The sequence below is a fragment of the Gymnoscopelus braueri genome (assembly GCF_963280865.1).
Source record: "Gymnoscopelus braueri genome assembly, chromosome: 19".
Classification (NCBI taxonomy): domain Eukaryota; kingdom Metazoa; phylum Chordata; class Actinopteri; order Myctophiformes; family Myctophidae; genus Gymnoscopelus; species Gymnoscopelus braueri.
Genome location: NC_137621.1, coordinates 45260921 through 45320920, shown reverse-complemented (window position 1 = coordinate 45320920; position 60000 = coordinate 45260921). Strand labels below are relative to the sequence as shown.

General features: G+C 42.1%; 2 protein-coding genes across 5 annotated transcripts; one reads left to right on the top strand and one right to left on the bottom strand.

Moving 5' to 3' along the window:
• Positions 1–13279: 13279 nt before the first annotated feature.
• Positions 13280–13777, bottom strand: LOC308074818 (NEDD8-conjugating enzyme Ubc12-like; the record flags this gene model as incomplete). The annotated part of the gene is made up of 1 exon (XM_080414317.1): positions 13280–13777. One exon carries the CDS (start codon positions 13775–13777, stop codon positions 13280–13282), a length of 498 nt encoding a protein of 165 aa, XP_080270443.1.
• A 221-nt stretch (positions 13778–13998) lies between these two features.
• Positions 13999–41408, top strand: vrk1 (VRK serine/threonine kinase 1). 4 transcript variants are annotated; one of them, XM_080413540.1, is made up of 13 exons: positions 13999–14087; positions 16356–16515; positions 17979–18034; positions 20942–21011; positions 22863–22950; positions 23957–24065; positions 24733–24825; positions 28642–28774; positions 30211–30331; positions 30555–30613; positions 35272–35447; positions 40224–40656; positions 40795–41408. In XM_080413540.1, exons 2-13 carry the CDS (start codon positions 16356–16358, stop codon positions 40947–40949), a joined length of 1653 nt encoding a protein of 550 aa, XP_080269666.1. In that variant the 5' UTR covers positions 13999–14087; the 3' UTR covers positions 40950–41408. The 4 variants fall into 4 exon arrangements, with proteins under 4 accessions (XP_080269666.1, XP_080269663.1, XP_080269664.1 ...); XM_080413537.1 differs by having other exon boundaries at positions 40221–40656; XM_080413538.1 differs by having other exon boundaries at positions 14009–14081; positions 40221–40656.
• The last annotated feature ends 18592 nt before the right edge of the window (positions 41409–60000 follow it).

Genomic DNA, 60000 nt, shown 5'->3' with positions numbered 1-60000 from the left:
CCAATTATTTTCAATCTGTCATAATGGAAACAGAATGATATTCTCTCAAGTTTTCCTCGTGACATGCTGTGTTTTAGGGGGAAAATGTTTGCATATTGACGTACCTTAATAAGACATAAATGTAAGGTGCTGTAAAGTAACAATGTAATTCAGGGGTGCCGTGGATGAAAACGATTTTGTACAGGGGTGTGCCCTGAGCCAAAAATGTTCGAGAAACACTGCATTGGAGCACAACGCATTGTGAGGCGTGAGCTTGGAGATGGTCTATTTTTGGTGCAACAACGACGAAACGCATCTAAGTATAACTAAGGCTTTACGATTAAAAATGCCAAAAAAAAACGGTATAATTGACAAAATTGGCATCCTACATTTGTTATGCCCTCACAATTACAGTAATATACACGTGCGTGTGCGTGTGCGTGTGTGCGTGCGTGCGTGCATGTGTGTGTGTGTGTGTAAGCAAGCAGACAGGGATCAGTTTATAGCAGCAGCGTATAGGTAGACTTCTGTGGCGTGACGCTAATGTTAATCAAAAGGGCTGAGGGAACAGCGGTGGTCCGCACCAAACAGATTGTATTTCTCATTTTCTGTGAGGATTTGTCTTTTTTTCCCCCCTTCTCCCCTTTGGGGGATTAAGCAAGGAAAAAAACAACAAAAACAAAGAAAAGAAGGAGAGAAAAAAAGAACATTAGTGGGAATTGGATGTGACCCTATGAATTTAAGAGCTGCATATTGTCATGCTAGGGGCTTGCTCGTAGCTCTGGGATAAATAATGAAAGTTAAGTTGTGGTAATTGATTTCTCTTCAGTCCACTCAACTGAATAATCTGCAAAAGGAAACAACCACTCGCTATTCATTAGAAGATTTGCCAACATGCAGCTAATTCCTAGCTTATCCTCCCGCACATCACCCGAAGAATACAAACTCCCAGTTTTAGCCCAGCCTGTTTCAGAATCCTTTTGTGGTTTGAGGTAGGCTACGCGGTGACATTCAAGATTTGAGATTCAACAAGATCCGCCGGTTAATTTAACTCAGAGAGGGAACAGATGTAACAATGTCACATTTGTACTCTCTTGTAACATTTGTTACAAAAGGGTAAAATGGACTTTACTGTATGACATAGAAAATGGCAGAAAACTTGAATTTCTAGGAGACCCCCCCCCCCCCCCCCCGTCACTTACAACCTTAACAACTCTGCGATCAAGTTGAACCAAATGGGGGTAATAAAAATAAAAAAAACTATAAAATTGTTCAACTAAACACACGTGTATTACACTTTACTAGAATATGGATATTTAAAAAACTTAACACCACTCGTCAACATTTCCTCTCACTGCCAAGTATCGAATCGAATTCGAATCGTTGCCGGTCGCCGTGCATACAGTATACAGTATCGCTTCCCTCTTGCCAAAGCGGTTGGCGTGGCAGAGAGAGAGAGAGCTGCCCGATGATCTCAATTATTACGCTCATAATCGCAGCTCTGCTGAAGAAATAGAATAAAAGGTACGAGTTGCAGGCCTCGGATGTTTGTGTAAAATGAAACCCAGCTAGCTGCGGTCCTTTGATTAAGACCCCCCCCCTAAACCTCTCATTGTTTACCACTCATATGAAGATGTCACCAAAAGCAATGCTGCTTTATCCACTTAGAACTGTTCAGAGAAGCAGCAAAGGACCCACGGGTACAATAAAAAAAAGGGCTTTAAATAGTCTTCAACCGTTGTCCTCGGGGGAATCGCCCCTCTTCTGAAAAGACCTAATTTAATAAATTTGCTCTTTAAGCACCGAGTCTTAATTTTGCATTCTCTTATTACGGATTCACTCACATGTGGCCCCCTTTTTTTTTCCTTTGGTCTAAATATCACCCTTCTCGGCTAACTGCTTAACCATACACGTTTACTCTTTCAGGACGACCACCTCCATTTCGCTCTGAATGCATTTGGGTTCATTAGCACCTCCGAGATAATAGGGCGTCTGTACCGCCTAATGTAAGCACTGCTAAGTCTCTAATTTTTCCACAAATAATTCCCCTTGATCTTAGCTGGAATTTATGCAGGGGGGTAGAGAGCTGTGTTCTTTAACATGGCCAGCCCCAGTGAAGTAAGTAAGTACATAAAATGAATTATAAATGGTGGAGTGTGTGTTTCAAGTGTGCCTGCCGACACGAGGGTGGGTACGCGCGTGTGCGTGTGTGTGTGCGCGCGCGTGCGTGTGTGTGTGTGTGTGTGTGTGTGTGTGTAAGGGGGAGTCAGAATTAGTGTGTTAATTCATCTTATGTGAGCCATTGCATTGGTTCTAGTGAGCGTGCGTGTGTGTATCACTATACTTGCGAGGGCCAAATGTCTCCACAAGCATAGACTTTGAGAAATAGACATTGTGAATTCAATTATCCTGGTCCTCAGAAAATAAGTGGTTGTTTAATGTATATAAAAAAACGTATTTTAAGCATTATAGGCTTGCAATTAGGAAAATATTCCGGTTTGGGCTATAGGGTTAGGAATAGGCATTTAGAAGATGCCTGTATTACTGGAAGAAATTGTAAAATACCCAAAGAATTGTAAAAATTGCATTTATAAAATGACGTCCTAAAATGTTCTTGTCCCCACACGTATAGTTATACAAACGTGTGTGTGTGTGTGTGTGTGTGTGTGTGTGTGTGTGTGTGTGTGTGTGTGTGTGTGTGTGTGTGTGTGTGTGTGTGTTCCAACTTTCCCAATCTCACATTTTGTTTGTTTTTGTGTACAGCTGTGCCATTATTTGCAATCCCACCAAGTTCAATCCCACATAGCGGTTAACCTGCTCTTAGCCTCTTGTTTGGAGTGGAGATGCTGTTAGCATTTTGCTGCAATAAACCTGATTGAGGCTGATTGAATGAAATGATTCAAATTACCCATGGAATTTTAATGTGTGCATGCTCAGTCACTCACTGCATGCCTTGTGAGCGCGTGCGTGTTTGCGCGCGCACACACATGCTGTGTGTACACCAAGTGTGTACGCTAAAGCTGGGGCTTGTTGTCTCCGCCAGTCCGAAGGCGTGGCGAGAGAGTATGTTTTGCACCCTGTCCGTCCGTCCTTCTGTCTGTGAACAGCTAATCTCCGGCACCGTTGGCCTGATCGCAGCGAAACTTTGCAGACACACTCCCTGGATGCCAATTCCAAACCTCAGCCCCAAATTTTTCTAGGTTTTCACATGGGCCTGTTATAGCGTCACCTAGGTGATCGATTCTACCCGACCCGGCGGGGACCTGTGCTCCGAGAAGCACTTTTTCTAGTCTAGATCTGTGTCTGTCAGATCTTGCAGTTCCATAAGAATGACTTTTTGATCATAAATGTGATGGAGTTTAGTCAGTTTACCGTCAGACAATGTTTTGACTGACATGAATTAAAAAGCTACAGGCTCCGCCTACACAATCGGTTCCCAACGTGCTCCCTACTCTGAGACCGTACAAATGGTTCCGGGAGGTTACAGTGTAGATTGGAGTCCCAGAGATAAAAAACAAAATCATATCAAATGGGGGTCCGCGGCCTAACGTACATAACATATCAAACTGAATTGGTCCTTGAAATTAAAATAGTTGAGAATTACTGGTCTATAATCTTGGGGGATTAGTGCTCTACATTGTATTGTTCAACAGTATAGCACTCTTTAAATACATTTAAAACTGGGTGTTTTTCTATGCATACTGTGTGTGTGTGTGTGTGTGTGTGTGTGTGTGTGTGTGTGTGTGTGTGTGTGTGTGTGTGTGTGTGTGTGTGTGTGTGTGTGTGTGTGTGTGTGTGTGTGTGTGTGTGTGTGTGTGTGGTGTGTGTGTGTGTGTGTGTGTGTGTGTGTGTGTGTGTGTGTGTACACACGAAGGGGGCGGAGGGGTTGCGTTTCTTTTAGTCGTGTAACTCCTTGGAGATCGATTCCTTTTGTGTGTGACATATACATCATTGTACAGTACACCACAATTATTTTAGGAGCAGATTTGCTGATGCTGCAGGAGAGAATAAAGGCTTTTTCCAAATGCTAGTTTCACTTTGGCGGAAGGGCATATTCACTTTTCAGCACGCACGCCTCCATAGGAGCCCAGCGAGCAGCCAAACCCCATGCAGCAGCCAGCCACCATGGGGATCTGTTGTCACCATTGGCATTCAGTGTTTTTCCACTCCTATCTCAATTATTGATCATTACAAACAGGGAAAATGTGACCAATGGCCGCTAGCAGGCACTTCATTGTCTGCATGTGTTCTGTTCTCCCCCCTGGCACAGACCCTGAGCCCTCCCATCACCACACCCACACCCAGTGGTGGAAGAAGTACTGACGTGTTTTACTTAAGTAAAAGTATCAATACCACAATGTAGAAATAGTCTGTTACAAGTAAGTGTCTGGTATTCAAAATGTACTTAAAGGAGTAGTTCACCCCAAAAATTACTTATTTTCTATCAATTACACACCTACGCCAATAATTTGATTACCGGCGGAAAGATGCTAATGTCTCCGGTAGGAGACTCAAAGAAGACTCTTTGAGTCTCCTACCGGAGAGACCACCAGTCATCAAATTATTGGCTTGGGAATGCGACAATAACTAAAAAATCTCCATGAATTCAAGTATTCAAGTATATTCAAGTATTGGCATCAAACTATACTTAAAGTACCCAAAGTAAAAGTACTCATTGTGCAGTGTGTCCCATTTCACAAGTTCGTCAGGTATAAACATATTTAAAAAATAGCCAGAATATAGGGTTGAAGTGGTTGACGTGTGTTTTGTAATAATATTCAAAATCTTCAAATCTTCAAATTAAAAAATGTACGTCATCCGGCTGAAAAAGGAAATGCACCGGTTTCCTGTTTGTCTAGGAAACGCGCTAGTAACAAAAAGGAATTTCACGCTGTTTTTATGGCATTATAGGATTTGAAGATGGAAAAACAACAGCAAAAGAAAACACAGCTCACGGTAACTAAAGCTCCACTGGCTAAGAGAAACGATCCGCAGATAGTATATAACAACAAAAATAACGCTTTTTGAAACGCTTCCGCCTTCCGGTGAAAACAAATGGAATTCTGGGTAATGCAGGAATCCGCTAAAGGCTTGCAATGACGGTAGTGACCAGCAGAGGTTGCTAAAAAAATATATTTTGGGTCTTGCACAGTACCCCGTTAAAGACACTTGTTCTAATCAGGGCACGATTGAATGAAGTGAAGCAAAGCAAAACGTCAACATCACGTGATAAAAAGTGTGCAGATGTCTATACTGTACCTTGAGCTGTTCCAGAACGTGGTTGCTGGGTTCCACCTGGTGTCTGTCACAGCTGCCGTGGTAGGCCAGGCTTACCTCTGTCAAGGTGAGGCTGCTGTCAACTAAAACAGAATAATACACTCATTCAGTGCCTTAATGTTGCTTGCGTGCCACTGAGCCAACGGCTCCCATTCAAAAGTGCTTAGGGGGGCTGGGGGGACTCGGAAAGTACCATACGGTAAAGTGTGCTGGGGCTCTGCTGTGTGTGTGTGTGTGTGTGTGTGTGTGTGTGTGTGTGTGTGTGTGTGTGTGTGTGTGTGTGTGTGTGTGTGTGTGTGTGTGTGTGTGTGCATGTGTGTGTGTGTGTGTGTGTGTGTGTGTGTGTGTGTGTGTGTGTGTGTGTGTGTGTGTGGGGCTGCAGAGAGAAACATGACAGTCAATGAGGAGTGAGGAAGGACACAGACGACGACGATGGATGTCTGTCTGCGCGATAAATCAACGAATCAGGCGGCCCGATTCATCACCCCCGTTGCCTTATGGGATGAGCCTCCAGATGTGGAGCCTATAGAGAGGCTTCAGAAGATTTGAGACGCGGGAACGGTTTGATCTTTGAGCGTCCTACAAAAAACCTCCACGACGCGCCATGTCTGATTAGCAGTGGTGGAATTGACAGTGGTGTAAAAGTAACTAAGTACATTTACTCAAATACTGTACTTAATACAATTTTGAGGTATTTTTTACTTTACTGGAGTATTTCCAATTTGTTGTACTTTTACTTCTACTCCACTACATCTCAGAGGCAAATATTGTACTTTTACTCCACTACAATTATTTGAAAACTTAAGTTGCTTAGTTACTACTGCAAAAATAAATTATTACGTTATTACGTTTGAAAATAGCAGATCTACAAGCTCACAACGCGTCGCATCGCGATACGTTGTGAGCTTGTAGATCGGCTATTTTCAAACATTTTAGTACTTTTACTTTTGGTACTTTTAATAAGTGCATTTTGATACCAATACTTTTGTACTTTTACTCAAGTAAATTTTGAATTCTAGACTTTTACTTGTAACAGAGTACTTCTACATTGCAGTATTGATACTTTTACTTAAGTAAAACATTTGAGTACTCTTTCCACCACTGGGAATTGATTGATTGATTGAATACTTTATTAACAGTCTGCCAATAGTACATACGATTATACAAATGTGCTAAAGGGATAACACAAAAAGCCTGAAGTGCTTATTTCCATTGTGGTCCTGTGTTAAAGACATACAATAATATACAATGATACAAGACATCAACGCTAGTAATGACACGTCTATGTACACTAAACGGAAGAAGTACTCATTGTTTTACCTGAGTACAAGTAGCAATATAACAATGTAAAAATACTCTGTTACAAGTAAAAGTCCTGTATTAAAAACTTTATACAAGCAAATTAAAAATAAGTGTTGGCATCAAAATACACTTACAGTGCCAAAGTGAAAGTACTAACATGTTTCGAAATGTGTCTTTTTTTTCAGCTGATCTATAAGCTCACAACGCGTCACGTAGCATGTTGTGATCTTGTAGATCAGCTATTTTCGAATGGTATATAAAAGAGGCCATAAGTGGTTAAAGGACGACTTCACCGCTTTTCAACCTATCTTCATATAATTGGTCCTCACTAATACTCATGGTAAAATGGTAAAAAAAATAAAAATCTACTCGGTCTGTGTCTCAGAGGAGGGCTGTGGACAGTTCAGAGTCCCGTCTACCAGTGACATCATCAATGGGGAATCCAAGCTAATAGAAACTGCAAGCTTTCTATTCCTGGAAAGTTGCAATGCAATAAAAGAAGCCATTGTTCTCGTGTTAATAAAAATCTAAAAAAGAAAAGTGAAATCTTGTTGAAAAAAAAAATCATGCCTAACGATGATGTCACTGGTACGGGTTTCTGGACTGTCCACAGTCCTCCTATGAGACACAGGCAGAGTAGAAAAAAATTGTACCATTTTATCATGAGTATTAGTGAGGACCAATTATATGAAGATAGGTTGTAAAGCGGTGAAGTCGTCCTTTAATGTATGTTATTGTTTTGTAATAATAATCTAAATCTGCAAAGTAAGGGTTAGGGTTAGTAACTAAAGCTGTCAAATAATTGGAGTAAAAAAGTGAAAGATTTGTCTCTGAAATGTAGTGGAGTAGAAGTATAATAAAGTATTGATAAATGGAAATACTCGAGTAAACTAAAAGTACCTCAAAACTGTACTTGAGTACAGTACTTGAGTAAATACTGTACAGTATGTGGTAAAAAGGTGGGTAAACCTAACTCATCAATTCTGCTCACAGGCCCAGGTATGGGAGACAAATGTACACCTTTTGTTTTTACTATATTTTTCCTCCATGAGCTATTATGTTACCCAGTGGTGGAAGAAGTATCAATACCACAATGGAGACATACTCTGTTAAATAAACGTCTGGTATTCAACATTTACTTGATCGGCACAGAGCCAAAGGTTAGGTTTACCAAGTATTGAGGGTTTAAGAGGTTAAATGTCTGAAAATACACGTTAACATCATTTTATACAATAGTAGTGGGGGCTCCCTGCTTCATCTCTCTCTCAGCTAAAGGGTCCTTGGCCTTAAAAACATTGAGGACCCCTGTCTTAGTCCCACATTGGACCAGAGTCAATCAGCGTAATAACAAGACTGGGGTCTTAGTACTCAGCCCGCAATACTTCAGTCAAAGTATAGATACTCCTGGTCAAATATTACTCCACTACAAGTGAAAGTTGCTCTGTCTTGAGCTCTACTTGAGTTAAAGTACTGGAGCACTTGCTTTTAAAAAAGTATTCAAAACTACATGATTTTAAAAGTAGGCCTACTTAAGCATTCAAAAGTACATATCACATCGGCTATTTTCACTATTTGAAATAGGGCTTAAGTGGTTAATTCATAATTCTTTTCTAGGGTTGTAGTGGAGTCAAAAGTCCAATATCTGTCCTCGAAATGTAGTGGGGTGAAAGTATCCAAAAATACAATTTGACCAATCCGAGCCCCATTGACTTCAATAAAAGAGTATAAGTGAACATATAGGATTGGGACATGGTGGACGATCGGTCCAGCAGTTTGCTAGATGCCGGACAGAGACACAAACGGACAGACAGACCAGACCCTCTTATAGACTCTTTCAGAGATAAAAATCCAATCATGTGGATCTGGGAACCGCCGCGTGGCTCCAATGTGTATCTCAGACTTCATGTGGCCAGCCTCTGATATCAGCCATCTATAAAGTCAGTTGTCTATGACGTATCTATCCAAATTTGGGCAAGGTTTCAAACCGATCAGAGCCCCACTCACTTCCATTGTAAATTAATAAAACAAAATATAAAAGTAGAAAACAGACAGACACAAAGACCAACCCCTCTAACAGCTAGACTCCTGTAGAGTAAAGTAGTGTAACAGTGGATAGCAGTTTAACCACCCTTACATCCCTATTCTGGCGGGAACATTAAGGGAAAAGATGATATTTTTGTGTTTTTTTTGACAGTTTCTTAGCAATGTTTAGCAATTATGCATTTTTGTCCCAATTGTAACCACTTTTCTCAAAATAGCTTAGATCTACAAACGCATAATGCACAATGCAACGCGACACATTGCGAGCTTGTACACCTGCTGTTTTCGCTATTTTTGCCTTTTTCCTTTTATTCTTTGAAAACGTTTCACCTATAACGACATGCGAAGGGCCGGAATAGGGATTGATCATTAATGGATTATTTATTTATTATCAAAACATTTTTTTTCCAATTGATTGAATTGATTAGTTTGCCATTATATTAATATTATTAGGTAGATGTGTGGGAGGGGGAGCCAGAGGAGCGATAATAACTTACCATTTCGGTCCGTGTTCTTGTGCTCGGCGAAGCCCGACACGATCTGCTCATCGGGAGGGAAAGACACGTGCTTTTCACCTTTGACCTTCTTCCCCTGGCTCTTGTCGGGGCTCTGTGCCCCTTGGTTGTCCTGTTCATCGTTCTCCTTGTCACTGCGTCCGGTCATCTTTGGATGTTTAGGAGTCCATCGCGTAAAGCCTTTTTCTTCTGCCGCGGAGGAATTCCTGAAAGGCAACAAACGGTGTTGTTCACCTCAAGCAGGGGAGAGCGCTCTGCGTGCCATGGGTTATCATAACCTATATCTGGGGGGCCGCCAAGAAGGTTATAAAAGTAATCCCCCTTTCAGTTGTCACGAGAAATGTTGTGCCATTTATTCCCCTGGGTCGATATTGCACGCTCTCTCGTTCTCTGTGGCACTTGGAAAGACAAGACTCTGGGGGAACAATATCTTATTCATGAGTTTGGTTGCCGGGCCACAAGTGAAACCCAATATGTTCCTATCAAATGACCAGTGGTGGAAAAAGCACTCACATTTTTTACTTAAAAACGTAAAAGTATCAATACTGCAAAATACTCTGTTACAAGTAAAAGTCCAGAATTCAAAATGTGATTGAGCAAAAGTACAAAAGTATTGGTATCAAAATGTACCAAAAGTAAAAGTACTCATTGTGCAGAATGACCCATTTCACAAGTTCTAAATGTGTTAAAAATGTGTTTGAAATGACCGAAATATATATAGGGCTGGAGTGGTTAGTGTATGTTTTGTAATAATAATAATACAAATCTACAAAGTAATTAGTAACCACAGTTTTCAAATAATTGTAGTGGAATAAAAGTACAATATTTGCCTCTGAGATGTAGTGGGGTAGAAGTAAAAGTACTGACAATTGGAAATACTACAGTAAAGTTCCTCAAAATGTACTTAAGTACAGTATTTGAGTAAATGTACTCAGTTACTTTACACCACTGCAAATGACAGATAGGAAAAGAAAAAGGAAAACATTTGCATGCATTTATTTACCTACTATTCACATTCAGCATATTGTTGCTGTCGGATTGGAAACTTTGTCAGTCCAAAACTGTTAGTTTTCAGGAAGTGAAAACAAAAAGAACATGTGTTCCAATCGATCCAATGCAGTTATTAAATCGTCAAAACACTCCTGTTAGTTCTTTTCATTGGTTAAATATTTATAAAACCCACAGGGAGACTTGAGTAAACCCACAGGGAGACCCCTTCCAAGCTGGCGTCCCTATTTAGGGGGCATGTCATTATAGGTGAAGATTTTCAAAATAACTTCTAAAGTAGTGAAAATAGCCGCTCTACAAGGTCACGATCTCATCAAGGGCTCCCAAACTTTTCCGGCCGCGACCCCCCAAAATAAACATATTTGAACTGGGAACCCCCCAAAATAATCATATTTGAACTGGGAACCCCCCAAAATAATAATATTTAAACTGGGGACACCCCAAAATAATAATATTTAAACTGGGGACACCCAAACCCTGACAAGCACTTGGAATTGTAGGCATTAGATTTAGTTTGACTAAATATTGTGAAAATAGCCAATCTACAACCTCGCAACGCCTCGCACTGTGAGGCGTTGTGAGCTTGTAGATCGGTTATTTTCACAATGTTTAGCTCTTTCTTATAATATTTTAAAAATGTGTAATTTTTGTATTAAAAAGGTCTTAAAGGTCATTACATTGTAACTTTAGAAATGTGAAGATACCCTGTATACACTTATACTGTATGTTGGTTTGTTTACTGTTGAGTGAGAAAACAATGTTGCACATTAAGCTAATCATCTGGCCCCGACCCCCGGTTTGGGAACCACTGATCTACATGTGCACTGTGGTGCATTGTGAGCTTGTAGCTCAGCTATTGCTGCTACTTTTTCGCAGCACTGTCATACGTCAAACTATAAAATAGGGCAATAATTCATGAAATGGCATACAAAGTCAAAATATGGAAATACAAGTTGGCAATATATTAAAGCTTAGTGCAGTTGAATGAAATGGTGAAAAATAGGGCATCATTTGATCTCAGGGAGGGTAGGCAATATTTTTATATAGGTCTTTATTTTGTGTTTGATCTGAATTCATGGGTATTATGTACTTACAATTGAACTACTAGCATGTGTACCAATACTGTGAATTACCTACATGGTAAAAAGTGCTTATGATGGCTGTTCATGTTTAGAAAGCAGAAAGTGGATCATTTTGGATCAAACAGTCATCCTCACATTGTTACTCTTATTTGAATGACTTTTACAATATGAAGATCTCCGGTGGCATGCCCTAGTGCAGATTCTCAAGCTGTTTCCATTTCAAGGACCCCTCCAGTTTGACATATTAGGCCATTGACCCCCATTTGGTCTGATAATTATTATTTTATTTTTTATAATAATAATAATAATAATAATAATAATAATAATAATTATTATTATTATATTATTATATTGAGAAACAGTGCCCTATAACCACACATGTGAACAAGCAGGAACAACACAGGGTTATTAACAACATGGCTCCCAAGCCTCCCATAGTTAGTAGTTCATGTGGTCCGTCTGTGTGCTGTCAGTCATCTATGACATACAGTAGCCTAATCCGACCCCTATATTGACTTCCATTATGTAAAAAATGACTGTGGGAGTAATATGACGTCAGTCATGTATGACATATTTGTGACATACTGTACAAGTCCATATTTGGGCAAGGTTTCAAACCGATCCGACTCCCATTGACTTCAATTATATCCATACGATCTCATATTTGGGCAAGTCTGTGAGGTGAGTCATTACATTTTTAGGCAAGGTTTCAGTTAGATCTGACTGCCGTTGAGTTCCATTTTTAAATGATTAAAGCTGAATATTTCAGAAACATATATACTATATACACACAAAATGTTAAAGTATGAAGTACCATGGAGGCACTTTCTTAGCCTACTGGCAGTATGCACAAGTTTGGCGCCGAATGGTCCAGCGGTTTGCAAGATTATCCCCGGACAGACAAACACACAAGACAGGGGCAAAAACATAATCTTCCCCCATTGCCTCTGGGTTCGCCTGCCGGAGCTTACGGTGTATTCAAAACAATTTGTATATGGAAAAAAAAAAGCATGTTGGTTATATGGTTTACACACACAACTCAGTATTAATAGGTAGGTGACTGTCGTGCCAGACGGTGGATCTGTTCCACGAAAAAAATAAAAACAATTACAAAAAGATGAAAGGGTGCCCTGGAAACCAAGTACTATTAATTTTTAAGTTATTTGGGGGCTTTTCTGAGCCTTTACTGAGCCTTTACCGGGCCACAGTTCAGAGAGACAGTAAACAGGGAGAGTAGGGGAGTGACATGCAGCAAATAGTCTTCCAGCCCCTGGGAATAGAACCGAGGACTCACTGTCAGGCAGTACAGTGCCTATGTGGTACTTGCTCCAACCACTCGGAAAGTTGCCTCTTTTTGTCCAAGTTCACGGTCACTTCACTCCCTCCCTACCTCCCTCCTCCGCCTGCTTGCCTCCTCAGACTCCTTCCCTTCCTCCCTCTCTCTCCTCTTCATCTCGTGCACCCCTCTTGTCTCCACCTATCATTTTCCTTCTCATTGTCTGCTACTGCGATCAATTGTCAGTCAGGTAGGAGTGTGTGTGTGTGTGTGTGTGTGTGTGTGTGTGTGTCAAAGTTATTAAAGTTTGTTTTAATAAAATGTGTTTTATAATTGAAGTTTAGTTTCAGTTAGATTCACGAGTGGGTTTTGCATGTTGTTTCACAGTTTGAATTTTCATTGTTTAAAAATGTTATACGATTGGTATTGTAGCATTTTATTCTTAATTGTGTCTGCGGTTGTATCCCAGTTATGTGCAAAACTGAAGAGGCGGAGGATTCTTCCTTTTTTTTTTTTTCCTTAAAAGACTGGTTCTCAAAATCAGGTCCAGGGACCACCAGGGGTTCAAATAGACCCTTACGGGTCTGTAACTCAGTGTACAAGTGGAACCAAGTGGACCATTAATGGGTCCATTTGGTTCCATTTGTACCCTCCCAGTTAATTTAACACTGACAATTTTACAGTGTAGATTCTGGCATGCCGATACCACTGCCGCCGAGCAAGGTTGTTTTTGATTGTTGGTTGGCTGGTGGGGGTGATGGTATGCGCGGCGACTGGGGAGGCTAAGGAGGACCGAGGCACTATCTAGCATCGTTCAGAGACCGCTGAACGTTCCTCTCAAACTCCTTCCTGTTCGTCTTCATGAGCTCTGCCGCCTCCTTGTTCAGTGGGTCGTCCGGGTTGGGCTGTTCCAACAGAAACGCTAGACCATAGATGATTGCGTTTAACGTCAACACGGGCTTCCAGTCCTCCCGCAGGATATTTAGGCAAACGTTTCCTTCGAGGTCGATGTTGGGGTGATAGACCTTGGTCTCGCACTTCACCTTGGGGGGCTCGTGGGGGTAACCCAGTCCCACCTTGAAGCTGAAGGTGAATCTGCCGCCCTTGTACATGCCCTCGTCTGGCACGATGGTGAGTTTGCTGTTGAGCAGGTCGTCGACATCGGAGAAGTCGAGACTCCAAGTCTTCGACTTGGTCATCTCGCTGAGGTCTTTCTGGACTCGGAGATGGGCTGCCTTGGCTTTGAAACCGCTGCCTTTTGCTGGCTTTTTGGCCCCTAGTGTAGCCAGCTTAAACATATTTCACACAAATTTAGGATTATAATTTAGGTTTATATATTATGTTATATTTAAAATATTTCTGTCCCTTCTTATGTGGTGAAATACAAAAAGCGGCTACAAATAACAAGGAATTGCTGGAGCTGCAAAACTGACCTGGAGTACCGCTGTTTTATTACGACGATTACGTCAGAGGTTGGTAGACGTCAGCGCGTGCGGCGACCGTTGACCAATGAGAACGAGTCGTGACGAGCACGTCCTTCTGACTGTGGAGTTTTGCGGGAAGTTTGGTGGAGCTGTAGGAAATTAACCTGGTGACAACAAAGTAAAGGTTTGCATTTCACTTTGAATTTGTCCTATCCGTGTACCACGGAGCCGTATTAATGCGACTCTAATCTCAATTATACACGGAAGTGTACTGCGTCACTTCTAGCCGGTAGCTAACGTTAGCTATGCTAATGCTACAGCAACATTAGCCCTGAAACGTGAGCCAGTCATGGAACCACTTGTTCCTGGTTTTTGATATTTTGACATTTACAACTCTCACATGTACATAAACGTTCAGATATCTAATATAAGTGATTACCGCATGACCACGGATGTAACAAGTTAAGCCGGCCCGCGATAAGTACCCGTATCTCCCGTATTGTTCAATAAAAAGCATTTTAATCCGATCGGTGGCCATTTTCTATTTTTTATTGTAATGTATCAAAGTGCAATACACCTCCCAACCAATAGTGTCGCATAGTTGAACGCATCGTTGAAAATTCGGAACAAATCCGGCGATCGGATTAAAAAGCTTTTTATTGCACAATACGGAATATACAGGTACTTAGACCTTTGCCGGCTCAACTTGTTACATCCGTGGCATGGGGTCAGCACTTTATATTTGAAATCTGAACGTATATGTACATGTGAGAGTTGTAAATGTAAAATAAATCGAAAAACCGGAACAAGTGGTTCCACACGAGCGTCATGTGAACCATGGCTAATGCTACAGCAACATAAATGCGTAGTTTGTGGCTATTTTACTTAGCATGTAGGTTGTAACGTGAACCCACGTCTCTCCGTCCTTAAATGAAACGCTAAATACATAGATACAGTTGGCTGGTTGAGTGTTACGGCCATTCTCTCGGTCATTGTACGGTTGAACTAAACTGTGTCGTAGTTCTCTACGAGCTAAGCTGGTGTAACGTTCGCTTTTTCCAGCTTGCATATCCGGTCTGGCCAGAATTCAGCGGATACGGAAGTGGTTCGTATGATTGTGTTGAAATGACAGGATGCAGCTTTTTGGGGTAGGCGGGCTATAGACCGGATGCTTAGTTGAACATGGACTGGAAACCAACAACAAGGCGTACAGACTGCTGTACTTTGTATTCCGTGTTTTGTTCCATGGAAAAAAGAAAAGAAAACACGTTAATGAAATAACTTTTCATCAGTGGATCAGGAAGAAGTACTCAGATATTTGACTTAAGTAAAAGTAGTAATACCACAATATACAAATACTCTGTTACAAGTAAAAGGCCTGTGTTCAAAATGTTACTTGAGTCAAAGTACAAAAGTAGGCTGTATGACAATGTAGAAGTAAAATGCAGGTCATCTCGCTCCCAACATTAGCAGTTCCAAGAAGCGGATAAACTAAAGACAAGGCAAGTTTATTTGTAAAGCACATTTCAACTGAAAGGGGATTCAATGTGCTAAAACATTAAAGAATAAAGGCAAGCATTTCTATTATAATACGAGCAATGTATGCCACATTGGTTATGAACTTTATGAAAGTAAAGCAGTCACTATTGATGTCATGTTGTCACTCAGTGACAGGTAAAGAAATGTTTGACAGTTGTGTGGTCCTGTATCCATTATGAATACAGCTGTACGAACTCACATGGTCTACTCTGTGTAGATTGACATCTCAATATATGTATATGCAGTGTTTACTTGTAGGCTACTGTAATCTTCATCTCCAGGAGTTGTATAAAAAAAGAACATAGTTTGATGAGAAGCTAGTAAAATTAAATGATCGCATTTGATAATATTGTGCTGTTATGTGTTGCTTTGCTCAACCCATTAAGACCGGGAACGTATCTCTGTCATTTTAGATTTATTTGGCTATTAAAAAATAGATGTACAAGCTCATAGCGCGGCACCGAGTGCCACGCTACAAGCTTGTAGATCTGCTATTTTTTTTTAAATCGTGAACATTTGTTCAAATCTTTGAATATATATATATATTTTAAAGACATTTGTAACTCAAATCTTTGCTTCTGGGGATCCCTGGAACAAAATGTTATAAATGCGTATCATTCTGGGTGTCCTTGAGAACCACTGATGTAGCACCATTCAACATTCATTTAAAAAAACTGTTAGGATTTAGAAGACATTTTGAAGAATCGCCATCTCAGACTGGGACCCCAATCTACACTATAAAATCCTCAGTGTTAATCCAACTCTGAGTTCCAATTCGTATTACAGACCTTGGTTCCTATCAATCATTTAGCTGCGGACCCCCTGGAACCCCTTCAAGGAGCCCTGGGGGTCCGCGTTGAGAACCATGTGATGTAGACTGATAGGATGTACTCCTCTCCTCTGTGTGTCTCAGATGCCTCCTAAAGCCAAGGCAGCAGGGAAGCCGAGAGGCCCTCCTAAGAGGAAGATGGCAGAGGAGTTCCCACCGGGAGAGGTCCTCACAGATGTGGGGAAGAAATCCTGGAAGCTCGGCGCACCAATCGGTCAAGGGGGCTTTGGCCTACTCTATTTGGGTAAGTAATGTAGCGGGGTGGATAGTTGATCTTCTTTGGCTATAAAAAAAATAGCAGATCTACAAGCTCATAGCGCAGCACCGAGTGAGGGAACGCATCTGTGTCATTTTAGATTTATTTGGCTATTCAAAAAAATAGCAGATCTACAAGCTCATAGTGCGGCACTCGGTGCCGCACTATGAGCTTGTAGATCTGCTATTCTTTTTTTTTAATCGTGAAAATTTGTGCAAATCTTTGAATATATATATTCTACAAATGTCTTTTAAATCCTAATATAGCAAAAACCTATGTTGCTATATCAGTGGTGCTCCAACCTTTCTATGTCAAGGACCCCCAAAATGATATGTATTTGGCCACGGACCCCCATCTCAAAATATGTTGGTCCAGGGACCCCCAGAAGCACAGATCGGAGTTAAAAATGTTCGCTTTAAAACATTCATAAATATTCAAAGATGTGCATTGTGCACCCATTTTCACGATTTTTCAAAAATAGCAGATCTACAAGCTCATAGTGCGGCACTGAGTGCCACACTATGAGCTTGTAGATCTGCTATGTTTTTGAATAGCCAAATAAATCTAAAATGACACAGATGCGTTCCCGGTCTTAATGGATTAAGATGATGTATGGCCATTCTTATCTTCATTCATGGATGACGTGTGATGATTTAGAAAAACATGCTATTCCAGTGTTTGTGCAGGTGCTGGAAAGCATTGAAGATGCTTGTATCTGGATGTGTTGGCAGAGTTTTGACAAATGACAAATTTTCTTTTCACGGAAGTACAGTGAAACCCTCCGTGATTAGCAACCATCAGGGGATCGATCATACTGGAGATAAATATTCTGTGGTTCTTGAAAGATTAGTCAGAAATTCAGAATGCTTAAAAATGCTGGCAGAAGCTACAGCCTGGCAAGATAAAACCCCTGGCAGTGAATGTGTTAAAGGTGGTGCAAGTGATATTTTTTGGTTTAAACTTTTTTGAAAAATTAAAGCTATATTCTGATAGTAATCATTCATTACTGTAGAGTGTTTGTTCAGTAACGGCAGTCTCACCGTCCCTCCAGCTCTTATAATAAACCAATTTCATCCAATCAGGAGAGTGACCATTCATCAGCTTCAATTTGATGGTGTCCTAGTTCCAATTGTGTCTGCTCTCTTCTTCATGACATCACTTCCAATTTCACTCATTTATCCTGTGTGAGGTCTCTCTCCTGATTGGATAAAATTGGTATCCTGACCTGAAAATGTATTTTCTGTTTACTAACGAGACCCCTGTTACTGAACAGACACTACCCGACTTACTGCCAGAATATAGAGCTATTTAACACTTATTGTAAAGAAATAATCACCTCACTTACTACACCTTTTTAATATAGTTAAATTAACTCATTTTACTGTGCAGTAGATTGTATAACGCACAATTTCATTCAAGTCGTATTCAATCCTTTTCTCTTTATTTTACAGCTGATGAAAATTCGGCGAAAGCTGTAGGGGCTGATGCTCCGTATGTGATCAAAGTGGTAAGACTAACTAATTGCACCAATTCACATTTCCCTGTTTGCTTAGATACGCAGGTGGCCAAAGTAAAATACTTAGTTGATGAGGGATAAAAGCAATTTTTTTTGGCAGGTATTAGGCATTTACCTTTCGTTTTAAGAAGTTGGCTAGACCTAAACCATGCCAGAAAAAAAAAAACTTTTACAGAGCTACAACAACCCTGTTATCGACATGTGTATTACTTTTTTCCCCCCTTCATTTCGCCTAGAAAAGCCTTTTTGCTTTTATAGATGAGATGGTAAATTCTACCATTATTACTTTATACTTTTATCTATTTATTTTGCTGTGGAGGAAAGACATTTTAGGGGAGAAACCGAGAGTCAAGGCTCTTGCGGGTGGGGGTCATAGGCCATAGGTCGGTCGTGTTCCTCCAGACCAGCGCTACTCAACACGCGGCCCGCGGGCCGCATGCGGCCCGCACGCCGCGTCTTGGCGGCCCGATGGTCAAACCCCCCAAAAAAAATAAAATAAAAAAAAAACCTTTTTTTTTTTTTTTTTTTTTTTAAATAAAAATATACATTTTAAAAATATACATTTCCGTTCAAATGTATGGGTTGCTAAAACATTTTTCAAAAACAAACAGACAGACATACATACAGGTGCGTCAATTGTTACAGGTATAATGCATAGTTTTCTATGCATTTGGGGTTTTTGGGGGGGTTTGACCCCCACATTTTCCCGCCCAGGATAGGTGTCCCTTATTTCAATCTCTGGGAGTTGGCAACCCTAACCTTGCCATACCTTAGCTTTTGCTGAACTGATGCCACTGGACATACACACAAAATAAACTGGTACAGTGAAAAGAATATGATCAGGGGTGCACATAACTGGTGCGCAGGTGCGCATGCGCACCCAAAATAAATAATGAGCACCACATCAGACGACGCGAGGCGCTTTTGCGTACCAACAGCTGGGACCGGAATTTCCAAGCTTTTATTTTTTAGCAAAACTAAAAAATAAAAGCCTGGAGATTTACTTCCTGAAGCCACACTCACACACTCACGCTAAAGCACGTGTCGGCCCCATGTACAGCCATAGGCGCAGGGGGACGCATGCTGTGATTGTGTGAGCCTCGCATCCTGACACACAGACAGGCTGCGACTCGCAGCCCGCTGCACGCAGCGGCTGTTAGAGGCACTCGTCAGTCACCGATGATGAACGTACCGTAATGGTGCAAAAATATGCCGTGAACGTCCCAAATTTGGCGGATAAAAGCAGCGCAGCACAGGGCACCAACCTTGGGGGGTTCACCAAACAGCGTGAGTGAAAAAAAAACGGCGAAATTCGGCGGAATTTGGAAGCAAAGCGTCCTTTTTTTCTCGCGCAGCACCCCCCCCCCCCCGTTGACAAAACTGTCCCGGTGGGCACCGTGCTGAAACCCCCCCCCCCCCCCCCCCCGTTGACAAAACGGAAAGTTATGTGCACCCCTGAATATGATGTCAAAATGTACATTTTATTGTGTGTTACAAAATCGAAAAATCCAAAATAGGACCGTAATTTTTATGGCGGCCCCTTGGACTTTTGGTATTTTGCTGAGTGGCCCCTTAGCCATCTTAAGTTGAGTAGCCCTGCTCCAGACCTACAATGCCATCGCTGAACCACCTACACTGTGAATTAACAGATTTGGGTGATATAGAAGCTCATGTGTGGCTAAATGTTAAGTAGCGCCTGGAGCTATTTCTCTGAAATCATATTTAGCTGTAATTAGGTGTTTGGCGGTGTGCCTAACCAATTCTGTAAGCCGGTGTTAACACTGACTGGTGCCTGCTGCAGTGGTGCTTGTAAACCCAGCCCTTACATCTGTTATAAAAATAGCCTGATATTCAGAGGTTTGACTCTTCTATATTCACCACTGCTATCCATTCCTTTGTTGTTTTTTAAACCCACAGAAATGGATAGCTCTGCCCACGTTATTAAACCACCGACCACACTTGAGATTGGCCAAAATGTCATAATTTCTTAGGGTGTGACGATCTTTTGGATAATGTGCATATCAAACCGTCATAATTTACATATGCTTCCATTTACATATGCTTTAGTTTCTGCATCCAACATTTTTTTTAACCCCGCCATGGTTTCATTGTCCCATATTGGCTGAAATTAATGCAATATTGTATGTTTTACTTCATTTTGGCAAATCTTATTATGCATCTTTGACTGACCCATGTTTGAACGAAAACTTAACCATGTAAACCCCTATACATTGTTGAATGGATACCCCCAGGGTAGGGCTGCACGATTCTTGCTCAAATGAGAATCACGATTTTCCTCCATAAGAATTGAGATCACGATTCTCACACGATTCTCACACAATTCTCTTGTAAATATAAAATTATTAAGCAAAAAAAATTTAATTGAAAAAAAAATCGTCATAATCTAAAATCGAGATCGCATAGGTGTCTGAATCGAGATCACGATATTTTTTTCGATTAATCGTGCAGCACTACCCCAGGGGTCTGTACTCTCCCATCTACACCGAATCTCTTCGCAGAAAATTGCTGATCTACAAGCTCACAAGTCTCAACGCAACGTGGCGTGTTGTTGGCTTGTAGGTCGGCTATTTTCAGAAAATGTTCGGCTATTGTGACATGTCCAGAGTAGGGATGCAAGGCTTTATGTGGTTAAAAAGGAAAATAAAGTAAATGTGTGTAGGTTATCGTCTTTTGGGTGGAAACCTCATGTGTCCAAAACAGTGTTTCAAGCTTGTGGATCTGCAACTTTTGTTACTTTTGTGTGACGCTGTATTATGATCAAGTACAGCGTTAATTTACAGAACAAACACAAAAAATTAGAATATGGGGATAAGAGGTTTCTGCCCGACAGCACCGTTATGTGAGTTGATGGCCTCTCTCCTTATGTCTCCACTACAGGAGCCCAGTGACAACGGCCCGTTGTTCTCTGAGCTCAAGTTCTACATGAGAGCTGCCAAGCCTAATCTGAGTATGACAAGACATTGTATCTCATAGTCTCTCGCTTTCTCTCTCTCTCTCTTTCTCTTTTTTAAGACTGGTTTTATAAATGTTTTTAGTGGTGTAACGATACATTTTAACAGCGATACGATAGATGGACGATATTGGTTAATTTATCGCGATATGATTTAAACTTGATACAGTAACTATTTAGCCAAAAATTATATTTGTCTTTTAAGGGAATATGGGTATAAATGAGTAAACTCAATAATTCACTGGCAAATACATGGACATTTTATTTGACCAAATATGGACAAACTCACACTCTTGACAGGCATGCAGAGATGCCATACATTTATAGTGTAGTGATATGGAACGGAATGTGAAGTAATAACACCCTTAACATGACTAAATACAAGGCACAAGCTATTTTCAAGGCGATACGATTTATGATGGATACAAGTCACACTATGCCATATGTTGCTGTTTACATATCGATATGGTTGGATCGTTGAAATGAAAATTGATGCATCAATACAGTTATTTTCTCGTAACACCATTTTACCATTTGGTTTTTGCTGTTTTTAACCCTGATTTATACCTGGTGTCATGCACCATAAAACAGGCATTTCTCTTTTGAAGACCAGGAAATTGCTCTCACAATGTCTATTTCTCAAATTCTACTATACTTGCGGGGACATTTGGCCCTCACAAGTATGGCAATACACACACACACGTACATAAAACGCACGCACGCGCATTAAAACAAATACAAATAAAGTCTCACGATCACACTCACAAACACAGCGCAGTCTCTCACCGCCGGTGCAAAACTTTCTTAATTAAAAAAAAACTAAACAAGAAGAAGAACTTTAGCTTGGCCACGGAGGAGACCTTGCGGAGGAGGACTCGTCCCCAACACCGTGCTTCTGGTGGCGGGTGCCATTCGCCCCGAGGCCACAGCTTTGCATTTTATATAATAACAATCCAAATGTCAATCTCCCCTGACAATTAACTGTTATATTACTAAGGAACCAAAGACTCATATTTTATTCATGGCAGAATGTTGCGTTGTTGGTAAATATTTGTCCCGCCAGCAGATTAGCTTGCGGCCGTGCCTCCCGTATCCCCCCGCCCCCCACCCCCCGCCCGCGCCCCCATGGAATTACACTTATTACATTGAGTGTCACTGGCGTCACCCACCAGCTCCACCACTTTTCACCAGCAACTTTTATCTAGCTTACCCTGCGGTCTGTTTCACAGTCGTTTTGAGGAAGTGTTGTTAACACGCTTTCAGACTTCACAGAATCCAAATTAACCCATTTAGACCGGGAAATAATCTGTGTCATTTTTAGATTTCTTTGGCTATTCAAAAATAGCAGATCTACAAGCTAGTGCCGCGCTACGAGCTTGTAGATCTGAAGAAAAAAAAATATCATGAAGTTTGTGCAAATCTTTGAATATATATACATATATATATATATATTTTTTTTAAAGCGAACATTTGTAACTCAAATCTTTGCTTCTGGGGATTCTACAAATGTTCAGTTTTCTGAAAAACGTACGTTGCTTTATGCTCAAACATTTTCACGTCAAGGACCCCCAAAATTATATGCATTTGGCCGTGGACCCCCATCTCAAAATAGGTTGTTCCAGGGACCCCCATGAAGCAAAGATTTGAGTTACACATGTTCCCTTTAAAAATTATATTCAAATATTTGCACAAATATTCAAGATAAAAAAAAATAGCCAAAGCAATCTTAAAATGACACAGATGCGTTCCCGGTCTTTATGGATTAAGTGTGCGTGTATTTTGTAAAGTTTATTTATTTATTCCCCCCCTGCCCCCCTCCCTCCCTCCCTCCCTCCCTCTGTTCTTCAGTTGAGAGTTGGAGGAGTTCTCACAAGCTGAAACATCTGGGCGTTCCAAAGTACTGGGGCTCTGGTCTGCATGAGAAAGGAGGGAAAAAGTAAGGCGCTCTTCTTTTATTCACAGTTATTGTTGCAGAAGTAGTTAAGCACCATGTAAGAACTGCAGTTGGCCTTTTTGACAGCAAAATAGCAGAACAAAAAGGCTGAGTGGGAGTCGTGTTTATACTAGGTTGTGCGCCGAAACTAGACGATCCCTTAAGCTCTCAACGCGTCGCGTGGCGACGCATTGTGAGCCTGTAGATTGGCTATTTCCGCACACGACACTGGCACGCCACTACGTATAAATGAGGCTTCACTGTCCCTCCTGCGTGCATCTGGCTAAAGCACACAACAGTTGTTGTTGCAAAAACTGTGATTCTCAACCTGTGAGGTTATTGCAAGTACGCTCCCAAATGATTGGCAAAACACTAACAGCCCTATCTTGCCCTACCCCATATGCCTAAACTTGCTTGTAGATCGGCTATTTGAACTATTTAACAATGGTTTTCTAAATAGTAAGGGGGCGTGCAAGATGGAGCCCTAAGATTTTAATGATAATATTTTTTTTTAAATGTCATGCTATGTAATGTTCTGCTTTATGATACCGATAAATAGGAACTTAAAGTGCTCTACATTAGTCCCATTGATCCAAGCTGGAACACAATCGATTGATCGATGATTAAAATAAGCATGCTCTGAAAATGCACGCGTGTTAAGTGGTCAGATGTGTGGGCCGCGAAACACACATAAGATGTTCAAGGTTGAGAACCATAGATATAGAAACCTAGATACTTCATTGGCCTCTGCAGTTCATTGGAGCGACGTGTATCGCGGCCGCCATTTTGGAGAAGGCACACTTCCTGACTACTGGCCAATAATCACAGCGTGTCTTTTCCGGGACTTGTCAGAATCTAGTTGTATAAAAATATCCTGTTATATTTTTAAGAGCCGGAGAAGGCGTCTACCTTTATATGTCTCATGTTGAGAACCACTGGCATCAAATCATGTTGTGTGACTCATCAGACCTTGTATGTGATCAACCATTTCCTCCACACCCACATCCAGGTACAGGTTCATGGTCATGGACAGGTGTGGCACCGACCTGCAGAAGAAGTTTGAGCAGAGCGGCGGGAGGTTCCCGAGAAAACTGGTCCTGCAGCTCGGGCTACGCCTGGTTGGTTTCTTTTTTATAATGATGACCTAAGATGATTTATCGCTCTGGCACTTAATTCAGGAATGGCACAGTGAATGGCAAGATGAGAAGAAGCGACAATCACATTATTTTCCACCTACTCGTAGGTCACATGAGCTTTTGTTGCTTCATGGGTATTGTGTCACTACAACTCAAAATTATGAGATGAGAAACAATGGACAAGGAAGGTATGAGATATTAACCCATTCAATACGGGAACGCATCTGTGTCTTTTTAGATTTTAGCTGTAACCATTATTTTATACTTTGGCTATTCAAAAATAGCAGATATACAAGCTCATATCGCGGCACCGAGTGCCCTGCTACAAGCTTGTAGATCTGCTATTTTTGAAAAATCAGGAAAATGTGTGCAAATCTTTGAATATATATTACTTTTTAAAGCAAACCTATGTATCTCAAATCTTTGCGTCTGGGGATCCCTCGAACTAAATATTTTGAAACGGGGGTCGGCGGCCAAATGCATATCATTTTGGGGTTCCTTGACATGGAAAAGGTTTGAGAACCGATACAGCAACATCCGTTTTACGTAACATACGAAGACATTTGTAGATGCGTTCCCGGCTTGAATGGGTTGAACAATAACATAGTATGTATGTAAAGACAATATTTTCTGTCCTTTCTCTTGTTAGCTGGACATTCTGGAGTACATCCATGAGCATGAGTATGCGCACGCCGACATTAAAGCCTCCAACCTGGTCCTGAGTTACAGAGACCCCAACCAGGTCAGTCGCTGGGACATACCAACAATATATCACATCTCTGCTGTCGGGTGGAAGACCTTGTGTGTCCAAAACCGTATCCTGTGTTCCAGTGTTCACTTTCACTGCAGAAATAGCAGATCTACAAGCTCAAAAGGCATAGTGATGCGACGTGTTGTGAGCTTGTACGTAGATCACCTATTTTTGATATGTTGGTGTCCCACTGTAGTATGGTGAAGTAGGGCAGTAGTTCTCAACCTGTTAACACATCCACCGCCAAGAACGTAGTCCTACGGTCCGTTAAATCCAACTGTTAAGCGCCGAAACCGTAGTCCTACGGTCCGGGTGTTTTTTCCTTTTTTTCGATTTTCTTTTTTTTAAAATTTTTCTAGGGGGACCATTTTCAGTGTAACACCACTAGAAGTCGACCGGAAGTGCGATCCCGTTTTTTGTTTCCCGTCGGCCTCCATTCTAAGTCGTACACTAAAAGCCCTGTAAAACCTATGTAGTTTTTCATCCTCGCATTTCCCATGTTAACATAAACGGTCAGAACTCAAACATGGCGGCTCCGTTTGACACGCGGTCTCGACGAGTAGACACTAGGACATGTGCCCGTTGTTTACAAACAGTGGATCGCGCAATCTAAAGGATTTTAACGGGGCCTATGGCGACCGGAAAAAAACCAAAAAACAACAATAAAACCTTGGCACTGGTGAGTACATTATGAGATTAGCCCTTGGCGGTGGATGTGTTAAGGCCGCGACCCCCCCAAAATAATCATTGAACTGGGGACCCCCCCACCCTGACGAGCAATTGGAATTGTAGGAGTTGAGGCAATACATTTAGTTTGACTCTGTTCCACAGCTAGATACTGTATTGTGAGGCGTTGTGAGCATGTAGATCGTCTATTTAATTTTTTTTACATTGAAAAGGTCTTAAATGTCCTTAAATTGTCACTTCAACGTCATCTGGGGACCCCCCAAAAATCATGTGGGGTCCCCCCCCCCCCCACTGAAGTAGGGCATTTATTTTCGAAAAAAAACTACGTTGAAATATGGAGATGAAAGTGTTCTGCCCGACAGCAACAATAGGTTTCTGCTTTTGCTTTGGTGATGTTTTTTGGAATGAAAATGTCTCCTTGATACTCAAAATGTTGAAACAATTAATTTACTATCCAATAAATAACCTGTCTGTAATATATGACATAAATATGAATTCTCATCCACATTAACACATCGACCGCCAGAGGTTAATCTCATAATGTAATCACCAGTGCCAAGGTGTTTTTGTTGTTTTTTAGTTTTTTTCATGTCGCCATAGATCTTGTTAAAATCCTTAAGATTGAGCCGTACAAGGTCTGTTTACATCCGCGACATCCCACTGTATCTCCCAGTGAAGACCACGTGTCAAACGGGGCATCCATGTTGTAGTTAGAGCGGATTACGTTAAACAGTGAAATGCGAGGAGAAAAAACTACAGGAAGAGAATTGAGTTTCAGTTTCGTCTGTAGAACGAGAGCGGACGTGATCGTCAAAACCGGATCCCAAATAATTCTATTTCCGGTCATCAAACCGGAAACGGAAGTGGATCAAAAAAATTCCGAAAGTGAACCCGGAAGTGAATAGCGCGAAAAGACCGTGGACCGTAGGGCTACGGTCTCGGCGCTTAACAGTTGGATTTAACGGACCGTAGGACTACGTTCTTGGCGGTTAATGTGTTAACATATGGTATTTTTGCCAATTCTACTTTTGAGTTCCACTAACTAAACTGCATGTGTCTTGTTCACCTGCCTGCTGGTGCTCTGTCTTAACTTCTAACTACCGGTATTTGAAATATCCCAGAATCAAATTCTGAATACATTTAACAAATGAACACCTTGAGTTGTGAAACGTTCATCTATTCTACAGTATGCAGACCTATTCTTCTGAGGTATACTTCGTCGTACACTGGTGTCTTGTGGCTAAAATAGGCGATCTACAAGCTCAGAACTAGCCGCAATGCTACGCGTTTTGAGATTGTAGATTGGCTATTTTCGATGCTGGACACCATCGTACGACGGAGTGTACATCAGACATATTACATTCAATTAGGACCTGGAGAAGGTGTGTGTGTGTGTGGTTGTTACCGTGCGCCATTCAACCGTTGGGAAGATTAGGCGGCAGCAGCAGCAGAGAGCTGTTTCGAGCAAACAAGGTGGGGGCAGGGGCAAATATTTAATTTAGAGATTAATAATGTATCGTTGGTGGCGTTATTAAAAGCGCTATTTTTAAATGACAATTTAGAAATGGGTCCCTGTGGGTTTCGGTGCGGGGCGAGGTCTTTTTGCGCGCCATGCCGGTTTGATAACCCGACTTGCCCTGGAGTTATTAGCAATGTTTGTCTGGCGCACGTCTTTATGTTATTTTCGGTTCATATTTATTATCCTGTAATTGCGTTTTATACCCACCAGTAGCCAATTGTGCTGTATGAGAATGTTACAAGAACATCAGCCTAAAGCTAGTGCCTTCGTGGCTGAACGTTTTCAAAGTGAGACGGCCACCTTTTGAAAACAAGTCAGATCTATTTTTGCTAATGAATAAATCAATAAATAAATATTGGAAGTTACATGAAAGTATATCTCATGGCATATTGTTCAAACTTACAGTTATCAGCTTTCATTCCTCATAATATATATATATTCTTTGTATTTAATTTTATTGTCTTATAGTCCCTCATGGAAGAGCGGCCTCTATTGCCTAAGCTTCATATAGCGGCATTGATGACGCTGTCCTCAATTATAGATGCTCTGAATATGGCTCTGAATATAGCTGCAATCAGGAACTTATTTTCATGAAGAAAACATGATTGTAATCTATCTGTATTCATGGTAGAGTATGTTAATATAATATACAGTAACTGGCACATCTGCAGTGGTTGAAGGTGGTTTTCCCTACACTTCTATTGAGAAACACCTACTAATTGACTAAAGTAGTACTGCCTGCCCTGAAGCTAATATGTGCAATATCTCCCCTGACCAAGCAGGCATGACATATTGGCTGTGTGGTAATCTCTCATAAGGGAGACCAGGGTTCAAATCCCTGGTTAAGACATGAAAGTTATGGATTGCATCTTTAACACATTGGGTGCCAGAGGTTTATTAAAATATTATACGTTGAGTGCCTGCATTTCTTCCATCCACTTGCGTTATACGTTTCGTGCTGTGAGAAGCCCCGACGCGGAAGTGCATGTAAACAAAGCGTGCGTGCGAGACGGCGGAGGGTCCCGACTAACGCCTGGAACAATAATATTTCTAACGCGATCCTCCATTGCAGCGTGATCGCCGATCGAAAACGGCTCGTTTTCACCACGTTAAAAAGAAATGGAGATATTAAGCTTTTAGTCAAGGAGATAACATTGAAAACGCCGACTGGAAGGATTTTTGACATGGAGCCAGATCCAGCCTCTTCTTCTCAGAAACTCCTTGGGTGATGTCAAAGTTTCGTTTTAGCGCCCCACGTGGCCCACATGTATAAAAATAGAATTGGGTCAAAAACGGTCCGGACCGTTTTCGGCACTTCTCGTTTGGATCCTCAAAAACGGTCCGGACCGTTTTTGGCACTCAATGTGTTAAGACATGAAAGTTATGGATTGCATCTTTAATAAAGTGACTAATTTCAGCATTTTGAAATTGACCATGTTCACACAAGCGTAGGTTTCCCCCCCAAGTATTATGTAAAGAGCAAAATGGCCGCCGCCGGTGTGTGAACGTGTTCAGTGGTGTTTTTGACCATGACCTGGTCGTCTGTCTGTCTGTCTGCATGCGTGAATGCCTGTGTTTGTGTCTCTCTGTGGATTTCGTAGGTCTATTTACTAGATTATGGGCTGGCCTATAGGTACTGTCCCGAGGGTGTCATCAAGGAGTACAAAGAGGACCCCAAGAGATGTCACGACGGCACCATCGAGTTCACCAGCATCGATGCCCACAAAGGAGTCTGTGAGTACCAGGGATTTATAGTTCATTCATTCATGATTAGCGCGGCACTGAGTGCCGCGAACTTGTAGATCTGCTATTTTCAAGATTTTTTTTAAAAATGTGTGCAAATCTTTGAATAAATAAATATATATATTTTTTGACTCAAATCTTTGCTTTTGGGGCTCCCTGGATTGGATTTCTTACATTCGTACACTGTCAGAGTAACAAATGGATAACTGAACACAGGGTTTTACCGTGCATGATGCCCAATAGACATTAAGCCATTAACACATCCACCGCCAAGGGCTAATCTCATAATGTACTCACCAGTGCCAAGGTTTTATTGTTGTTTTTTGTTTTTTTCAGGTCGCCATAGGCCCCGTTAAAATCCTTTAGATTGCCCGATCCACTGTTTGTAAACAACGGGCACATGTCCTGGTGTCTACTCGTCGAGACCGCGTGTCAAACGGAGCCGCCATGTTTGAGTTCTGATCGTTTATGTTAACATGGGAAATGCGAGGATGAAAAACTACATGTCCTGTACAGGTTTTACAGGGCTTTTTGTGTACGACTTATAATGGAGGCAGACGGGAAACAAAAAACGTGATCGCACTTCCGGTCGATTTCGGGTGGTGTTACACTGAAAATGGTCCCCCTGGAAAATTGAAAAAAAAAAAAAAAAGGAAAAAGCACCACAGCCCGTAGGCTACGGGATCGGCGCTTAACCGTTGGATTTAACGGCCCGTAGAACTACGGGCCCGGCGGTCAATGTGTTAAGACTGGGAAAGTGTCCGTGTCATTTTTTGATTTTCCAAAATAGCAAATATACTAGCTCATGGTGCGACTCAGAGTGCCGCGCTTTGAGCTTGTAGATCTGCTATTTTCGGGGAAAACAATTAAAATGTGTGCAAATCTTTGATTATTATTTTTATTTATTTTACTCAAATCTTTGCTTCTTGGGTTCCCTGGAACAACATATTTTGAGATGGGGGTCCGCGGTCAAATACATATCATTTTTGGGGTCCTTGACACATATAGCAACATAAGTTTTTTTCAAAACATTGGATGACCAGCGGACCGGTAGGCAGCGGTTCTGGTAGGAGACACAAAGGAGACTCCCGGTGTCTCCTACCGGAACCGCTGCCGGTCATCAAATTATTGGCTTAGGAATGGAACAAAAACAAAAAAATATCCATGAATTCAAGTCTCCATGGGGTGACTAATAGATAGAAAAAAAGTAATTTTGGGGGTGAACTATCCCTTTAAAGAAATGCTCCACTGTTTTTTCTTATCGGCGCATCTTTATCGATAGAAGTCATCTTTGTATCACAGAGGCATCCAATCGGTCCCATCAGAAAACTATAGGCATTCTCCCCTCTGCCACTAAGGGCGGTGGCTTCCAGAACTGCCCCACGAACCAAGCCTGGCACAGTGTTAATGTTGTTTGTCCCTCCTAGCTCCTGGGAGGAGAGGAGACGTGGAGATCATGGCATACTGCATGGTACAGTGGCTCTGTGGCCGTCTGCCCTGGGAGGACAAACTACAAGACCCCGTCTATGTCAGGGACTCTAAAATCAGGTGAGCGGGGCTGCAACTATCGAATATTTTCTCCACAATTATTTTTCTATCCATTACTTTTTCAAGAATACTATATACTACTTAGTAGTGCTAATGAAACTAGATTTTGAATGGAAAGTAATTCAGTTACTAGGCTTTAAAAATCAAACCCTTTTCAGATTTTATTTTTTTAAATGCTTCACACTGACTGAAGTAAAATGCTAACTTTAGTTTCTCTTTGCAGGGCTTGGGACAACATCTCTGAGTTCATGTCGAAGTGTTTCCCTGCACAGGACAAACCAGGTGTGACACACACACACACACACACACACACACACACACACACACACACACACACACACACACACACACACACACACACACGTGCATGTAAAGGATAATACCATATCATGGGATATATTGTAGGCCCAGGCAATTTACTTCTGTCTGTGATCACAGCTTGTCTGGGTGGGAGTTACAGTATGTAAGTCAAACAGTGGGAAGACACGCCGTGTTGGTCAAACCTAACCAAATGCTCAGTGGTAAACATAACAAAGAGAGAGAGTGTTGTAGTCAAACAGAATTCATCAATATGCTCGCTGTCACATAATTGGGATTGTTGTGCGTTCGTACTTGTATATCACCAGCAAGCTGATGAAACAGAGCTTTGTGTTGGAACAACCCCAGAGCAGCTTCAGAATGTTATGCCTCCAAGACTCATTAAAGGGTAATACCACCGGTTTTCAACATTAAACTATGTCATTTATATAATTTAGGCCCTTTCCTGGGTCATGTGATCAGTGACGACAGCAAGAGGCCCGCAGTTTAACATGGAGATGCAATCTCCATCAGAAACGGCACTGCTAGAAAATAAACCCACGACTTTTTAGAGCACTTTCAGCCAATTCAGTTGGTACTATGTCTTGTGTAACTGAATATATAATCATTATAAACCACTAGGATTTATTTGCAAAGCCAAAATATTATCTCCCACGGTTACTAGGAAACCCCTTGTGACTTAAATACCCTTATTTGGATCGGTAACGCTGGTAACGCGTCGAAGCTAACGTGATGACGTTCTGGCGCCTCATTGGAAAGCTCTGGCTGATGCTGTTAGAAATGTCGCCTTCCGTTTTCACATTGTTTAGACACGTCATCACGTTACTGCCACGAAGGGATACCCCACTTCCTTATATCCGCTAGACAAAATATTTTCGCTTTGGAAGTAAATCTTAGTGGTTTATAATGGAATATGATTACGGTATATATTCAGTTTCACAAGACATTTTTTTTTTTTTTTTTTTTTTAAACTAAATTTGTATCCCGTGATTTTTGTAACCCTTTTTTTTTCACCCGGTGCCAATTTCCTAAGTGATCCTGGGCGCTACACCAGTCCCCCACAGCCTAGGGAGGCCAGGGCCGAGCTCATGCTTCCTTCAATGCATGAGAGCCAACTGACCTTCTTGTCACCTGACGGGGGAGTTTCCCTGGTAGGACGTAGCGCGTGGAAGGAACACGTTATTCCAACCAGTTCCCTTCCCCTCCATCAGGCGCCCCGGCTGTCATGGGGGAGGCGGTATAGCGACCAGGATTACTACATGTTTTTGTGAGGGTATTAACTACCCTAGGAGACACGGGGAGAACATGCAAGACTTACTTCTTACACAATATAAGGCTTAAACAGATCTAAAAAGTTGCTGTACTAGGGATGACTATAAATCAATAGCACGGTTATGTCAAACTTACCTTGATTATGATTATTGAATGAATATAAAAAAAAGAAGAAAATAGCAGATTTACAAGCTCGTTTGGCTATTTTTGCAGGCCACCATTGTACCACAAAGTATTAAATAGTGGTTACCTGTAATCAGACTAGTCAATTTAGTAGACTAGGAAAAACTATTAGAATGTTTTTGTGTCGAGCTAAAAAAACGTTGCTTCTCGATTATTTGCTTATAAGCCGGCTATTTGTTCTAAATATCGGCTTTAATACATTTTCGGTTACCGTAATTGCCCAGCCCTATGCTGTACATCAAGGCACTTTATCGCCTCTAATGCAAGAGCAGTAATTATGCAAAATTAAAGCCAAAGCATTTCCCAATCACTCTCATAAAAACACAGAGAAAGTAAAACACACACACAGTCACCTGTGTACATGCATTTTATCTCTTGCACATACAGTACATGCAAATATAGAGAGACACGCACAAATAGGAGACAGGAAGTGTCTTTTCCCTTTCACAAGAGCGCTCGTAATGATTCACTCATTATGGGCGCTAATTCATTAGCATCAGCGCTAGCTAACTGCTCGCCTCCAACGTGCCTCCACTTTAGGCCTTCTCCCGCCCTGGCTGTTGCATTAGAACGAGAACCAGATGAGACTCCTTATCACCATCTCAACTTAAGGTTATTATAGTGTAGCATTTTCATTAGTTTGTATATTTTTGTTTTAACTTTTTGTTTTCAATTTTAAGTTTAGTTCCAATTAGTTTTTAGGTTTTGCTAGTTTAGTTTATTTTTAATTTTTTGAAAAGGCTTAGTTTTAGTTTAGTTTTGATTAAGTCTAGTCTTAGTTTTTTATTATATGGGCCGGGGTAGTCATCATGTTTTATTTAGTAAGAACATGCTCAGGCTTTGCCTTTGACAACAATACACAACTCTCTGCACACTCTTAACAGAAAGGCAAACATTTGCTGCCCTGTCAGCTAATAACGCCTCTGACGTTTATCTTTCTCTGGTGCGAGTTCCTGTTTGAACTTGGAACCGTGTGTGTGTGTGTGTGTGTGTGTGCGTGTGCGGGAACAGATTTAACTAGACGCGGCGCAATTATGGGAAATTGCAAAGTGTGGTTGCGCCGTCGCCGGTCGCAGGTTGCCGCCGCCCGGACTTGAGGAATATGCTTGGAGGAATACCGTCGGAGGTCGCGTGACGTACCATTCGAATTTGGTGCTGATTGGATCCTGTGTTCGTGATACATGGCGTTTTGATTTGAAGAAATAGGCCCCTCCCACTAAAATAAATAAGCCCCTCCCACAAATGTAGCGGGCCAATGACATCGTCATGTCACTCCTGAGATCACCTGCTTTTCAATTTGAGAGGAGTGATCCCCCCAAAAATCATGTTTTTGCATCAAACGGTTACGTTTTGCAGAGTTGTGGCGCCCCCTATGGGTCAAAGTGGAAATGCTTTTGGGGATTCGTTGAGTAAACCACCCTCGACAGGTGATTCAAATTTGGGATCGATTGGATGTTTCGTTCGTGATTTTTGGCATTTTTGGTAAAACGGGCTGTTTTGAAGAAAATTCTAAATGGCGGAAAATCTATCCAGACGGAAATGGGCGTGGCGTACATGGGGAGTTGCGTCATGACCCAAGGAATCTAGGGAAAAAGAAATTTTGATTTTACGACCTACGGTTCAAGAGTTATAGGCCAAAAGGTAAATTGGGCTGTTATAGCGCCACCATGTGGCCGACTGGTGTGATTTTTTTTTAAATAATTTTGCAATAAACTATTAACCTCCCCTCCAAGTCATGTAACTGTAGCCCTTATGGTTTCCGAGAAAAAAATACTTGAATGGGAGTTTTTGCAATTCCCATTAAAGTGGATGGGGAAATTTAATGCACTAATAAATCAATATAAAAAAATCTATCCAGACGCAAATGGGCGTGGCCTATATGGGGAGTTGCGTCATGACCCAAGGAATCTAGGGAAAAAGACATTTTGATTTTACGACCTACGGTTCAAGAGTTATAGGCCAAAAGGTAAAGTGGGCTGTTATAGCGCCACCATGTGGCCGACTGGTGTGATTTTTTTTTAAATAATTTTGCAATAATCTATTAACCTCCCCTCCAAATCTGGTAACTCTAGCTCTTACAGTTTCTGAGAAAGAAATACTTGAATTTGAGTTTTTTTACTTTTCCATTAAAGTGGATGGGGACATTTAATGCACTAATAAATCAATATCAATAAAACTATGTAACCAATCTCTTAGCAAAATACAAGCACACGATTCCCGGTGAGGCCGGTCATTTTGACATATGGCACTAAATTGGGGGGGAAAAACTGTGGGAGGAGTAGTGTGCCAAAGTATTGTTTATCCGGAAGAAGATTATTAAAGTTCATCAAGTACTATAGTCTGGTTGCCCTGTTAGGGCAACCACACTAAAAAGGGGTGAGAACGATGAGTGGAGAGAGAAAGGGAAGTGGCACCCAGTGTCTCACCTACTTCCTTTCTGCTCCACTGCTAGCGTTGTTTACCGTTCCATCTGTGTGTGTGTATTTGCACTGTCTGCCGGAGAAATTAGTAAGTCACACCAAACAGAATTAGGCATGATTCTGGGGCTAGAGAACCCTGGTGTGAGTGTGTGTGCTGTAACAATAGACTATGGCATAACAAAACACACACACACACACTCGACAGATGGGTATGTAGGTTGTGTGTAAGTAACTAGTTTGTGACTTCCGTAGCAGCACAGTGAATGGAAGAGATTCACTCGTACGGGGGGAAAAAATCACAATAAGCTCTTCACAAATACACCGCGGAGAGTTTCTTCTGTGTTCTATCTATCTCCCCCTGTGTTCTTAGATGCATGGATTAAAGTTCTCAATCGTCAGCATGTTGTCTATAGAAGCGTGTCACACACATAAAATATGCCATCTCTACAAGCTTGTAGATTTTCTGTAGTATTTTAAGTGGTCAAACTAGCAATAGAATACATGTTCAGTCCTCCTCCAGAAAATCATAATGATCTTGGATATTCCATAGAAGCAAAGGTTAAATCCTTTATCAGCAATTTCCTCAGCTGGTTGGCGGTGTGGCTACCAAAAACTTGACATATTATGCTAATTGTTAATGAAACGCAGTGCTAGTGTGTGTGGGCTCCTTTCACCCTGTTTCACAAATCGCAGAGTAGGACTACTTGGCCCGACAGTTTCTTGAGAACATTTTTTGCTTTAATGTAGATGAACTGCAGAAGTTCATGGAGGTGGCGAAGTCACTGGACTTCAAGGACAAGCCGCCGTACGACAAGTTGCGCTCCATCCTGCAGGCCGGCCTGAAGGCCACTGGAGCCAAAGACGACGGCAAGCTGGAGTTCGGCGCACCGCTCAACGGAGCCGGTCCCACATCCCCTGCTAAGGTGAGAATGGTCAAACGGAAGTGTTCACTTCTTCAGCTCACAACGCGTCCCCGTTGCGATGCGTTGTGAGCTTGTAGATCGGCTAATGTTCCCCCCCCAGAATATGGATGTTAACCCATTAAGACCGGGAACTTTTAGATTTGTAATTTTAAGATTTATTTGGCTATTCAAAAATAGCAGATTTACAAGCTCATAGCGCGGCACTGAGTGCCGTGCTATGAGCTTGTAGATCTGCTATTTTTTGAAAAAATTGTGAATTTATTTGCAAATCTTTGAGTGTGTATATATATATATATAATTTTGTTTTTAAGCGAGCAAAATATTTGGAGATGGGGGTCCGCGGCCAAATCATTTTGGGTGGTCCTTGACATGAAAAAAGTTTGACAACCACTGATATATATAGCAACATACGTTTTTTCAAAAAAGTGTTAGGATTTAGAAGACATTTGTAGAATCCCCCAGAAGCAAAGATTTGTGTTTGTTGCAAAAATATACATATTCAAAGATTTGCAAAAAAAATCTAGCAGATGTACAAGCTTAATGTTTCCCCCCAGAGTCCCCCAGGGCTCTGTGCTTGGTGTTCGCCGCAGAACAGCGATGCCAGGGTTCAAGTTGTATACTTAGTCGTACAACGGTGTCATGCTACAAAAATAGCCGATCTACAAGCTCACAACTCGTTGATCTGCCACTTTATAAAGACATGCCTATAAAGATATGCCTAAAATGGAGCCCATTTAGGTTTTCTTTTCTTTTTTTTCTTTTCAATTTGGTTGACCTCTTCAAGCTTGTGTGCCCCTTGTTCTTCACTTTTCTGTTATTATTTTTTCCCCTGGACTCTGGCATTTCGGCTGCTAAACACAAATCAAGGTGCTATTTATTTATTTTGCAGTGAACTAATTAATTGTTCTCATTAACAGAGTTACAGAGCATTAGTGTACCCCCATGTGACACCTCTCAGCCAATCACAATGTTGTTCTTCCTCTAGGTGGGCAAACATGTATCGATGCCATGGTATTACATGTTCTCTTTAGGCTTTAACAGTATTTGATAGTGTGCTGTTATTTTAAACAATACAAACTAAATTGAAATGAGAAAAATCCCTCTGGAAACTCACTGAAACTAAACTGAATTCAAAAACTAATGAAAAATACTGTAATACTCCTGCTGCTCCTCCAGTACAAATTACTCTGTAATGTGGAGTCTTTTCTTTTTATGTATTTTCTTTTTTTTGTTGTAATGAAAAGCTCACGATGCGTCCATCACTAGTTATATTTAATGTTGTAGCAGTGGGCAGTTTTTTTCTCTACTGTATTAAAAAAGTACAGAGCGCAATAACATCAATGACAATCATAACAAAAGAAAAACGCAACCCATTTCACATGGCTTCATATACTGTTTCTCAAATGTGGTCCGGGGACCCTCAGGGGTCCTCAGGGGTGTCCCAGGGGGTCCCCAGCTAAATGATTGACGGTACACTCTCATAAATTAAAATAACACTGAGGACTTTGCAGTGTAGATTGGGGTCCCAGAGCAAAGAAACATCATTATATCAAGCTTGGGTCCTTGAAATAAAAATGGTTGTTTGTTCGTTCCTGCATGAATCATGGTGAACCATGCATAATTCCCAGCATCCATGCTTTAATAGTTTAATTCCTGCTGAAATGAATTGTCATCTTCGTCTAAATTATAATAATAGATTGACTGATTCAATACACTTTTTTTAAACTTTTTTTCTTCACTTGTTTAAAGCTGCAATCTGTGACTTTAATGTCCTTCCTGGGATACACACCCATGTCTCTCGGGTGAGAGGCCAGATTTCTACCGCTCCTCCTAGAGGGCTTACCCCGCTTGGTCAGAGGAGACATTGCACTCTGAGGTTCAGGCAGTACTACGTGTCACCCAGTAGATGTCCTACCTGACACCAGGGTCTACATGTCTCAATGGAAGAGCAGGGAGCTCACCTCCAACCACTGCAAATGTGCTAGTTATATTTTATAGTATTAACATACCCGACCATAAAGAAAGAGTTCAATGAAGTCATAGAAGTGCAACGGTTTGTGCACTGTTTGTTTAATCAGACTGTGCTTACGTATTATTACACCTTGGACAGAGATAAGTTATCTCTGAAGCAATTAACGTAGGTCATTCCAACAGGTTCTCAATCTCCTCCTTCACTGTATAAAGTTTCTATTGAAGTATGTCTTTATTCCCTGATATTTTTCACACTAGGGCTGCGACTATCTTATTTTGCCTGTCCGTTGGAAACCTCATACGTCCAAAACCGTCACTTTTCAGGATCCAAATTCAAAAGTAGCAGATCTACAAGCTCAAAACGCGTCGCTTCGCCCCACGTTTCGAGCTTGTAGATCTGCTACTTTTGATGCTTTTGCGTGACACTGTTGTATGATCAAGTAGGGCGTTAATATACGAGAAAAAAACTCAAAACGGTTAGAATATGGAGATAAGAGGTTTATGCCCGACAGCAGCAATTATCTAACTTTTAAGATTTATCGAATAATTGAGAAGTGTGTAAACATTTTTTTTTCATATCAACAAATCAATTAGCCACTTAGGCATTATTCTGTACTTCATGTTTTTGCACAACGGTGTTGTGCAAAAACTTGAAAAGTCCAATCTGCAAGCTGCAACGCGCTGTGAGTGCGTAGATTGGCTATTTTAAGTATTATTATTGTTTACTTTTCCGCTATAATAACATGGCCCAAAGAGGGATTGATTATTAATCGATTATTTTTCATTACATTATGGCTGACTTTTTTTTATAATGATCTTAAATCGACACGTTCAATTAAGAGTTGCACCCCTAAATACACAGTGCAATAAATGAGGTAATCTGCCTCGTTCTCTCCCTGGTTACACTTTCCGTCTCCCCACCCCCCATCAACACAGCGGCACTGCTGGCTACATATGGTCGGTGCCACCGGGGAGGTGGCCCGTGCCAGCCGAGAGGTTACCTGGCCCCGGCGCCGGTTATTGTATGTAATTATCCCGCCAATCTGTTCACCTCAGCGGGCGCCGCGGCGGCGATCATGAGGGTAGCAATTGTCAAAATGGAAGGCAAGTGAAGGGAAAAAAATGGATGGGGGGTGACGGATAGTTCAAGTCTGAGACAGGGAGGGGTGTGTTCATTATAGAGTCTGGTAAGGATGGAGTGTGATAGATAGGTGGATGAATGAATGGAGGGATAGGTGGAAGAATGGAGAGGGGGCTTGATTTGCCCCCATTAAGTACATCAGTGATTCTCATTTTTTTATTTCAAGGATCCCCAGTTTGATGTGTGTACCATATTTTATATATATACATATATATATATGTATGTGTGTGTGTGTGTGTGTGTATATATATGTGTATATATATATATATATATATATATATATATATATATATATATATATATATATATATATATATATATATATATATATATATATATATATATATATATATATATATATATATATATATATATATATATATATGTGTGTATATATGTTTGTGTATATACATATATATATGTATGTTTATTTGTATATTTTTTTTGTTTTACAGCGTTCTGTTCTGTGAGAGGAGACTTTATATCGTCTCTGTCGGGTGGAAACCGAAGCTCAAAACGCGCAGCGCTTCGCACTTCTTTTGATGCTTTTGTGTGACGCTCCAGTAGGATCAAGTAGTGCGCTAATTTACGCATTAGTTTGAATATGGAGATGTGAGTTTTCTGTACGACAGCAACATGCACGCTGGCCACAGAAGTACCACCACTATTATTGTTTTCACATAATGTTTTATACATTTTATAATGGAAGTCAAAGGGGCTTTGGAACAGAATGAAACTTTGCCCAAATTTGGGGTCAAACGTTATTATAGATACGTCATAGACGACTTGCGTCACAGGCAGGTCACATGAAGTGTTGCCAGATTATGTGAGAGAAACAAGCAACCAGGTCTAGGAAAACCAGCCCAAAAGAAGCGACTATGGGCCACATGAGCACTTTAACATATACATAAGCTATTTGAAAATAGCAGATCTACAAGCTCACAACGTGTCGCGACGCGTTGTGAGCTTGTAGTTCGGCTATTTTCAAATAAAATCTTGCGGGAAATTATAATAAGCAGATCTGGCAACCCTGGTCACATGAAGTCCAACTTTGAGATTGGAGCCATATACCGTTCCCACAGGATTTCCACTTTTTTCTTTCTCCTGAGATCCCATGTGCCTTCATGGGCTGTGACGCACCCTCCCCCTCCTCCATTTCTGTCAAATTGAAAAGATAGTCACAAAAGAAAGGTAAGAGGGGAAAAAAAGGAAGATGGAAGTCTCAGGGTTTGAGGGAAAACCCGTCTCTTTCTATATCTATTCATACCATGGTGTCCTGCTCCGAAAATAGCTTATCTACGAGCTCTCGCAACGCATCACATTAGCGTGGCAATTTTTATTGAGGAAGAGCGTTTAGCTCGAAGCGTCACAGCTTTTCTTTTGGTGCAATAAAGCATCTGACGCATTGGAGCCCTCAGTGTGTGAGCGTTTATTTTCTCTTTGTACTGTTCTTTGCTCAGCACCTGTCCATGTTTGGGTTGGGGATGTTCTTTCGCTTTTTCATATTTGTAACTTAGTTGGGACACGCTTGAGGGAAACTAAGGCCATGCACCAGTTCCATTTGACCTACTGCAACGCCCCTGGGTCCGAGAGATCTGATCGACACACTCATCCTTTTTTCTTAACTCACTCACTCACTCACTCACACTCATATGTTTCAGAAGGCTGTCAAGAGGAAGAAGACATCGGATAAGGAGGATGCAGGTGACAAAACAGACGGAAGTCCAGTGAAGAAAAGGAAGGCCCCGAAGAAGAAGACATCAGAGGAGGATGATGACGAAACAGACAGAGCTCCAGTGAAGAAAAGGAAGGCCCCGAAGAAGAAGACATCAGATGAGGATGATGACGAAACAGACAGAGCTCCAGTGAAGAAAAGGAAGGCCCCAAAGAAGAAGACATCAGATGAGGATGATGACGAAACAGACAGAGCTCCAGTGAAGAAAAGGAAGGCCCCAAAGAAGACATCAGATGAGGATGATGATGATGATGAAACAGACAGAGCTCCAGTGAAGAAAAGGAAGACCCCAAAGAAAATCACATCAGATGAGGACGACTCGGACGCAGCGCCCATTAAGAAAAAGATCCTAAAGCAGAAAGGTAGAGTTTTACATTTTTTGTTTATAAAAAGGTGCTCAATGAATATAAATGATTTTATTTGTTTACTAAGGTGAACTTTAGAATGAAATGTAGTAGTTGTCACAATACTGTATGCCAATATATTTCCCCCCTCCACAGAAGCGAATGGTGTGAAAAAGCAAAAGAAAGTGGCCAGCCCCAGAAAACGTGTCGCCTCAAAGTCTACGTTAATGGAGATGGGAACACAGACCACACCAGGACTAAAGGCCAATAAACCCAGAGGTCCAACCAAGAAGACCTCATCCTCATCCTAACTGCCCCACTCTTAACCCCCTTTCACCTCTACGTGCTTTTTAACCACTCATGCCCTATCTTTTCTTCCAATTTTTCAAGATTTTTAAAAAATGTTGGTGAGAAAAAAGGCAAACAATGACATGCCCATAATAGGGACAACAGGGTTAAAGTGGTTAACAGATTAACTGTTATTTTATTATGTTTTGTAAAAGAGTAGATTTTGTTTGCACTCCTACGAGATCAACCGGCGCGTCGGACAATGGGCCGAGTATTGTAGAATAAAGGACTCACGCACAGGTTTAGATTTTGTATCTGTAGAAGAAAGGACTCATGCACTGGGTTAGGTTTTCTATCTGTTCTTTTCTGCTGTTACTTTGGGGTCTCTTCATCCACTTGACCCCCTTTCGCCTAAACTGTATTCTATGTTTTGTACAATATGTTCTGTCTGTGTTAGAGTAATAAAGAATACATTGTTTTTAGATTGTCTTATTTTAAGTTTTAGGTGAGTGTATCTTACTTATCTAATTTCAATTACCTCTAGTTCAACTATGAGCCAGAGTCTGAACTTTGGTTGTGGCTGTTCAATGATTGCTTCCAGGTGGTCCCCACCAGCCAAATGATCGATAGTTTGGTACCGCCTTGATCTCATACAGATTTGTAACGAAGAGTGCACAAATGGAACCAAATGAACCGAATAGGGTCATTTGGTTCTGTTTGTGCACAGTTAAATTAGCACTGAGATTTTTACAGTGTAGATTGGGGCCCCAGAGATGAATATCATATCAAATGGGGTTCCATAGGCTAATGCATATTAAACTGGTGGTCCTGGAAATAACAAAAGGTTGACAATCACTGTTCTACAGGATTTGGGAATTGGTGGGTACTCCAGCACACAACTCCTGAAACTTATCTTTAATCCCAATCAGAAATAACGTAATACACAATCACGCGGGGAAAACATTCACTTTCAGCTGCACCCAGCTGATTGCTACTCGGATGGTTATGATGACAGCCCGGGTGGGAGCGGGTTAAGTGTCTTCGCTCAGGTAGGGGCACTTCGACACATAGACTTGGGCCGGGAGGCTAACCTTCTGATCACCAGACAGCCTCTCTATCCTCTATCACCAGCTCAGTGGCCTTGTGGTGTGCTTGTACATCAAGCTGCCTCACGCTACAGAAACAGGAGATAGGCTCCTGGCTTATGGGCCACATGGCTCATCAATGCTTACTTACTCTCTATCCACTAAGCTATGGCCGCCCAAACAATAGAAACTCCTTGAGCCTCCTAAAGTTGTGTGAATGCTCTTATTTGATTTTCTTGCAATGAATTGCTATTTTTTGGGGGAACTTTGAGGAATATTTGATTTTGGAATCTGTTGATGTTGGAATTTTCAATATACTTTCAAATACATTTTCTTGGAATAGATAAGGGGATCTGTTCGATTTGCACGGAGTGGTTCCTATGCAACGGCAAATGATGACTTGCAGCCAACTCCACTGCAACTATTTTCAGAATTGCAGAATCTACAGCGCACAATGTAAGGATTAGGGCCCAATGCTGTTTTGTACTTGCCTTTTGGATTTATCTCCACAGAGTTGAGGGGCCCGTATTGCGTGGAGTAGTCAGCCGCTCAACCAGAGATAACCAGAGAGAAACTGAGGGAATAAATGTCAATATAGGACTTTGACCTTGTTATTGACATGGATGACTAAGCCTTTTTTTTTTACAAGAAATGCAAAGTTAAGAACAGTTACAATTCACACAAGGACTCTGGCATAGGGGCCCCTATAGGCGGTAATCCACCCCTGCTCCTACAGGGCTAGTCATCTAATGCAGTGGTTCTCAAACTTTTTCATGTCAAGGACCCCCAAATTGACACTTATTAGCCCGCGGACCCCCATTTGAAAAGATAAGCCAGGGACCCCCATAAAAGAAGATTTTTACGGCTCTAGCAGTGATTCTCAACCATTTTAATTTCAAGGACCACCTGCTTCTGACTAAACCTCCTGACTTCATTAGATCCTCAAACTGTCGGTCAAACCACCTAACTCCAACTCAGGTGTTTTGTCCCGTCCAGTGGTGGAAAGTAACTAAGTACATTTACTTAAGTACTGTACTTAAGTACAATTTTGAGGTATTTGTACTTTACTTGAGTATTTCCAGTACTTTTACTTCTACTCCACTACATATCAGAGGCAAATATTGTACTTTTACTCCACTACAATTATTTGAAAACTTTAGTTACTAGTTACTTTTTAGATATAAATTATGATATAATGAAACACAGATTAACCACTTTAACCCTATTTTATACCCAGGCTATTTGAAAATAGCCGATCTACAAGCTCACAATGCGACGCGTTGTGAGCTTGTAGATCTGCTCTTTTCAAATATTTAGTACTTTTACTTTTGGTACTTTAAGTACATTTTGATGCCAATACTTTTGTACTTTTACTCAAGTAAATTTTGAATTCTGGACTTTTACTTGTAACAGAGTATTTTTATATTGCAGTATTGGTACTTTTACTTAAGTAGAGTACTTTTTTTCACCACTGGTCCCATCTGACTGCCATTCTAATCAGTGATGGACAAAACAACTATCAAGTATCTGACGATGTATAAAGTCACCATACCAACTTTGATGAGGCAGTGTCGTGTTGTTTTAAAAACATGTTTTTCTCATGTCCTGAAAAGTGAATATTTTGGACATTCTGCCCGACAGCAGAGATATACTTTTTAAATAGATTAATTAATAGATGGCTTGGACAGGGGGGAGATGGGGCATATGAGTTTCAGGCAGTACTACGTGTTAACCAGCAGGTGTCCTACCTGACCCTATAGGGTTTAAATGTGAGAGCAGGGAGACCGCCTCCAACTACTGCAGATGTACTAGTTATATTGTATTAACATAATACAGTACAGATTTGTTCAAATAATGTTTTATTCATTCAAATAAGTTAGGAATTGCAGCTTGAAGTGGAACTGGATGGCAGCCCCTTCACTTTCCTGTCATGGCATTGCTCTGGAGGCTATAGCAGCCCACAGAGCAGTATGCTAAAAGCCTGACATCCAGTCGAGGAAGAAGTACTCAGATGAGCGTTATTTTTAAGTAAAAGTAGCAATACCACAATGTAAAAATGCTCTGTTAAAAGTAAAAGGCCTTTATTCAAAATTGCACTCGGGTAAAAGTACAAAAGTATTGGCAACAAAATGTACTTGCAGTACTAAAGTTAAAGTACGGTACTCAAAAAGTTTCCACTTTTCCCAAAATATCAGATCTACAAGCTCACAATGTCATTGTGTCACATTGTGCTGCGCTGTGATCTTGTAGGTCGTCTATTTTTGAATATGCGAAGTATAAAATGGGGCTCAAATGCTTGTTTTGTATTAATCACAATATAACTAGTAACTAAAGCTGTCAGACAATATTTGCCCCTGAAATGTAGTGGAGTAGAGGTATAAAGTATACAAAAATGGAAATACTTGAAGTAAAAGTACCTCAAAATGTGACTTATAGGACATCTTCACCCATTTTCAACATATCTTCATATAATTGGTCCTCAATAATGCTCATGATAATGATGTTTGCAGTATTTCGTTTTTTGTTTTGTTTAATGTTTTAGTTTTAACGCGAAAGCAATGTCTTCTATTATATCATGCAAACTTTCCAGGAATATAGAAAGCCTGCCGTTTTTATTAGCTTCCCCATTAATGATGTCACTGCTAGGCAGGTTTCTGATCTGTCCACAGCCCTCCTCTGAGACACAGACCAAGTAGACAAAAGAAAGTACCATATTATAATGAGCATTTATGACCAATTATACGAAGATGGGTGAAGTCGTCCTTTAAGTGCAGTACTTGAGTAAATGTACTTGGTTTACATTCCACCACTGCTGACAGTCATGCGAGGTGTCAGCCTCCAGTTGTGTGTGTGTGCGTGTGAGAGAGTGTGTGTGTGAGAGAGAGTGTTCTTATGGCTGGCTAACACGTTATTCCAACCCCCCCTCCCTGCCCCCCCACTGGACCCCTGGCCGAAGCCTGTGAGGAGTAATTAGAACTGATGCCCACGGCCGCAAATTAACCGCCGCCGTTTGGCGCAAATTAGAGCGATTTGTCTTTCCTTCCTCCCACGTCGGATGAGAGGAGCGAGCGCTCGGCTCAGACACAGCCTGGGACAAGGCTACCGTGTAAGAGTGATGGATTTGAATAAGCAGCCTGGACGGCCGCTTATTGTTATGTTGACGTTTCTTTCTGTACTGTAGCTTTTTGGAGTTGGTTGCACTTGTACTTGCAGTGTTCTGACACTCTTCAAATGGTTAAAGCTGTGACCTTTGTCACCACGGTCCCTGGGGGTCCCCCCCCCAACCAAAGGACTGATTGTTAGGAACGGACTGGATTTCTTAGGGATCTGTAACTCTGACAGTGTACATGGTTCCATTTGAACACTCTCAAGAGTTAAATTATTTTATAGTGTAGTTAGGGGGCCCGGAGATAAACATTATTATCAAATGGAGGTCCGTAGACCCCATTCATATCGTTGCTGTCGGGCAGAAACCTCTTATCTCCATATTTGAACTCTTTGCGTTTGTAAATTAATGCCCAACTTGATCATACTACACTACAGTGTCACACAAAAGCATCAAAAGTAGTAGATCTACAAGCTCAAAACGCTGCGCAAAGTGACATGTTTTGAGCTTTTAGGTCTGCTACTTTTGCTAATATTTTTTTTTATCCTGAAAAGTAAAGAATCACTGTTTTAACGTCTTTACACACCGGGGCGGGGCATGACGAACAAACAATACGAAAATTGCCGGCAAGTATATCACATCGAAATTAATTATTATAGTTGATGTGTCATTCATACAGGTTGAAGCCTTTATTCGCAGTAGAACAATCCAGCTTGTTCTGAATAAAAATGCTGTCGCTTTATCATGTAAGATTCAGTCTTCATTTGAAGAAATGTAATAATTTCACAATAATGTAACATTTTCCTTAGTGGAGGCAGTGTATGTTTTGAGTTTTTCAATGGGAGCGTGAAGTTTCTATCTGGTCACATCTATCTGGTTGGGATATTTTCAACTTTGGGTGCTTGGATGAGCGTTTCTAGGGAGAGAAAGGAAAAACAAAACACTTTGGTTGACACATGGCCTTGGGCATTAGGAGGCTGGCTGACCAATCTAAACCGTTTACCGCGTTTCGGCTGTTGTTCATGATTCCTTCCCATGAGTGATGTGTCTGTCTGTACACCTGACATATCGTTACCCCCCCCCCCCCCACACACACACACACACACTGTGAGGAAGATATATCCCCTCATGTTTCTGTTGTGAGAACCCCGCAGCGGTCAGCGGTTCGGCATTGATCGTTCCAACCACTTTGGGAGTAAAGAGCATACCCCCCCCACTCCCACTCCCACCCGCATCTTCCTCCCACCCCTATCCCCACCTTCCTCCCACCCTAACCCACCCCTATCCCCACCTTCCTCCCACCCTAACCCACCCCTATCCCCACCTTCCTCCCACCCTAACCCACCCCTATCCCCACCTTCCTCCCACCCTAACCCACCCCTATCCCCACCTTCCTCCCACCCTACCCCACCCCTATCCCCACCTTCCTCCCACCCTACCCCACCCCTATCCCCACCTTCCTCCCACCTTACCCTACCCCATCGCATCCCCACCACTGGCCCGCCTTCCTCCCACCCCACCTCACCACCCCATCCTCCTGGCCGCTGACCTTGGGGGACAGCACAGCCACGCTTCCACAGCAGGGGGCAGTAGTAGATAATGATAGTAAATGGTGTGTGTGGGGGGGGGGGTCGGGTGTGCATGGCAGATGGGATGGCAGCAGAGGAAAGGGACAACCAGTGGTGGAAGAAGTACTCTGATTTAAAGGTCCAGTGAAATGACATTATCGGACATTTTATTTTGAAGTTTCAGTCTGAAACGGCCTCGCAACCAATCAGAAGGTTCCATCCCTTCATTCTATGGTACGGTAGAATTTCACTCACCCGGTGCGCGGTGCTAGTGTTTGCAGCCTGCAGGCGCAGGCTGGCCAAGGGATAGAGACATGGCCAATGTGCAGAATGTTTGTTACCAAGTTGCTTATTTCTAAACTAAAATGTTTTCAGATACATATTTTAATGTGCTGATTAAGTTTACAATGAGTAATACACTGTCAGGACGTCAAACGGAGTAGTTCTGTAATTCAAATTTGCTGTGTTTGGATGAACGTGCAGCTATGGGAATCACACAGGTGAACCAAATCAAGATTCATTTATATTCATGAAAGTGTATCTATGTCATCACGCAGCACGTTTTCGTTCACAGGAAGTAATTAAGATTGGCTTTTTAGGGACTTTTGATATAAAAAATACATCTATCGTTAGGTATGCCCATATGATGATGACCACGGATGTGCTCTAAAAGTGTGAAAAACATATTTTTCATTTCACCAGACCTTTAAAAAAGAATACATTTAAAAGTAGTAAAACCACAAGGTAGAAATACTCTTTTACGAGTAAAAGGTCTGTATTCAAAATTGTGCTTGAGTATAAGTTTTAGCGCACAAATATAACGTACCTAAGTAAAAGTACTCATTATACAGAATGAAACGTCATGAGCTTGTAGATCAGCAATTTTTTATTACACAAAGTATAATATGGCTCAAGTGGTTAATGTATGTTTTCTAATAATCTAAATCTGCAAAGTAACTAAAGTTTTCCAGTAATTGTAGGGTAAAAAGGGCAATATTTACCTCAGAAATGTGGTGGAGAAGTATAAAGTATGGAAATACCCAGATAAAGTACCTTGACATTTTACTTAACCCATTAACCGGGAAAGCATGTGTCCTTTTAGATTTTTGCTTTGGCTATTAAAAAAAAAGCAGATCTACAGAGCTATTATACAGAGCTTGTACATCTGCTATTTTTGAACATTTTAGAAAAATCTTGAAAGTGTGAGAACTACTGATTTAGAAGGCATTTATAGAATCGGTCTCAGAAGGGACAGCATTTAAACAGCACCTACCACCTCTGCTGCTCACAGCAAGTGAAGAGGGAGAGATGCTCAATTTCACCCTGGCTGGCCATTGATTGGCCGTGGATGTGTTATCCAGTGGCCGGCCTGGCGGGCGGTTGTTCCACCGTGGTATTTGCCACGGTTGGCCCCGGAGCGACACGGCACACGGCGGCAGAGCGTGAATGCCTCTCAGCAGTGGTCTAACCACCGCTTTCGTCTCCCCTCCAGACCGTCCGTACTCTACGATACGGATGCCAACCCTGTCCCCCCCCAAAACTCAACCAACCAACCAACCGACCAACCCCAGCCCCGGGCCGCGCGCACCAATAGCTCCAGAACAGTTTACTCGGTTGGTGGGAATCCTGTGTTTGTGACAATTGTCAGTATTTTGGCGTCTGTGTGTGTGTGGGAGGGGAGGGAGGGAGGGAGGGAGGGAGGGAGGGAGGGAGGGAGAGTGAATTCCAAAATGTCTCAAGTGGAATGTGAGGTTAAACGTGAGGCTTCACGCAGTGTCACCGAAATGTTAAGGAGTTTAAGAAAGTCGAGGACTTCTTTGCGACGAGGCCACGGTGACATCCCGGTTTCGCTGCGCGGTGCGAATGGTTCATTTGCATGTTTTTTAGTGTGCGCACTGATGTAGCCACGAACATCTGCCATGGTCACAGATAGAAGCAGGTTGTATGCAGCACCGGCACCAGAGGTGTGGCCTGTTGTCTTTGTGTGAGTGCTCTGTGTGGCTGTGTGTGGTGTTCTCTCTTTAAAGCATGCGTATGCCTGTGAGCCTGAGTGTAAACTGTTGAATGAGAATGTCGGGGAGAGTGTCCACTCTGCATTTCTTCTGCTTCGTAGTTTTGTTTCCATGCGTGCCTCGCACTGAGGGTTGAAGTTAGCAGCCAATGCTTCTCTTTCAGCCAAGGCAAATCTTCATATACGCCTGTTGGAGTTTCATCACCTAAATACCAAGACATATACACTTATTCATTGTGTGCAACACAGCCTACATAGTAGAAGAGCATTACTTTTTCAATTTGTAACTCTGAGAGTGTACATCTGTACTTGGAAGGAATGCAGACTTGTGGGCTCATAAAGTCGTTTTTTTGACAACCTGTATTGTGAGCTGTGTCAAGGGGGTCCTTCCTGTGTTTTCAGTGTACCTTCTCTAGCTCTCACACACACACACACGCACGCACAATAAAAAAAAAGAATGTGCAGTCGCAATCATCCACACCCCAAACTCCCCGATTGAGACGGTGCGACGGAAATTTAGCTCCCTCCGTGCAGTAATTTACCCCTCCCTCTCCGCACCAAAACACCTCTATCCTCTACTTTTCTCTTTTCCCCAAAGACAAAAAAAGAATATACAAACAACACGAAAATAAAATAACTATGCACACCCATTCCAGGTGTGTGTGTGGTGGGGTAGGGTGGTGGTGGTGGGGGGGGGAGGTTGTGGGTACAAAAAAAGAAAGAGGCTATTTCAATGCAGTTACGGTACATTTGCCATTCTAGTTGTGGGTAAATATTAGAAAGCAGCGGGGTGTCGGAGAGGAGCCAGCCGGCGCGGCGGAGCTAAGACGCGCGTCCTTATCGGTATTGTGTTGAGTCTACAGCGCGCTCCTGCTGTTTGTAATCTGCAGCCGCCGCTGTGAGCGAAACTGGACAGCCATTTATTGTCGCAGCGGGAGGAGGCTTGACAAGAGAATGTTAAACACTCCGCTACCTGCAATTTTCCAAAAGGCGATACACAGACATGATAAAATGTATGCACACGTTTAATTTCATGTTGGGTTTTCTTTTTCTTTTCTCTTTTTTTTTTCTTTCTCCAGGTGGGTTGGGGGGGGGTGGTGTCTGAGTAGAAGTATCAGAGACAATGGCAAGCTAGGAAGAAGAGAGTAAACACTTTTCTTCTTCAGTTCCATTCTGCTTTTGTTTGATTCCCTATAGCTCAGATACTGTGTGCGTATCGTCGCGGTCGGGTGGAAACCTTGTATGTCCAAAACCGCTACTTTTCAGGAAGGGGAAAGAGAGAATATGCGTTCCAATGGATCTGATGTAGTTATTATTTAGTCATAAGCTCTTGTTAATACTTTGCATTGATAGAATATCTATAGAACCCACAGACTTAACCACTTAAACTGTCACTGTCAAAACATTTCAAAGATAGCAAAAATAGATGTACAAGCTCACAACACATCACAATGCGACATAATTGTGAGCTTGTAGATTGACTATTTTCACTACTTTTGCGTCACTCTTGTACGATAAAGTAAGCCTTAATTTATGACAAATCATGAAAAGATGAAATATGGAGATACTAGGTTTCTGCCTGCATGTCTGCATGCTCAGGTATCCGTTCATGTGGTTTATTTTTTTGACACGCGCACGCTGTGTTCTCTCCGTCTGTGCGGGTCGTATAGCTCAAGGTTCTCTAAGTTTTAACCAATTTCACCCTATTTATGCGACACGTTGTGAGCTTGTAGAAAGTCTAGAAAATAATTTGTCCCTGGCACAAAACCTTTCCAGATGGGGGTCCGTGGCCAAATACAATTTAGGGGTCCTTGACGTGGAAATGTTTGAGAGTCACTCACTGGCAATAGCTTCTGAGGAAGTGGAGTGGGCAGACATCAAAACAAGCGTCTCAACCTCTAGCCCGCGGACCCTCCGTGGGGGGCGAAGGGCTCCTCTGGGATAAAAAGTGGCAAAGCAGACAGTCCTGCGGGCCAAATGGAGAAGGTTCTTAATTTGATTTAGCCCTGGCAGCTCTGTTGACTGGGCTTAGCGGTCATCAAAAAGACATGTTAATCAGTGTATGGCGTGGAGGCTGCTCGCCCGCCCCCGTCCCCTCCTGTATTAACATGTATCCACTCCCCCCCCCCCCCCCCCCACCCCACCCTTTGCTATTCACTGCCAACCGTCCAACTTGCCACTTTACGTTCAAACCATTCTGTCACACACACACACGCGCACACACACACACACACACACACACACACAATTGGCAACTGGGAACCTTGGCCACTTACAGTGTGTGTGTGTGTGTGTGTGTGTGTGTGTGTGTGTGTGTGTGTGTGTGTGTGTGTGTGTGTGTGTGTGTGTGTGTGTGTGTGTGTGTGTGTGTGTGTGTGTGTGTGTGTGTGTGTGTGTGTGTGTGTGTGTGTGTGTGAGAGTTGAGGAGGGAACTAGCATCCGTCACCGCTGTGGCAAAGGGAGCCAGCCTTAATCTGTGTGACGTTGAATCGTGATCCATGTGCCATCTTGATGAAGCCTCACATCCCTTCCCTGAAGCCTCTTGAGGACGTTCACACTTTGGTTCCGCCCCATCACCCCCTGGGCACTCAAGCCCCCCCTCCTCCCCCCCATGCTCCTCAACCCTCACACCCTCCGCGGCCCCCCCAACCCCGCGGCCCCCGATTGCAGATCGTCGGTGTTGTCGGCAGGATCAGAAATTGCAGTGGCAAGCAGAGATGTTGCGTTGCGGCCGATGATTCTGCCGTTTGAGCGATGGCTATTAAATTGGGTCACAGCAGCTAATGGACACCATGCTGGGTGTGCCATTAAGAGGAAATAAACCTATGTGGACATATTTATTAAGCAATTTGCATCTGAGGCCACGGAACATCTATTAGCGGCTAATCAGGCAACCTTGTTGCCTGATTGCACAGGCTGTGACTTCTCTCTCTAGCCTCGTCTGGCTATACGCTGTCCTTCCACAGAGGCACAATTGTCATTGTTCAGAGTGAGCAATAGGCATGCACAGGGGGATAATTAATAATATTGATGAAATAAAATCCATAGTTGCATTACAGCCCTTGGAATGTTGCAAAGTTTTATCCTTTATTCCCCGTTGGTGGATCTAAGTATCAGCTCAGTGGCCTTGTGGTTAGAGTCTCCGTCTTCAGACCAGGATGTCAGGGGTTCAATCCTGGGCAGAGTCAAATGAAAGATTATATGTTTTTTAAATGGAGCCCACTGCCTGCCTGCCTGGGGTAAATCCCTGTGACATTCTAGTGTCATGTCCAGGAGGTGCACTTGTCAAGTCACCTTTATTTGTATAAGCATATTAAAAAACAACCGAAGTTGACCCAAAGTGCTTTCCATTCAAAATAACATCATAAAGACCTCATAAAATACAACATAGTAAAAGAAACATAAGAGCAATACCTCATACAAATACAGCATCATTAAAAGAACATAAAAAGCCGTACAATTTAACACAAAAGGAAAAATACATTCAATGACCAGAGTAGGCCACACGTTAATTGCCCTCAGACTGAGCTGAAGGCAATGGAGAAGAGGTGGGTCTTTAGGGTGGATTTAAACCTTTCAATGGTGGAAAACAGGAGATAGGCTCCAGCCCTGACCTATGGACCACAGGGCTCAGAAACAGTTGATTAATACCAAGGCCACTTACTGTGGGCTTAAGTGATACCAGGATAATGGGGAAATGATGATGTTTTTGGATGTTTGACATCTATTAGGTCAGGGGTCTTCGACGTCTTTCAGGCCAAGGACCCCCAAGCTGAGAGAGAGATGAAGCAGGGACCCCCCCCCCCCCCCACCACCACATGTTGTATACAATTCTGTTACAGATTCAACTTTTTCATAGATTTCATAGATGGCTTCATAGACTTGTTGGACGCGTTGTGAGCTTGTAGATCTGCTATTTTTGGCTAAAGTTCTCCTCAGAATAGGAATGCTAGGGTTCAAGTGGTTAATGTAAAACAAATATGCATATATTCTATCACTATCACAATCCAGGTGGTTACATGCATTTGTACTCATTCTTTATGAAAAATGTATACCTGGTTGACAGCTGAAAAATCTAATATACAATTCAAATGCATGATTTATTCTGGTTATAATACCATACCTACAACTCATAAAATAAATGCAGCACCTCGAAATACTTAATTTGTCTCGAGATAATACCTTGAACTTCAACTCTGTGTGTAATGTCATCAGGAGAACTTTAATCCTTGTCGAATATAGTAAAATGAAGGAAATTAACAAACAGCGAGGCCTAAACCTAAAGCCTCACTGAAGGAATATACAGGGAGCATGTAGGTTTGTGTGGCTTTACATCCCTGGTACATTGACGTGGGACTCAAAGCTGCAATACGTAGGGTTTTATGTCTTACCCGGGATTCAAACCTGTGTCTCGTGCATGAGGGATCGAGCTTCAACCACTCTGCCAAGAGGGAATCCCTGCTTGTCTGTGGCAATATTGTCCTCATGATTTTCAGGCAGTACTACTTGGTACTACACCAGGGTCTAAATATCTCAATGGAAGAGTAGAGAGACCACCTCCAACCACTGCATACGTTCTAGTTATATTGTATTAACATACTCTACCACACAGATTGGTTAAAACAAGTTCTGGATTGCAGCTTTACCATCAACAGTCAAAATTGCAATCCAATATCTAATCCGGACGTTCCCAATCTTTTCAGGGTCAGGGTCCACTTGAAAATATTGAAAGCGTTCGTGGCCCACCCATATGACCTCATATGGGTGCGTTTTCAGAGTACGCTTTATTCTTATGATCAATCAATCGATTGTGTTCTAGCTTGGCTCATAAGAACATAGTATTCATCCTATTCTTATTTATTCATCGGTAGCCTGGAATCCAGACTGATTTGCTCTGCTCGGCGGATCCCCCGAGCGAATCAGTCTGGATTCCAGGCTAATTTGTCTTTTTTTATTTTATTTCATTAATGTTATACATTTTCAATAAAATCTTAGGGCTTTGCCAATTATTTGGACGCCCACTTGCAGTATCCCCCCCCCCCCCCCCCCCGGCCCACAGGTTAAGAATGGTCTGTCCAATCAAATGTTGACATTTTCTTTCTCAGAGAGAATCAGACACGCTGACGGCTGGGAGACAAAAGATTGTTCAGATCGAAGCACAGCGTTCTGGGCAAAAAAAAGGGGCCCCTTTGATGTAGCACATTTGAGCTGACACGGATATAGACTTTATAGCCTTTCTTTGACACAACCTGCTGCCCCCCCCCGCCCCCCCTTCCACCATCTCAGACCCACATATGTGTGCTGTGTCGCTGCAGGCGGAGGAGAGAGAGAGAGAGAGAGAGAGAGAGAGAGAGAGAGCCCTAGCTGTGGGAGCCGGCTCCCGTTTTGTTCCCATGGATGGTCTGGATTTGGCGACAGGGTCCGGCTGGTAGTCTGGCCCCCCAGGCACCGCTGCTCGCTCGCTCGCTCTCTGACCACGGCTGGAGTCTGGGGGGTGGGGTTGGGGGGCGATACAGTGGTGGTCTCTTGGTGGTGGTAAGAGAGAGTCCCTACATGTACAGGGGGGGGGGGGTACTCAGTGGTGGAAAAAGTACTCAGATATTTTACTTGAGTAAAAGTAACAATACCACAATATGAAAATACTCTGTTACAAGTATTCAGATATTTTACTTAAGTAAAAGTAGCAATACCACAATATAAAAATACTCTGTTACAAGTAAAAGGCCTGTGTTCAAAATGTTACTTGAGTAAAAGTACAAAAGTATTGGCATCAAAATATACTTAAAGTACAAAAAGTAAAAGTACTAAAATGTTTGAGAATCTACAAGCTGACAACGCCTCGCATCGCGACGCGTTGTGAGCTTGTAGATCGGCTATTTTCAAATAGCCTAGGTATAAAAAAAATAAAAGGGTTAATGTATGTTTTATAACGTAATCATTTATATCTGCAAAGTAACCAGTAACTAAAGTTTTCATATAATTGTGGTGGAGTAAAGGTACAATATTTGCCTCTGAGATGTGGAGTAGAAGTAAAAGTACTAGAAATTGAAAATACTCAAGTAAAGTACACGTACCTCAAAATTGAACTTAAGTACAGTACTTAAGTAAATGTACTTAGTTACTATCCACCACTACTTGTGCGTGCGTATGGGCAACATGGCTCGGGAACCGTTGTTTCCAAAGGCTACTTTCCTTAGCGGTCCCTATTTTCTTTTTGATTTGCTCTTCTCACAAAAAAAACTCAGTGCAGAACAATGTGTACACGTCACCGAACTGTGGACGCTGTGCAAACGTTCATATATACATAGTAAAATCCTGTGTTCATTTCACTCCGAAGAGAAGGTCTATTTGGTTTGATTTGTATGCTCTTCATAGTTAAATTAACACTGAGGATTATACTGTGTACATACGGTCCCAGGACTCATAATATTTCGATATACGGCCAATGCAAACATTGTCCCCATTTCATCCTTATTAGTGAACCCGCACCTCCAGACTTTCGGCGGCTGTGTGCTCACATTAACAGATCTAACAGCACATTTGTCCCACTTTCTTGCAATCTTTTCCCCCACATTTGCATAAAATGCTAAGAGATAAACAACAGTTACAACCCCGCAGAAGAGGGGGAAAAAAAGAATGTAAAAAAAGAAAAGAAAAAAAGTTTAATATGTATCAGCGACACTATTAGCTTTCTGCGTTTATGCTCTCTGCCCTCAGCACAAGTGTGTGATCCGTCCCACTTTCCATCTAAACCGGTAGCTACACATTCTGATGCGGCTGATAGGCGGTAATTAAATGAGCTGGGGCTGGTTCCTTTGCCCTGTAAACTGTCTCTCCTGGGCCCGATAGTACATGGAAATTCAGCTCTGAGGATCCACTTTCTGATGTCTGCCTGAAAAACACACGCCTGCTCCCAGCCTGTGGTGCGTGTGTGTGTGTGTGTGTGTGTGTGTGTGTGTGTGTGTGTGTGCGTGTGTGTGTCTGTGAGCACATGGAGCACTGGCTTTGGGAATCAACTTAATGAATCTTTTAACCTCGATGTTTTCCCTCGCAAATGTATGCACATCATGATCTGTGTTTGAAACGCCGGCCTGATATTCATGATTTATTTATTTCAAGAAATAAAAAGGGGGGGGGGATAAATAATTCTCTCGGGATTGTTGCTATGGCGTCGGGGATAATGTCGGGCGGCGTTCGGCAATAACCCTCAAAAGGAGCGTTTCGGCGTTTCACTATTTCAATGGACCTCTCAGGCAGTGGTTCTCAAAGTGGGGTTCGGGGGACTTCCAGGCGGTCCTTGAGTGGTGGGTCCCCTTTTGGTTGGGAACCAAATGGAACCCATGCAGGCCTGTAGCTCTTAGAGTCTGTGGCCTAGCGCACGCCCAACTGATGGGGTCCTTGAAAAAATGATTACTTTGAGAACCACTGCTCTAAAGAGGGGATGGAGTGAGGCTCCACAGGCTCGCCTCGCTTTGACAACCCCCCCCCCCCTCCCTCACAACCCCCACCCCCGTCTGTCTTCCTCTTTTGGGACTTCAATTAGTACCTCCTCGTCCCCTTTCTGCGTGGACCGGAGCAGTTCAGCTGTCCCCGTCACCCCCTAACCCAGCCGAGTATACCTTCAAACGTCTTCATTGTGAGGGACCGACGAAGGGAGGAAGGGAGGCAGGAAGGGGAGGTGGGCTGGTGTTGTGGGGTGGGGGGGACAAGAGAGGAGGGTCAGTCCCTGCCCCCCCGCCCCCCTGGCTCAGGTTTCGTGGGAGCACCCTTCCATCGCCAGCCGGAGCCGCACAACCCAGCCGTTGCCCTCTCTCACCCCCCCCCTCCCCCTCCCACCCTCCCTCGGCCTCTCTCACCATTATACGTCCCTGTACTCCTTTACGTCTCGTGCCCTGCCCTCCAGATTGGCTTGCACAGGAATGGCAGAGAGTGCGAGAGAGAGAGACATAGAGAGAGAAGGAGAGAGGATGTGACTGCTCCCCCCCTTCCATCTGTCGAGACTGCGGGATCAAATAATAGGATTCTGTCTCGGAATAGGAGATAATTGCGGTCTGTATTCCACTCCCTAAGTGTATGATATTAACCCCCGCACTCCACGGCTAGTGAGGCCGTCCCGGGCCTGACCGAGGGGAGGGGATGGGGGGCCAGATGGCACCGTGTTTTGATATCCGAGCCAGTCGAGAGAGCGAACCTCGGGAGGTCAAGTTGAAGTTCAAGTCCAAAGGAGCGCAGTTTTTCACTCCATCACTCTCTCTCTCTCTCTCTCCTCTAACCCTCCCCCTTCTCTTTCTCCCACGCGGAAAATAATATGAGTGTCATTCAAAAGAGGACGTTTCCCGGGGTCCTTGTGTTTTCACCTGACACCCACCCCACCCACCCCAACACGGAGCAGGTAGCCAGAGTCGAGTGGTAACCCACTTATATGTAGACGGAGGTTCCGCATGCAAAGGTGTCGGGGGTGGGGTGGGGAACGGGGCAAAGGTGGAACCATAGTGCCCAGAGAGCGGGGTGTGGATTAGGGCAATAGATTCAATCGTCGGGCCTGCATACGGTAGCACAGGTCAAGAGCAGATGGGAAGGGGTTAGGGAAAGGGGCCATTCAAATAGAGATCCATCTTATTTTTTTTAAGAGTCCTATTTCACTGTCCGTTGCATGTCAGAGAGAGCGGGGGGGGAGAGGGCTTTTTGATGTATTAATCCATTTAGACCGGGAAATAATCGGTGTCATTTTTAGATTTCTTTGACTATTCAAAAATAGCAGGTATACAAGATCTTGTAGATCTGCTATTTTTGTTTAAATCGTGAAAATCTGTGCAAATCCTTGAATATATATATATATATATATATATATATATATATTTTTTTTTTTTTTTTTAAAAGAGAACATTTGTAACTCAAATCTTTGCTTCTGGGGGGGTCCCTGGAACAATATATTTTGAGATGGTGGTCCGCATTTTGGGTGTCCTTGACAAGTTTGAGACAACATACGTTTAAAAATAAAAAAAAACTGTTCAGATTTAGAAGACATAAGAAGAATCCCCCCAGAAGCAAAGACTTGAGTTACAAATGTTCGCTTTAAAAAACATATATATTCAAAGATTTGCACTATTTTTGAATAGCCCAAAGTATAAAATAATGGTTATTGGTTACAGCCCAAATCTAAAATGACACTGACGCGTTCCCGGTCTTAATGGGTTAAGACACTGGCGTGAATGTCACGAGGTGAGTGACTGTTGTGTACGGGCGCAGAGGGGAAAGTTGAGTGCAAGCTGAATCAGATTACGGGGTTTATATTCAGGGTTGGCTGACAGATTATGGTAATGAGTTGTTCATCTGATTACATTCATCAGAAATACAATAAAAAGTAACTGGAGTGCGGATATTTTTGGAAAAAAAGTAGACGAATACTTGTGGGACAACTAATAAATGTTTCAAGAGTCCAAGGGCACTTTGAACGCCGTCGTACAGACAATTATACAGCTTGAAATAACTTTGTAAGCGGTAAGCAAGGACGGTAGCCCCACGAGGACTGTAAGTTCGTTCTGAGATGCAAAGCAACTTAAAACAATGTCCAATCATGATTTTTAGCTTCATAATAGTCACTCGGTATGTAGGGTGTAGATTTCTTTTTAGATTTTAGAAGTACATTGAGGCAAAGGTTATTGCAAATTACCTTGCTGCACTGCAGTGTTGCAGTGGATTACATCACATTAAAGTTTTTAACAAGAAATCATTAGTCGCTGATGGACATTTTTGGGACTAATCTCTCGAACCTTGTTTAGTGTTTACATTTCGCAGACAACACTGAACCTGCTTTCTGACGCAAGTTTGTGTTCTCTCTGTGGCCATTATAAAGTTAAAATAATTCATATTTCACTTGTATATGTGTCGGACCATTTCACTTTGTGGCAAATTATTTATTACGATTGACAGTTTAGGCATTTAGCAGACAATCTTATCCAGGACAAGTCAGAGTGGCATGAACCCTAGTTAGGACAGTGCTAAGAAATAAATGTAGTGCTTCAAAGAAAAGACACTTTGGAAAACATCAAACCTAGCATCTGTCGAAACTAGTGTTTACGAAACACTGGGTTGGGACCAATGTTTGAGTCGCAGACCCATTTGTATAGGTCGCAAGTAATTTTTGTTCCTTTTATTTTGTATTTTATTTGAAAATAGCTGATTTACAAGTTCACAACACACCGCAAAGCGACTTGTAGATCGGCTATTTTTATTCATTTTTTACGCTCTGGTCCCGGGAGACACAAAATGTCCCTTTTGGGTCTGGAATTAAAAAAAATGTCTAAATCCAAATAACAAAACACACGTATGTGAACAAGTAACCAACATCTACATAGCATAACTAGCAATCAAAAAGAGGAGACAATAAGGGATACATCGGGCAGAGGTGGGTGAGGGCGGGAGGTAAATCAGGTAATCATGAATATTTAAAAAATATCTTTGTCATCTTTGTTGTTGTCTTTGTTGACTTAATATTGAATTATACGTTTATGTTAATATAGATTTTTCTTAATTATTACATGTATAACCCATAAAATCTCTCATTTATTGCATATAGGAGCAATTATTGACCCTAATCCTAACTGTCGTGGTATATGACAAACTGACAGTCATCTTCACACTTTGTACATGAATAAGAGAAGAGAGGGGCAGGAGCTCCACACAACTATTAACCACTGGGAGTCTCTCTCTTCCTGTCTCTCTCACTTCTCTCCACCTCAAACCCTCTTTCCATCTCTCCCTCTCTCTCTCTCTCTCTCTCTCTCTCTCTCTCTCTCTCTCTCTCTCTCTCTCTCCCCCCTCCCTTCTCCATCTGTCCCTAATGCACAGTCACCATGACCCCACCTAGATACTGTGCACTTGGATACCAACTCACATGACACAAATAGACCTCTCGACCAAATCCAAGTACAGTGTTTTTTGGTTTGTTTGTTTTTTTAAAGGACACACTGTGTCTTTAAGAGATTACTTAAAACGGTGTGCCATTTAATTAATCGATTTCAACATTTCTAGTTTTGCCAGATCAATTAAATATTACATAATCGTTAGGGACCTTTTTTTAACGCAGATTTTTGCCGTGTACTCTTCAGCAGTGACTCAGTACTTCTCAGAGTAAAATCCTGACATTCGTGTGCGTGTACGCGCACGTGCGAGTGTGTGCGTGTGAACTTCCAAGCATTTTACGAAGCATTTTACCATGATGTATATAAAGGAAAAGGTACAAAATGCACCGCTTGATTGTGAGGAAAGGTGTCCACACTATTGCATATTACTGCTCATCTC

What these genes read in the sequence shown, in the direction of transcription:
- vrk1 (XM_080413537.1), top strand. Translation starts at nt 16,356, where the DNA reads ATGCCTCCTAAAGCCAAGGCAGCAGGGAAGCCGAGAGGCCCTCCTAAG. An exon ending in CTCCGTATGTGATCAAAGTG is followed by an intron (nt 18,035 to 20,941) that starts GTAAGACTAACT and finishes TCTCCACTACAG; the next exon opens with GAGCCCAGTGACAACGGCCC. An exon ending in CATGAGAAAGGAGGGAAAAA is followed by an intron (nt 22,951 to 23,956) that starts GTAAGGCGCTCT and finishes ACCCACATCCAG; the next exon opens with GTACAGGTTCATGGTCATGG.